General features: G+C 41.6%; 3 protein-coding genes across 3 annotated transcripts; 2 read left to right on the forward strand and 1 right to left on the reverse strand.

Annotated features, from left to right (window-relative positions):
• Positions 1-1,883: 1,883 nt before the first annotated feature.
• Positions 1,884-6,118, forward strand: LOC108939114 (uncharacterized). The gene is made up of 6 exons (XM_018760249.2): positions 1,884-1,989; positions 2,143-2,484; positions 2,574-2,747; positions 3,760-3,839; positions 4,001-4,072; positions 6,104-6,118. The coding sequence occupies exons 1-6, from the start codon at positions 1,953-1,955 to the stop codon at positions 6,116-6,118; spliced, it is 720 nt and encodes a 239-aa protein (XP_018615765.2). The 5' UTR covers positions 1,884-1,952.
• A 12,965-nt stretch (positions 6,119-19,083) lies between these two features.
• LOC108939429 (mitogen-activated protein kinase 14A) lies at positions 19,084-32,500 on the forward strand. Its single transcript, XM_018760772.2, has 12 exons — positions 19,084-19,243; positions 20,499-20,628; positions 21,308-21,366; positions 22,574-22,685; positions 22,798-22,827; positions 23,689-23,736; positions 25,097-25,211; positions 26,810-26,881; positions 28,081-28,160; positions 28,505-28,583; positions 30,969-31,142; positions 31,389-32,500. Exons 1-12 carry the CDS (start codon positions 19,125-19,127, stop codon positions 31,448-31,450), a joined length of 1,080 nt encoding a protein of 359 aa, XP_018616288.1. The 5' UTR covers positions 19,084-19,124; the 3' UTR covers positions 31,451-32,500.
• Positions 32,501-36,001: 3,501 nt separating this feature from the next.
• On the reverse strand, positions 36,002-41,668 carry krt5 (keratin 5). Its single transcript, XM_029246189.1, has 9 exons — positions 41,003-41,668; positions 39,136-39,344; positions 38,876-38,936; positions 38,669-38,764; positions 38,408-38,572; positions 38,169-38,294; positions 37,729-37,949; positions 37,586-37,635; positions 36,002-37,308 (listed from the first exon to the last, which is right to left on the reverse strand). Exons 1-9 carry the CDS (start codon positions 41,543-41,545, stop codon positions 37,061-37,063), a joined length of 1,719 nt encoding a protein of 572 aa, XP_029102022.1. The 5' UTR covers positions 41,546-41,668; the 3' UTR covers positions 36,002-37,060.
• Between the last annotated feature and the right edge of the window lie 21,386 nt (positions 41,669-63,054).

Consider the following 63,054-nt stretch of genomic DNA (forward strand, 5'->3'; position numbering starts at 1 on the left):
TGAAAAGAACGCCGACTCCACCTCCGCGACGCACAGAACGAGATCATTTATGGAAATAATCATATCCGTCCGGAGCGGCTTCTATTAGCGGAATCCTACGTATCGGACTCACCGAGGCAGGTTTCGGTAAGAAAGAATAGATCGGACTTGTAACTTAATATTAAGTCGTTTACTAGCACAGCTTTACTTGTTAGTGAACGAATATTTAACAGACAGCATTTTTATATTACAGTTTGGCCTCGGTGGTAAGTTGAGAATGTTTGTTTTAATCGTGTATTTTAGGTTTCTGGTGCAAGCGCTCCTAAAGTTTCACTAAGTCTGGTTAAACGCCGTGGCCTGGCTTATAACAGTTTGTATGTTTTGGCTGCACTTAAGTTAACGCTTTTATTTAAAGTTTTTAGGCCCACACTCGACAAGGCACAAGAAACCCCATCACATGAGAAATGACTACTGATATCAGAATGAGTAGCAGACCCATCAATACACAAAGCTGCTAAAGGAGATGATCCATGGACCATGAGTCAGTCCTGCAACTTGCAGGCCAAGTTCTTGGATAAAACAAACGAACCACTCCAGTTGAGGTGTACACCATCATGTGTGAAAACCTGGACTTTTCCCAGAAATCATCCCAGTTATTAACAAATGGTATACGATTGGAGCAGCACCATGTCTCTAACCACCTGTTAAAAGACACCAGTCTACTGTACACTATATCCTCCATGAAAAGTCTAGGTAAAGGACCAGACACTAGATTACAACATTTCCTTCTGGCCTTATTACACATAGAAATAAATCGGCTCTTTAACACCTCAAACTGCTGATAACGAATATCTTTACCACCGACATGCACCATCATAGTCGACACGGCATTATCGGCCAGAGAACTGACACGAGCCTGCATGTCGGACACACGTGATGTGCGCATGGGAAACACTTTACATTTACATTTTGATTCCCAGGCCCCTGAACCTTAACATTTCGGACAGCCAAATCCCCCAAAATGAGCACATTATTATTATTAGGTGAACTGCTTAGAGCCGAAAATCTATTTTGGGTTTGGACAGGAGAACCCGAACCAGAAATCCGCTTAGATTTTGCTTTATTCGACTTCTTACTCCGAACCGTAACCCAGTCGCCGTGAGAGCGCTCCGGGGTACCTGGCTTCTCATTAGCTGTACTGGGGCCTGTAAATGTCGACGCCGAGTTCGACACTACGGAGGCATCGGGACACACCGAGTTCAACCAACTCTCCGTTTCTCGTATAGAAATCAAATTCTTAATGCGCTCTTCTAAATCGCGGACCTTCCGCACCAAGTCATTATCTGTTATGCATTTCGAGCAAATGAAATCTTCTACAATGTCAGCAGGTGCAACCAAACAAAACATGTTACATGATACACAACACACAGGTGTGCCATCAGATGATACATTGAGGATAGAACTTACGTCGAACAGGGACTCCATTCTTTCCAAAGACGCCGTCTCAGCTACCGGTGTTTGACTCGTCTAATGAATTGTCAAACAAATCAAATTAAATTGAACTAAATTGCTACGTGTGATAGTAAAGGACAACAAATTATGAAAATGCTCCAATTAACAATTAGTTTATCATCTTCAGTCTTTCAGTTGCAGGAACAATTATTATGGGAGCTACATTTACCGTATGTATACAAGTCAAAGGAGACCTGCAGGACATCATGGGAGTTCTGCAGTTCAGACAGTCAGAGCAATGAGACAAGCGTGAAGCTTGGGGTGTATACAGAACACAAGTACACTGCTGGAAATGATCCAATTAAAAAGCTTGCCCTTATTCAACAAAAGGTTGAGCTAATGCAGCAAAAACTCAGTACAAGTCAGGAACAAGTTTCTTTGCTCAATGCCATTTAAGGCAATTTCCGCAGATTAAAGAAGTGGTTAAGAAGCCTGGCAGACCACATAAAGAAAGCTTCATCATGACCTGGCTCTGGATGGCTTTTGTTGCCTTATACTGTGAGTAGCATGACAAAATAAATTTATTCATTTAATAATTATATTAAATAAATTAAAGGTTCATATGCTAAAAAGGTTAACGCCACCTCAGTTATTTAAATATTTCTGTTTGTATGATAGTTAAATGTGTCCTGTCTTGTTCCACTTGTGCAGGTTCCTTGATTTGTGAATGTGCTGCAGATGTTGAGAAGAGAGCAGTTAAACTTGGGGACAATGTCACACTTCACTGCAGCTGCATACACTCGGAAGAAACACTTTGGTTCGGACAACAATCTGATCAAACGCCTTTCTTAATTGTCTCTGTGAAATCTTGGAGAAACGGTAGTTTTGCCGTTAAAAACTTCTTTCAAAGCTATATTGCCGAGTTCAACAAAGAAAATAACTCCATCAGTCTGAACATTTTAAATATCAGAGCGTCTGATTTGGGACTATTTTACTGTCTTACCACGAGTGGCTCAATGAAGTACATTGGACACGGACACCTGCTTTACAGAGGTGATGTACTCACATGTATTTTTTATATACTTCTCTTTTGGGAAGATCTAGAGTAAATACACTTTCTGTCTTTGTTACTCTTCAAACAGAGAGATCCAGCAGTACTACAACTGTGGTTCAACCGTCTCCTCCATCTCCTCCACCTCCCGAGAGGACAAAAGAGAAGTGCTGGGTCCTGCTGGCTGCTGTGTGTCCAGTCTGTGTCCTGGTTACTGCTGTGCCCCTCACAGCCTGTCTCTGTTGGCTCTGTTATCGCAGAAACGGTAGGCCTTTCATATATCGCACAGTTCTTTAAATGTGAAATATTCACTGTGCTGTTGGAAAGCTGGAATCTTGTGATTACTTGTAATCCTCTTGGTCTAATCCATGTAAGGTTCTTCTGATAGACTTTACCGTAAAAATAATGTGTATCGGAAATCTTTCAGTGTTTCAGTTGCGAACCAAAAAAAAACATAAAACATACAAATTTGTGGAAGTCCGGCATGCAATTAGATATTATGGTGAATTATATGCTTTGTATAATTTTATATCAAAGCAAATGTACTATTTGCTTCTTTATAAATAAGATAAATAAAGCTGTTGGGAATATGTATACTTCAAACATTCAGAAAGTGACTATTTACATTGAATTTAAAAATGCAAGCAACCGGACCAACAATGTATGTAACAGAGTTCTCAGTTACGAACTGTAAATTTGTACTGAAATGAAAACAGTGCTAACAGGAAAAAGTTTTGTAAAACTTTTAATGCTACTGTTTAAACAAAATCAAAAGCTCTGTAAGTCTTTTGATTATTTGTATTCCACAAAATGGATACAAATAATCACAAGATTTAAAGAGCTTTTCAGAGAATCACAAAATCTTCATGATTTTTTATTTAGTATTAGAAATAACAGAGTGCGTGGTGGTGCAGTGAGTTTGGCTGTGCTCTGCTCTCTGGTGGGTTTGGGGTTCAAAACTTGCTTAGGGTGTCTTATGACAGATTAAATACTCAATTTGAACAAGACATTTTTTATAAAGCTCTATCATAATAAACAATATATAAATATTTACAAATTTGTAAATTATATGGTAAATAAGGGTAAAGAAATATTTAAATAATTATAGTTGACATAGAGTACATCACTCTGAATTTCATAATGAATCATTTATACTGGTTGTTTCTACATGTATTGCTTTTTCTTTTTTTAATTCTCCATTTTAACATATTTTACCTGACCGTGATTGCTCTGAGAGGTTAATCATATAATTTATTTCCTCTGTATTCATTGAACAGGGGAAACCTGTTCTCCCGTGAAGCCTGAATTCAGATGCAGAGAAAGGGGACAACAGGAGAGGAGTAAAGACAGAGTACAGGTACAGACTACAGTTTTACAGAAGCAGTAATACAGAATCCATGTCACTATTATCTTCATTTAAGTGAAATACTCTTGTGAGAAGAATATATTTTTTCTTCAATACAAAGTTTTATGTTTTCCAAAAACTAAACATGATATTTTGTTATTTGATACTGGTAGGAGGAAGATGATGGGTTGCATTATGCCACGTTAGATATCCCAGCTAAAGGCAAACGGACCAAAACATCTCCAGTACAGGACCAGTTCAGTACTTACTCTGCAGTAACACATGTGATGAGAAACAGTTTAAGGAGAAAAGAAAGTAATGTTGATTTCTTTGCTGATTAATAGGATTTGTTTTGTTTGGGGTCCTTTACCAAATAAGCAACAGATGTTGAATGGTTAGAGATTTGTATAAAAGTTTTCATCTGCTTATGTCTTTGTCAAAGCACATTTTACAAATAAAAAAAGATATGAAGTAATGTAAACTGGAAGGTTTTACATTTCTGGTCAAATAATGTACAATGCATTTATGAAGAAAAATCATGTATGCAATGTTTCATTTGTTAAAATGTCAAGTGTTCATGCTCTAGGGCAATATAAACTCTGTGTATGTCACTTCTGAAAGAATTTTGTAAAAATTTTTGTCCGCATTAAAGTACCTAAATGAGTACTGAGTATGAATGATATCCCTTCAAAAGGTTTCTTCAAGAAAATATTATACTACGCACCTAAATACTGTATTCTTTTTAAAATGATTTTAACCAAAATATATCACAGGACAAGGCTGAAAAGGTATGATGCTCTCAAAAGGGTTAAAGATTGTTTATAACAGAATGCACATTCAGTTAAGCCTTCCAGTAGACATGTCAAACCGCACCATCTTCTCCACTAGACCAGTATTTCCAACCACAAGCTATATATAAACACAGTAACATTTTAACTGATGTGATGAGATGGAGAGACAAAACACCTCTGAATTTATTGTCGCAGGCATGTATCTATTAGCATGAAGTGTGAATGTGTCTCTAATTCTTTGCCACTGAAAGTACTTTCCTAAGATTATATAGCAAGTTGGAGAAAAGCATCCACTAAATGAGTGAATGTAGTCAACCCAAAAAATCCATAGAAATTTCCACAGATTTTTTAAAATGGACAAAAAAGAATACTAAATGAAGATAAATGAAGACAAGAAAGATCCTTCAAAAACTCCCAAAAGCCATTTACTTATTCATCAAAAACAATGAGCCTGTTGAAAGACAAAGGACAAAGTCAACAGATATTCCACACAAACCAAGGTTTCATATGTTTTATTAGAAACAAACAAACAAACAAATAATTGGTGCTGAGTCACATTGGCCTGGAACCATCTAAATATAGAAGGTCCCATGAAGAAATCGGAGCAAGCAAAACCCAATATCAACCCTTCAGATTGCTGCAAGCATTTCTACTCCTTCAAATGTGAGCTTTTAGTTATCATTATGTTGGATTTGTAGGTTTGGGAAGTGGATGGCTTTCGATTATACTCTTCCCAGTCATATGCGAGGGCTCCAGCTTTTATTATCTCACACACATTAAATGTACACTTATTTACTTAGCTGACACTTTTCTCCGAAGTGATTTATAACTTACCTATTGTGATTTACTCATTTACACAGATAGGTAATTTTCACTGATGCAATTTAGGGGACGTGCCATACTTAAAGATACAGCAGCAGGAGGTATGATTCAATCTCAGGTCCTACAAGTGCAAGGTAATAGCTCCATCCATCCATCTTCAATAAACACTTATCCAGAGGCAGCTCTAATCACTTTGCTAAAATAAGGTTTAAAAATGTAATAGCAGCAAAATACAAATGCATTTTCAGATGCATATTTGACCCCTTGTATTGTCAAGTTCAACATCATGTCCAGAAGACCTGTTGTAGCTGTACAAAGAAATAGCATCTACAAAACATGTTTCTCTTGGTCCTCTGTGCCACACAGAACATATAGTGCAGTGTGCTACAAATCAAGATGAGTGCAAATACAGGACAGTGCAGTACACAGGCCAGAGTCAATCAGTAGTCATTCAGGCAGGACACATGAAACTGCTTTGGCACCGGGATGATGGCGGTGGTCTTGAAGCATGCGAGGACAAGTGCTTGTGCCAGTGAGATGTTAAAGATCTCTGAGAGGGTGTCTGCCAGCTGCTCAGCATAGTTTCTAATTACCCGTCCAGGTATCCCGTCAGGATCGACAGTTTTTCAGGGTTTTCCACACACTGGCCGCTGTCACATGCAGAACCTGGTCATCTGAGGGTGGAGGGAACTTGTATGCCTATGCACTGCTTGTTCTTTCAAAACATGAGTAGGAGTCATTGAGTGGGAGGGAAACATCAGTCCCACAGGTCTGTGATGGTGTCTTGTGGTCTGTGATGGCCTGCACGCCCCTCCACAAGTGGAGTGTCTACAAAGTGCACAAAAAATGAACAATTCCAGCATATATGCTGTTTTAATTTAAAAATGTACATGCTGCACTAAGTTAAAATCTATATTCATCTACTTGTGTAATGTAAGATGGATTATAGCGTAATATGAGAAATTGACTATACTCAAAATTTACACCTCTGCAACTAGATCCCTCCATCTGTTGGTTTAATGCACTGTTGTACCGTTTTTTCAGATGTGTGTTGCTTTGAAGAAAAGAGTCTGCTTAATTAATAAATGCAATTTAAATGCTAGTTTTAAAAATACCTCTGAGATCAAAAAAATGAATATAATTGTTTGACAATAACGAAGCACAATATTGTAGAAATACTTACACCTAGAGAGGGGCGCGGTGGCGCAGTGGGTTGGACCGCAGTCCTGCTCTCCGGTAGGTCTGGGGTTCAAGTCCCGCTTGGGGTGCCTTGCGACGGACTGGCGTCCCGTCCTGGGTGTGTCCCCTCCCTCTCTCCAGCCTTACGCCCTGTGTTGCCGGGTAGGCTCCGGTTTCCCGTGACCCCATATGGGACAAGCGGTTCTGAAAATGTGTGTGTGTGTGTACTTACACCTAATCAGAAGCTTAAATTATATCCATTACCCAGGTGGCAAACAATTAACAATATAACCCTTCAAAAATGTGGTACCGGAAAATGTGAGTAAGATATGCACACAGAACGTGAGTAACTCTGAATGCTTTACAGTCTGTAAAAGGCTTTCTTAGTCTGTAACTGAGGACCATGAACCACAGAAAGTGAGTGAGTGGAACATCTCATTGTTTGTGTGAAAACTGGTCATCATCATTAACAGGTTTTATTGAGAAATTCTTTAGTTTATATATTTCTCTGGAACCAGATTTGTGACTTAAAAACATTGTTTCACAAAAACTTGGCCAAATTAAAAAATTCTTCAAAAGGATGTAATTTAAATCAAACTCAGTAGTTAGGACCAGGCATACTTGCCATGTATGACTTGTTGAGTTGCATTACTAGTGTGTAACATCTAATAATGAAATAAATATGCACCCATGCAGCAGACAGCAGTACTAGTGAGAACAAAAGGAAACTCTTTTAACCACATCATGTTACTTGTGAAAACACAACGTTTACTGTTGACTTACACTGTGATGTACTGCGAAATCAATAGGAAACAACAGTTTCATTTCCATTTAAGGCAACAGCCATAGAGTGAAAAAAAAAAAGTTTCTATGAAGAAACAATAGAATTCTAACTATTCCCAGTACAGCATATATCTAACAAAACTATAAATACTGTACACACAAAAAATTAAGAGCATATAATGGGAATAATATTGCACATAATAATGAATAGTTTGGACATTGAATTTTCAAAATTTAAGACTGCATTGTTACTGTTATTTTTTAATTCTAAACTTAAAAAGTACAAAAGCTGTACATGACATTGTTCTTAATAATTGTGATGCACAGGGGCGGGACACTGGAAGGTAGGACCCAAGTGTGGGATCCTTTATTGTGAATCTTGAATGGCGAAGCCAAACTCATGGTCGGGGATAGGCATGGGTCAAAAAATCGAGGTGTGTACATTGTTTTCTGGGAGAATGCAAGGTTATAATTGAGGAGGTGAACAAAGGCCAGCAAGACAAGAGGGACTGAGGATTACGAATTGGGAAGCAAAGGGGAGATGAGGTGGTGGTCAGGTCAGGCAATGAAGCACAGAGGGGACATTTGTCTCAAAGAGATCCTGCAGTTTGGGAGCAATGGTGTGGCTATGTTTACCCTCCTTCTTGCTAATTACCGTCAGGTGTCCAGGGTATGGTCAGGGACAATAATGTCCACCACTTACATTTATTTATTTAGCAGATGCTTTTGTCCAAAGCAACTTCTAATGAACTCTATGTATGGTCTATGTGGGTCACTCATCCATACATCAGTGGAACACACTCTCTCTGTCACTCACACACTATGGGTGAACCTGAATAGCAGTCTTTGGAGTGTGAGAAGAAACCCATGCAGACATGTGGAGAACATGCAAACTCCACACAGACTGAGAGGGGAATCAAACCTATAGCCTCTCCCACCATGCAAGTGCTGTGAGAGAGCAGTGCTACTCGTTGTGCCACTGTGCCACCACAATAGTCATAGAGCCTACAACAGCAGCAGTCCGCCCAGTAATAGGTGCAGGAAAAGTGATACCAAGACAGGGCGAATGGGGTCGATGGATGCCAAATGGAAGGCAAACCCCCAAAAAGCAATAGAGAAAACTCAGCACTGCATGCAGGACGCACCGCTGAGTAACTGGGAGTGTAGAGATATTAAATAATTCCATCTTTGTAACTTTTGTAACTCACGAAGTCCACACAGGACTCTGGGACAATGGCTTTTCTATAGTACACCAGCTTTTGTAGGACCTGTATTTGAATACAGAAGGTGTAACTTGAAGTTCTAAAATATTGGAAATTAACTACAAGCTACAGTAAAATAAAAGCACTACATATTTTAAGTTGTTTAAAATAAAAACTTATTGCCTCCACAATTTTCTAGTTAGTGCCATAAATATGTACAGCATGAATTATCTTCTTGCTGCGTTCAGCTTTATTATCACTGTGGGTAACAGTCCTTCTTTTTGTACTGTTACTGTAACCAACAAATACCAAACTCATTGAATTAAGGAAGTTACACAATCCTATTTTAGTTGGACGTGCTTTGCTGCCATTTATATTTACTCATCTGGCACGCATCTATAGGCTATACTATGTTTTACTGCCATCTACCTGCAATATGTGAACATTTGAAGGCTTTACTAGTGTATAAAATCTCATGTCATGAAATGTATAGGCCTCTGTATGAAATGTATAGAGTTAGGAAGTCCCAGTATTTGTATTCAAGCTTACTGTTGTGGAAGTCAAATTCTACAGCTGCTCTGACTTCAGTGGTTCAAATATGATTGTGACCTTTTCCCTGGCAGGGAGACTGGCTATAAGAGACACAGACAAGGGTGAACTGGTGGAACCAGGTGAAGATTATTTACAGGGTGTTGAGTGAAAAGAGGTGGTGAACTTAGACTGGACAATCAAGACAACATTAACTGAGAGTATGTATATTCAGGAGGTAAGTGCAAGACACAGCAAAAGCAGGTCTTTGTTGTTGAAGATTCAAAGTAAATAAGTTTATATTGTACTCTTTAAACTGAAAAATCTAATAATGCAAGTGCAAGTTACTGACTCATGACTGTACTGCAAAGTTCAGTTCAAATCATATCATCAAGTCTGCTGACGACACTCCAGTTGTGGGCCTCATCAGCAACAATGATGAGTCAGCATACAGAGAGGAGGTGAACCAGCTTGCAGAATGGTGTAAAGACAATCTATCTTTAAATGTTGATAAGACTAAAGAGATAATTGTTGACTTCAGGAGGACCTGAGTAGACCACCCACCTCTGCACATCAATGGAACAACTGTGGAGAGAGTCAAAAGCTCCAAGTTTCTTGGTGTGCACATGACAGAGGACCTCTCTTGGACCCTGAACACCACCTGCCTAGCCAAGAAGGCCCAACAGCGTCTCCACTTCTTACGGAGGCTGAAGAGAGCCAAACTCCCCCCTCCCATCCTTACTGCTTTCTACAGAGGGACGATAGAGAGCGTCTTGACCAGCTGTCTCACCATGTGGTAGAGGAACTGCACAGTCTCCAACCGCAAGACCCTACAGCGAGTGGTAAGAACAGCTGAAAAGATCATCGGAGTTCCTCTTCCCGCCATCAACTTCACATAGAAAAACTGCTATATCCGCAAGGCCACCAGCATTGTGGATGACCCCTCTCACCCCTCTCATGGTTTCTTTGCCCTGTTGCCATCTGGCAGGAGGTACAGGAGCATCCGCGCCACCACCAGCAGACTCCACAACAGTTTCTTCCCTCAGGCAGTTAGACTACTCAACATGCAGCTGCCTCCCAACGCTCAACTGCCTCCGTTGACCAATTGACTCAGCACTATGCTACTCCACAACTGCCTACAGCTCACAGCCATACCCGCATCCTATCCTGTGTATTTATTTATTTATTCATTGTCTTGTGCTATGTTCTGTCTCGCACCATGGTCTCCGAAGAAACTGCATTTCGTTCAACTGTACACAAGCTGTATCAAGGAATGACAGTAAAAACTACTTGAACCTGAAAATATTTTAAAATACTACACAGCAAATTCTCTACATAACACTGTTTCAAACAGACAGAGATTCAACACGGCAGTAACTGGGAACTCCTCTGTAGTGAACAGTGTCTTCATTCTGCCACGAGAGGGGGCCTGGTTTGCATTTCTGTATCATATCCCTTTTATTACTACAGCCAAATGCATGGAAGATGTATGTTAAACTTACCTAAAAACAAATCATTAAAGACCTTTGAGAAACATGCCATATGCAGCATCTTGGGAAAGGCAGATATTAAAAGCCTGTTTAATCTCATGTTGTGAATCAGTGTACCCTGTTTGCCATGACAACAACAGTGGTTATACGTTTGCTACAATTTACTTTGGTGTACTGTTCAGAAGAATGAGAAAACAGGGCACCAATAATTAACCACGTGAAGAAAAACCTGAATCTGTGTCCAACTGTGTCCTTGCAGAATCTCAATAAAGAACCCACACACCTTTCAGGAACTCCTTCACCACCTTGTCTGCAACCTTGACTCTCGGTTTCAGCCCTCATTTTGCTCTCAGCTATGCTGACGACTTCAACCCCCACTTTGACCACAAAGATGGCTTTAACACCCTTTTCAAAAATGACCAGAAACTTTTGAAATGTGCTTTGACCACAATGTTGACTTTAGCACCACTGGTAGTGTAGTGGTTAGATCTGCTAGCTTTAGACTGAAAGGTTACAGGCCAAAATTTAACATCTAACCATTGTATTCTCAAGTAAGGTATTTACCTGAAATTACTGCAGGGAAATAACCAAACTATAGTGTGGCACACAACACTGAGAGTGTGGACTGAGCAAAGAAGGATGCACAGGCAGCATTCATCTCAAATGTTTAAGTGAACACCAGCACACAGAGAAATGTTACTCTCAATCTGATAACCCACTTTTTGTCAGAACCTATGCTTCTAGCTAGCCTTCCCAACTTGCTTAGCACCCCCAGATTCTCTCTTTCTTTCATGCCCAAACACGGTCACCCCATTGTTTTCCCCAGAAGTGGCCCCAATGGTTGAACACCTACTTTACTAATTTTTCCCATAATGCAACTATTTACATTAAACACTTTTCCCACTAAAACACAATATTGTGGGTTGTTACAGTATGAATGGGTTAATAATTTTTGGTATTTTAACAATGTAAGTACCTTTGGGGAAAAGTGTTGACTATATGAATGAATATAAATGTGTCACTTTGACCTTGACCTTACCTACTACAGCAAATAGGGCTGCCTACTTCATCTCCTTCCTCCTTGTCATAACCTACTGTTTCAAGTCCTGTGCCCTCACATCCACACCTCCTGCAGTCTGCGTTGGCTCTTGGTCCATGAACTTTTACTACTGGGTTCACAAACTCAGTCAACGTGTGTTTCTGAAAAATTATTCATAAGCTCCAAGTCATTCTCAATTTCTGTGTGCACAAAATCACTTATATTTATGTATATCCAATTAATGAGAAAGTGTTGCTTAAACTCACACATCGATGTTTTTCAATGGAAACACAAATGAGGAAAGTCACTGGAAGAGACTGAAAGTTAAGTGTTACCGAATTGTGTCCTTGGTTGTTTGATAATACACACACGTACGACTAAGGAAACACCAGCATGTGCAGAATGACACTGATGTTGTTAACAGAGGAACAAAAGCAGCATTCTGTCAGTACCGGCCATGCAGACAGCAAGTCTGTTGTTATTTCTGATAATTTGCTTCTGTGATGCCTATTCTTGTACAGAGCTATGTTATTTGTAGATGTATTCAAACAGCCAGGTACACACTCAACATGCTTTGTCTTCATATAGCATCAAGCTGTCTTTCACCACCTAAAAACTGTGTTGAAGGCATGTTAAAAACGCAACCTGACATAGACCTCAAAATATCAGCCCAGAAGTCAAAGTAATTTGTTTGAAAAACTAAGGACCAATAGCTTTTGTCTTGTCCATTTAAGGCGATTTCCGCTGCGCGTGCGACATGTTGTGCTGCAAACAGATTAGATCCACAGATCGAACAGAGTAGATTTTAAGCACTTGAAGAAAACAGGCACCATCATGAACAGGCTGTGCAAACTTCTTTTTGTGCTACACTGTAAGTACATTCATGACATGTTTTCGCACGGATATTAAGTTAGATTCTAAATTATTTCAGGACAATTAGTAGCTGTTATTATTTCCCGTAGTGGCGGTGTACTGCTGATGGTTGAAATTGGCTGTTCTCTGCGATCATGTTGTGTTTAGTGTGCTTGACAGTCTTACCCCCCCGGATCCAGGTCTCAGATGCTCTGCAGCCCACATGACAACAACTGTGGAACTTGGGGACAACGTCACACTTCACTGCAGCCTGACACACTCGGATGAAACGGTTTGGGTTGGACAGCGGTGCAACCAAATTCCCTTCCTAATAATTTCAGCCGAAGTGAAATATGGAAAATTGCTGCACAGATCCGTTACAAGCCAGAGCAAAAGCTTCCTTCCACAGCTGAATGTAGAAAACAACTCAGTCAGTCTAATAATTCTGAACATCTCGGAGTCTGGTTTGGGACTCTATTACTGTGTTGCTTGGAGTGAGTCAATAAAGCAATTTGGACTCGGAAGCCTGCTTGTTACAGGTGACGTATTCTTATGAAAGTTTTATATACTTCAGGTCTGAAAAGATCCAGGTTGAAGTTTTCTTTATTTACATTCAGGTCCTTTAAAAGAGAGGTCCGATAATGGTCCTGGATGCCATGCTCTGCTGGCTGTTGTGTGTCCAGTTTGTGCAGTGGTCACAGTTCTGCTCCTCACAGCCTCTCTCTGTTTCCTCTTTCACCAGAAAGGTAGGTCCAGAGAAACAAAAGCGCAGAAAAACAAAATTTAAGGTGTCCAGTTTGTCAGTCTGCATGTTTGCCTAAAATTCAACTCTGGATTTTCATTAAATCATGTTCTCGCTGACAACTAGACAGGTTGTGTTTCAATGTGATTTGGAAATGTTCACGCTTCTGTGTATTAAACTATCTATTTATAATAATGAGAACTGGGAATGAGAGATTCTGTGTTGATTTTGTTGTTCAGTGTTTTCCAGTCAACATCAACTATCAGTGACTGTATAGAGTGCCTGCAGAATGTTGTGTCCCTTTCTTGTGTCCTTGGTCTGCATAAGGGTTTTGTCCACACCAGTTGTCACTGAGTCCATGCGTCCGTTTGCTTGTCATGTTCATCTTCTTTTCCTTCAACTTTTTCAAGTATTACATTTTTTTTTTTCAAAAGAATCCATTCTTTTTATGATGTGCAAGAGTACAGTATCCTCAGTCTCATGATTTGTGCTTCCATTGACAGTTCTCCCTGAGGGCATTATAAAGATGTTTTTGACTCTTCTGGTGGCTGTTTGAAATTCTTCTTTCAAGTCTTTCGTAAGCTGTTTATTCTTCTGGGTTTCAATAAACTTTTTACTTTCATTTTTGGTAATGATTTTGCCATCAGCTTAACGTTCTCTGATTCTCTGTCAGTGAGGCTCATTATCTGTAAACAATAGTTCACGCTGAAGGCACCATGCATCTTTTAGAGATCATATTTTGAGAGCTGCACAGGTTTTCTGTGCAGACGGTGCACGTGTGCTTCGGGTGTTTACAGAACATGCTAGAAATAAATACGTTATTGGATTTGCAAAAACTTTTTTTTTTTTTTTTTTTTAAGTTTTTCTCTTGGCTCTTTCATGCTGCCAAGTTAATTCCTTCTTTCCATCACTGAGTGTACCATTCCAGTCTGATCACTAGAATCACATTTTGGTTACAATGAGTGACGGCTTGGACTCGATCATAGACGCAATCAACTTCTTGTTCATCCTCGTAATTGTCGAAGCATGAACTTAGTCTTGTTGAAATAGTGAAGTTTAAAGACCGCAAAGCTGTACCAGTGTTAGTCGGTTATTCTCTGCATTGTTCTCAATCATTGTTTATGATATTGTTTTGCAAAACAAAGGCAGCTCAATTTCTTTAGCTTGTTGTGTCCAGTGTCTTAATTCTGTGTAGACAGAACAGTTGGTGATGCCTTCCAAGGGTTAAAGTATGAGTTATAGTGGAAAATTTGATTGCACGCATGCAAATGTCATATTTTATCAAAGGACAACAACATAAGTAACCATATTTCTTGATTTAAACCTTTCTTAACACCTTTTGTATAGTATACTATTGCCATTTTGGTTCCTTGTAAGCGATGAATCAGTGAATCCTGTGTTTTTCAGGTCTTTGTGGATTCAGATGTAAAGGAAGAGCGGAGAAGGAATTGAGTAACGATGAACTACAGGTACATGTCACATTATTACAAAGTTACACACTCGAAGTATTCTTTTTTTTATTGTAGCCAGTCCTAGTAATATTAGATAATCAATATATCTATTTCAGTAGCATCATTCTTGCTTTGCAAAACATTAACAGTGCTTTGATTCCATTTCAGGAGGAAAATGATGGGCCGAATTACATCATGTTAAGTTGCTCAACGAGATGCAACCAGCCCAATACAACATGGACAGAAAATGAGTTTGTTACTTACTCTGCTGCCAGCTACACCTGTTGAAAAACTCTTCTATCCTTTCTTTTTTGTTTATGTATAAATTTCCCTTGTGAACTGGATATTCCTGAGATTTAAAGTTGTCACATAGTAGCATAGCAGCTTTTTTTTTTATTTTCCAAGGCAACTAGCATCGTCTTCTTGTGCTCATGCACTAAAATTATTGATTAAATTCTTTATGTAGGTAGCGTTAATCCTTAACCTAAAAATCACTTCCCTGGAGTGAGTGGCATGCTGACACGGTGAGTAGCCCTGCTAACTCACAGTGCCTCAGTGGTGCGAGAGGACATGGGTTTGATCCCCACTCAGTCTGTGTATCGCTTGAATGTTCTCCTTGTGTCTGTGTGGGTGTGCTCTGGTTTCCTCCCACAGTCCAAAGGAATGCTGTTCAGGTTCCCCCATAGTGTGTGAGTGACAGCGAGAGAATGTGTGTTCCACTGAAGTATGGATGAGTGACCCAGTGTAAGTAGTGTATCTAGAAGTGTAAGTCACCCTGGTGGATAAGGTGTGTGGGCTGATAACACTACATAGAGTTCATTAGAAGTGTTTCCTAAGTGAATAAATGCAGAGGAATGTGGCCCCTTTAAGAATTTCATATGTACATTATTAAATTTAGATATTTTTAGTAATAGGGGTAGTAATAGGATTAATTAGAATAATAATAGAGGCATGAGACCAGATCCATCATAGCTGTCTTTTTCACTGTTTTGTTTTTTCTTCTGCTGCTTTAAGTTTTTCACCTCAGAATTCACTTTTTTTTGGAAACAATTTATTTCTTAATGATTTAGAAGCTGAGAGCACAGGTGATTGCTTCAGCTGAAGAAAAAATATAAAGAATTGTGTTGTATAAATGCTGTGCTTCTGTAAATTTCATTTGATCTTTATTCAAGGACAGAAACAGTTGATAGTAATTCCTCTGTTTGCTGTCAACACTTGTAAATTGGTTAAAAGAACTACAGGCTAAGGTCCAAAAATGAGAGATAAAATCTAACATAAAAATGCTCTGTACAGTTCGGTTGTTATAATAAATGTGATTGGAGTATTTTAAACTGCGCCTCTGAATTTACAAAAGCAGCATTTCCAACCACAAGCTACACACCACAGGGGCGTAGTGCAGATGTTTCTGCAAATGTGAGCAGAGCTATGTTTGTCTTAACCACAGCATGTGCTAGTATGGCAGTTTATTTTCTTTCAATGTGGCAAGTGACCAGAAAGTCACTTGTCTGTGTGTTACTCACATTACTTTAGGTTCTCCACACATTCTACCAGGCAATTGGTAATTTCTCTCTCACACACACACACACACACACACACACACACACACACACACACACTGGCTGAAAGCGCTTGTCCCAAGGGGGGTCGCGGCGAACCGGAGCCTAACCCAGCTACATAGGGTGGAAGTCTGGAGGGGGAGGGGACACACCCAGGACGGGCTGGTAATTTCCAATGCATATAATATAATAGATTCACTGCTGTTGCATAAGTACATTTTTCACTACAGGATTAAAACAGCATACAGATAAACAGAAAAAGAGCAAATGTGTCCGCATACAGACGAGGGCTGTATTGTGTTACAATTTAACACAGTTATTATCACTTTCTAATAACTTTCACAAGGGTGTTCAGACATTCCAGAATTCATTGGGATTGTCATGCAAATCAAATGTGAAGTCTGAATCCTAGCTCTCTGACAGATCCTATCAAGTGGTCTGGCAGGGCTCAAATACCACCGCTATGCTGATGATACCCAGCTCTTCCTCTCCTTTCCACCTGGAGCATCAGACATCTCCACACACATTGCTGTCTGCCTGTCAGAAATCTCTGCAAGGATGTCTGATCACCACCTCCAACTCAGCCTCTCCAAAACAGAGATTCTTCACCTCGCAGTTGGCCTGTCCTCCTGTCATGATCTATCAAACTGAAAAACTCTCTTGTTTTGCCTACCTCCTCGGCTAAGAGTCTGAAAGTGACGATTGACTCAAGTCTGTCTTTTTCTCAGCACATCGAAGGCACAACCCGGTCATGCAGATACATCCTGCATAATATTCGCACGATCCATCCTTTCCTCACAACTGACTCTGCCCAACTACTTGTCCAGGCCATGGTGACATCCCGTCTGGATACTGCAACTCTGTCCTGTGTGACCTTCCCGCTACTGCCATCAAACCTCTACAGCTGATACAGAACGCTGCTGCACGAGTTGTGTTTGACTTTCCGAAGTGTTCCCATGTATCTCCTCTACTCATTTCTATGCACTGGCTTCCTATAGCTGCCCGGATCAAATTGAAGACCCCGGTTATTGCCTTCAAATGCATCAATAGAACTGCCCCCAGCTATTTACAAGACTTGATCAACCATTACACCACAACCAGACCTCTTTGTTTGTCTACTTCTGCTAGCTTGGTGGTCCCACGCACGAAAAGCAAAGCACGAAGGTTTGCAGTTCTGGCTTCATTGTGGTGGAACGACTTTCCCCTCCCACTCAGAACTGCTGAAGCTCTGTCTACTTTCAAAAAGGGTCTGAAAACTCACCTTTTCTGGACTCCAGCTCATGTATGGTGTAAATATTAATGCACTGTAACTTTATGATCATCCCCAGATAAGCCTTTACACAGCCGCTACTCCGGAATTTTACGTGAATGTTTGTGTACCTTATTTTAAAAAAAAAAAAAAAAAAAAAAAAACATTGTAGGAAGATTATCAGGATTCGTCTATCCTGCATTTTATGCACCTACTCGAGCGATGAACATCGGTGTATCAAGTGGAAAGTAACAAACCAGGTTTACTTAAGAATCACATGTCTGCAGCCATGTTTCTTTCTCTAATATACAAATTGTATTTTTTCTGAGATGTACATCACTTTGGATAAAAGCATCTGCTAAATGAATAAATGTAAATGTAAATGATTTCTTGAGCACTTGCACAAAGTTCATCAATGGCAGTAAGATACTCTGTGTTCTTCTACACACTGTCACACGGCACCTTCTGTGCCTGTTCTTGTCATTCCACTGTGGCATCTAGGCGATTACTGTAGTACAGAATTGTAAAGTACAAAACTGAGAGCAGAAGGGATGAAAACATTTTTAACTCTCTATGCAGGCAAACTTAAGTCAGATATGCCATTTAACAGCACTTAAGAGCAACACACTGATAATATAACTGGAGAAAAATTAAGTTATGAAAGGAAGTAATTAAGCATCCTGTATAGATACTGCAGTAGCCTACTTGTACACAGACAGCATGAAACAGTCAATAAAATAGTCATAATCAAAAAATACTAGTTTCAAGCACATACTGAAGTGTTTGAAGAAATTTACATTGTTACCATATTGTACGTAATTTTAAATTGTTTCTTCAGAAAAACGTAAAGCCACAGAGTTAAAACTTTCCATGCAAATTGTCAAAATATAAACAAGGTAAAGCTTCCACAGGCAGATTAAATCATAGGTTTGGAAATATCTGTCGACCTTCATTATTCATATTTATATGTGCATAATATATGCGTTTCTATCAGTGGTATAACAGTATGACAGGTTCTGGGGATTGAGAAAATACACGCCCACGCACACATTGTCTGAAACCACTTGTCCCGAGCGCAACCTTAGAGCCTAACCCGACAACACAGGGTGCAAAGCTGGAGGGGGAAGGGACACACCCAGGACAGGACGCCAGTCCATCACAAGACACCCCAAGGGGGACTTGAATCCCAGACCCACCATAGAGCAGGACCCAGTCAAACCCGCTGTTCCAAAACACTCTCCATTATTATTATTATTGTTATTATTATGATTATTATTATTCCAGCCCAAAGGAAAATATCTGGTATTCATCACTGCTAATTGACTTCTTCTTCTTCTTCTTCTTCTAATGATAATACAAACAACAATACCCAAACATTGAGGAACATGTCATGGTTATATTTGATAAATCACATACATTCATTTTCAGAGTATAAAATCCCATGATGTACGCACGCGTGCTTGCCCGCTCTCTGTGGTGAACACCCTCAGAGCTACCTGGTCACAGGTGGGCGGGTCCTCACGCCAGGTGCGCTTACCTGTGTCGCCGTGTTGAGTCGCGGGGGAGGGAGAGAGCAGATCTGCTGAGGCAGGAGCGCCACCGTAGCAGAAGCCATGGCTTTCCGGGAGAAGAGAGGCTTCCACAGCCTGGAGGTCAACAAGACCATGTGGGAAGTTCCCGATAGATATACGGCACTCAAGCAAGTGGGGTCGGGCGCCTATGGGACTGTGTGGTGAGCAGGGGGTCGGCCGGGGTTTGGGACCAGGTGTGCTCTCTAAAGTCGGGATTCTCTCTCTTACTTTACGCTGGAAAATGCTGTTAATCGCATACAATTCATCAAACACTCACTCTGTTAGCTGTTTTACATAAAATAATCTTGCCAACGATACGCACTCTGCCAAATGTTGATCCTGCTAGATATTTTACACAGGTATTTCAGAAAATGAAGGGGTGCGGTGGCTTAGTGGGTTGGACCGGGTCCTGCTCTCCAGTGGGTCTGGGGTTTGAGTCCCGCTTTGAAAGTGTGTGTGTGTGTGTGTGTGTGTGTGTGTGTATTTTAGATAAAAGAATGCCGTGAAGTATATGCAATTAGTCAGGTATGGCTCTTTTTGGCTGTTGGACAAAATGCTATGAACAATATGGAGTTAATCAATTATTGATCCTGCTGGATATTTTAAGTAAAAAAACACTGTGAACAATATTCAGTAAATCAAGTATAGATACTGTCAGGTGTTGCATACATTAAAAAAATGCGGTAAACTGTATGCATTTATACAAACATCAATCAGTGTATTATTATTATTATTATTATTATTATTATTATTATTAAGCATAGGTGGAGGGTAGGATGAGTCCTCAGTGTTCAAGCAGCTAAGGCCTAATGTGTCCCTTCAGCATTTCTGTGTAATTCCATGGGCTGCCGTTCACAGTTTTATGTTTGCTCCTCATTTCACAACAAGTTGTTACAACACTATTCTGAGCACAGCCTTGACACATTTGGCTAATCCTTCATCCCGTGTAATTCGGCGCCACCGGGAACGGCTGCAGAATGTCTAACGGGAGCTTTAACGAGTTCGGCGCACAGGAGATTCCTGCGCGCCTTCTGGGAGTTTGCAAGTTTGGGCTGGTGCGGAGATAAGGGAAACGTGTGCAGTCCCCCTCATGCTGTCCTGTCCTCCAGGCTACAGGATTTCCACTGTTAACTGGTTTAAACTCATCTCGCGGCGTAAAAAAAAAAAAAAAAATAGTGAGCCGTTGAGAGCTAATCACAAACATTTACCTGTCTGCCAGCATCCCTTTTATTGAGCCACACTGTTAAGTTTGCTCTGGCCTGTTCCGTTCATGTTGGGTGGGCGAATGGATATTTCTGCACACCTTAAGTTAATGTTTACAGTTTGAAACAAATGCTGTTGTTTGTTTGCTTTTTTTTTTTTTTTTTTTTTCTGTTGCTGCTACTTTAAAAATATCCGCGACCTTCTCCCATCAAGTTCTGCTATCGATCAAAAGACAAAGGAGAAGGTGGCCATAAAGAAGCTGCACCGTCCCTTCCAGTCCCTGATCCACGCCAAAAGGGCGTACCGTGAGCTCCGGCTGCTGCGACACATTCAGCACGACAACGTAGGTCACGCAGTCCGCTGCTTTCCTCCCCCCCGTACGTCCGTGCACGCGCAGCAAGTCCTTCAGTAAATATTGATCTTCACGCTTCTGTCGTTATGCCCTTGCCACATGTGTTGTAACTGCAGGTTGCTCAAATCTTGACATGACAGAACACATTAAGTGAAATCACAGGAGCTGAAAATAAGCTGCCCCGACAAACAGGAATTCTGGCACCTCGTGCTCTTCCGCTCTCGCCAAACCAGTTTGTTTGTGTCTTGAGTAGGTACGGCAGTCCCTGCAGTCTGACGTTTCATTTCCACACACAAAATGCATTTACCAAAAAGGAAATGGAAGCGACGGGGGGGTGCGGTGGCGAAGTGGGTCGGACCAGGTCCTGCTCTCTAGTGGGTCTGGGGTTCGAGTCCCGCTTGGGGTGCCTTGCGACGGACTGATGTCCCGTCCTGGGTGTGTCCCCTCCCCCTCCGGCCTTACGGCCTGTGTTGCCGGGTAGGCTCCGGCTCCCCGCGACCCCGTATGGGACGAGCGGTTCTGAAAATGTGTGTGTGTGTGAAATGGAAGCGTTGACTTCACTACCGCCATGAGCTGTGCAAGAATCGCAATGGAAGCTACTGCGTGTATTGATTTTGTTTGCGTTTATAGCTGTCGCTCCATCTCATTCTTTCCCTCCTTGCTCCCGAAGGTCATATGTCTCCTGGATGTTTTCACACCCGACTCTTCGATAGAGAATTTCCAGACATTGTGAGTGGCCGCTGCTGGATCGCGCACATTCCGCAGCTGGAATTCGCAGCCTGTTGAGGCAGGCGGAGCAGGGGAGGGGGCCACGCTCGCGCTCACGGAGACGACTCGACCAGACTCGACTCCCTCAGACTCCTCCGCTCGGGCTGTGAATCATGCTTGCTCCTCCTGGTGTGCGCTGCTCTTTCTACACCTCTGCCCTGGCTCAGGGCTGTTGTTCGTTTCAACACGCTGCTGTGTTTAGCTCGAGCTGATTGGACAGCTGGGTGGCGCGGAAAAGTCTGTTGGAACGTCTTTAACTTGCTTATATGTCATATAAAGATTTAAAAAAAAAAAATAGAAATGAATTAACGTGAAGAATACACACATGCAGGCATCCCTCGATTCATGAACTCCTGGTATCCGAAATGGTGGTATAACAGTTCTTTTTGATATCCAATTCCACATTTCTGGAAAGAAAAGTCAGAAAAAGTGTTATAGTTATATGGTTCTATATATAAAGTGTTATAATTTTATGTTATTGTTGCATGGGGGGTGTGGTGGCATAGCAGGCTTGACCTGGTCCTGCTCTCTGGTGGGTCTGGGGTTCGAGTCCTGCTTGGGGTGACTTGTGATGGACTGGTGTCCTGTCCTGGGTGTCTTTCCTTCCCCTCCAGCCTTACACCTTATGTTGCCGGGTTAGGCTCTGTCTTGCTTGGGCTGAGTGGCTTCAGTGTGCGTGTTATATGATAGATACACTAATATGTTATATGAGTGTCTATAAATCATAAAATAGTATTCTGGTGATATTCAGGAAATTCTGGTTTAGGGTTTTCGGATGGACTGAGAATGCGTTATTATTTTTTCCCGTCTAAAGTAATGGGGAATAGGTTTTCGGTATCCTAAATGTCAATATCCACACCGTTTTCCGGAATGGATTAATTTTGGAAACAACTGTGGGCTACATGTGAGGGAACAAAAACACTGTCCTGTAGCACACGATATACAAAGAAGCTGAGAACTGAGGAAGGGCATTAGACTGCTAGTCTTAGAATATTCCATTCAGGGATGGTTGGGAAAACTCATGTCTCTCACACAGAGATTTTCCATTTTACCAAGGGTTTCTGTGCTCTGTATGTGTGTGTGTGCAGTGTGCGGTGTGTGCACACGTGTGTATGCATCAATGCAATGAGCTGACCCTGCGCCCTCAGACCACCTCTTTGTGTAACAGCTACATAGTGATGCCCTTTGTGGCTCAAGACCTTGGCCATATCATGAAGAAGAGAAGACTGACCGACCGCATCATCACCTACCTCTTCTACCAGATCCTGCGGGGACTGAAGGCACGGAATCCTGCGCGCCGCCATCTGCTCATCGTCCTCTGTGTGAAAAAATGAGAGAGCGAGTGCTCGGTCATTTAATAACCACCGCTGTGTCTTGTTTCTTTCCCTTCAGTATATCCATTCTGCTGGGATTATCCACAGGGTATGTATGCACACTTCTTTCAGTAAGTCTTGTAAATTCATTTACATTTATTCGCTAAGCAGACGCTTTCGTCCAAAGCAACTTACAACAGATACTACGTAGTGTTATAAGCCCACACACCTTATTCGCCAAGGTGACTACATTGTTAGATACACTACTTACAAGGGGTTACTCATCCATGCGTCAGTGAAACACACTCACACACTATGGGGGAACCTGAACAGCATTTCTTTGGACTGTGGGAGGAAACCAGAGCACCAGAGGACACCCACGCAGACACGGGGAGAACAAACTCCACACAGACTGAGCAGGGGTCGAACCCACGTTCTCTCGCACCACACAGCTGCTCGCTGTGCCGCCATATCTCACTTCTTTAACTCCTAACCCTCACAGGTGAGCCTTTATGACACCCCACGGGTGTTTGGCACATATGTTCTGATTTACAGTATGGTTTTCGATCTCCACTCAGAGAAAGTTTTCCTCTATGCCATTTTTCATTTTAACTGAGCACATGACAAACTATGTTGTCTAAATGAAGGAATATAGGAGACTCTCCCATTACTGAGATGAACCATGTAAGAACTATACACACATTGTATCACAGCAGTAATTAACTTTTTCTTGCAGTCTGTACAATAAGATTCGTGACCCTGTTCTGCTACAGCTAAGTTATTGTCACTGCTGTGCTTTTTTTCAGGGGTTATTATCACAGTTATTATTACAGTTTTATTCAAATGATAAAATTTTCAGATGTGCGTAACTTTGGAGAAAACTGTCTGCTAAATGAATAAATGTAGAAGGTTTCATGAGATTAACAGCAATTAAAATAGTTAGGTTGAAATGTATATTTTCTAATTTCAGGACCTGAAGCCCAGCAATCTTGCTGTCAATGAGAACTGTGAATTGAAGGTAGGCCTATACCTCAGAAAACAGGATGGAAAGTACCGCGTTGACATAACCTACACTCCCCCCCCAAGTGCCTTTGAGTTCACAGTGACCTTGGGCACTCAAAAGGTTAACTGAGAAAATGTTCTTGTATAAATATTTATGTTTTCCTGCCTGCATTTTCCCTATGGTGGCACTTTCTTTTTGGGCAGTCCCTTTTATACTAGAAGGTGCTAGATTATGGTTTATGGTTTAAATTTTCTACATATACAGTGACGTGATGTCAACTTTCAAGCTTTTAAATTTGGAGAGAAGAATGAGAATTATACAGAGAAGGCAGTATTCACACTGTGAAAAGGGTTGCTGTTATTAGTGCATTTTTGTCCTTATTTGCACAGTTACCAGATCACTTGTTGAGCATAAGAATAACTTGCATTAGAGAGTAGGAAAAATGTTGAAGGTTGTGGATACAGAAATTAACAATAATTTTTAACACAGAATAATATGCTAATGATGATTGACTGATATTTATCAATGCATTTGTTCAAAACAGAATGCACTTACATGCAGTGGACACCTACCCGGACCAATAATTATATGGGGTATTTTAATTGTAGTGAGGAATAAGTGAGGACGTATGTGATTTTAGCTTTTCTACAGTACTGTTGTTTTCCCTGTGCTTTACCTCTCCTTGGACTGATCACCAAGGCAGTCTTGCTCGTGATCTTTACCTCTGACAGTGAAGAGATGAGAGAAGGCAACATGTAAACCTTTTATAGGCTGCAATCAGTTCAGTACTGAATATTTTCTTAGCCCCTGTGCACTCTGTACATATTTTTTTGGTTCCTTTCTCACTTCCAGGACTTTCAGGCCACTTATTGTTATGCATTATGTGAGGGAGTTGCCGTATGCACACACGCTGTAGTATTTATTATTGTTTATTTTAGTATGCATGCATGATTTTATTTTGACTCTCAGTCAAATTCAGTATCATTCTCCTGGCAGATTAGACCCCTCAGTTTAAGCCTTTAGGTGATACTATGATTGTATAGCATGGGGGTTTGTGGAGAGAAGTTGAAAAAGAGAAATTGAGTTTATTCTCAATTCCCATTGTCACCAGTACTGAGGCTGTTTTAATCATTTTAGTATATTCAGTTCAACAAGCTGTTTTTAACAGACTTACTAATAAGTAAGGTATACATGATACACATAGGAGATTCTAGAAATAGCTGTTTCATGAGAGTATATCATCTGTTTTCCCCATGTCATGGACCTTTTCTGAAAGGTTGTTATTCTCCACAGGTTCACAAACCGTGTCTAGGTCCTACATTGTTCATTTAGTTGCTTTCCTTTCCCTCTCTCTGTTTGTCTCAATCTTTTTCAGATCCTGGACTTTGGCCTGGCGAGACACACAGAGAGTGAGATGACGGGATACGTAGTGACACGCTGGTACAGGGCACCGGAAGTCATTTTCAACTGGATGCATTACAGCCAGACAGGTGAGGAGACACACTGCGGCATTCGCATAGCAAACTAGAAGCACTGAGAGATGCCTAAGATGACAGCGGCACATTTACCTTATGAAAAATTCTCCTTCAAGTATAGTAGTCACATAGTTATATGCTCAAGTCTGAGGAGCCTTTGAAATAGCTCCAAGTGGCATGATGGAGAGAGAACTTGGTTCAAATCCCCACTCCCACTGCAGTACATTATTTTTATTTAAAGAAATAAAGGTCACAAGATCACTGCCTTTGTCTTTCACTTTGCAAAGCAGATGGACACTTAGCGAGTAGAAGCACTGTATAAGTACCAGGTTCAAATTCCACCCCCTGCTGTAGTGCCCTTGAGGAAGATACTGTGCTTACACTAAATTGCTCCAGTAAAAATTAACCAGTTGTAAAAATGGGTAAAATGTTAAGTAGCTTAGTACTATAAACTGCTTGTCCCTGTGTGGGGCTGACTTTGTGTGTGTATAGTTATAGCACATTTGCCAAGATTCTGCACACAACATACATGGGAGTAGAATGACCCTGTAATGGGCATTAACGCTGTTGTACTGAAAAAGTATGTTGTATGAAAAATTCATATATATATATTTTCACACACGGTTTTTCATTGTACATGGCCTCGATATATGAGGGCTGAGGTATAATATCAAGTCCTGTATTATTTCTTCACAGAGGTCATACCTTTCTCCAAAAACAACATACAGTGTTTAATTTGTCTATTAAAATATTTACATCGATTTACGGATTTATATAGCTGGAAAACCTTTACTGGAGCATTAAAGGGACTGTCTCACATTATATCCTCATATCCTCCCTGGAAAGACTGCAGACCTCCATGTCCCTGCACTGGGCAAATGGTTAGTAATAATGAAGGAATGGATAAAAATGTAACATTATAATATATAGATATAAATATTAGATATATCTAAAAGTTATAATTTTTTAGGGGGGCACGGTGGCGCAGTGGGTTGGACCGGGTCCTGCTCTCTGGTGGGTCTGGGGTTCGAGTCCTGCTTCGGGTGCCTTGCAACAGACTGACGTCCTGTCCTGGGTGTGTCCCCTCCCCCTCTGGCCTTATGACCTTTGTTGCTGGGTTAGGCTCTGGCTCCCTGTGACCCTGAATAGGACAAGCGGTTCAGAAAGTGTGTGCGTGTGTGTGTAATTTTTGATACTAATATTATAAAAATGTGTTTTTTATCATTTAATGCAAAAGATTTTCTTTTAGTATTTTAAATAATTTAAAGAGACTTTTTTGTCCGGGAACCAATTATTTTTCGTCCATAAGAAATAATGGCAATCTGACTCAACAGAAATTCGCCTTGCGTGATGATTTCCTAGAAAGAGTTAAACCCCTTATCTGAGGAATGGACGTACACTTAGTACAGTGCTGTACCACTTAGTTATGCTCATGTTTCGCATCTTGTCACGTAAGAAATCTACACACTGTAGTCACACCCTACTCTCTCTCTGTCCACACTGCTGTCCCTCTAAGTAATGTCTTGTATTTCTGTCTTTTGCAGTGAAAAGGTGTTTCTTTTCAGTGATGTGCTGTGTTATTAATATCATGCATACGTGTCATTCACTCATAGTGGATGTGTGGTCTGCTGGCTGTATCCTGGCGGAGATGATCACAGGCCAAGTCCTCTTCCCAGGAAATGACAGTATCCTTTTGTCAGAGCTGTAAACTCAACAAGGCATCTATTACAACCTTTAGACCTGAAACAGTGCGTTCCACTGCCAGACCATAGAAAAATTTCCATAACATGGTGTCAGTGACCCTCTAATGTAGACTGTTGACTAAACAACACATTTTCGGACGGGCAATACTTTGTCATACTCTACCAAACCAGACCTCTATCACCTTTGTCATTGTTCACATTCTCACATCCATAAATCTACTCATTCTGTACTAGGTGTCACCTGTAAAGCTCTGAGATGGCTGTACAGTCTCAAGATTTTCATTGTGTCCTGACTAACAAGGGAAAATGTTAATTTTCATCCCAACAATGATTTTACACTATTATCTGCATGCACAGACACGTTAGATCAACAATCATGGTAAGGTATGATTGTATACCTTTGTTGTGGACTATACTCCAGCTTACACCTCTTCAGTGCTAACCATTAACACCCAAAGTCAGTAAAAGAATCTAATACACTCATCCTCCATCATTTGGTCTTCCAATATCTGCTTTTTCACTTATTTTACCTGCAGTTATTAATACCCCCTATCCTTAATAGGTCCAGATTTCTATTTACCCAGTCTACTAGATCCAGTCCAGGCATACCACAACCACATCTGGTCAGTCGTGATAAAATGACATCACATTTGGAAACTGCACCCAGCAGCTGTGTGAGATGGTGAGATGCACTGAATTGTGGGAACAGTGTACCCACACTTTAAGTTACACTCTACAGTCTCAGTTGCATACTCACGTATTTACGTTCTCTGGTTTCCACTGTTGTGCTTTACTTGTCTGATTATCTGTTTATCTAAATCGAGTTCACACGCAGTCATGCTGAATCATCTTTATGAACTCATTACTTCAATGCATTTATTTACTTTGTCAGATTTATTTATTTGAGTTATTGTTCATGTGTGATGTTTTAGTGTAGCGCAATAACACTGAAACGTACCAAACAGAAGTGTTCAAAAGCGTCAGACTTTTATTATCATTTAGATTCACAAAGAACTAATGGAATGAGGAATGTCATTATACAATTTTTCGATACTTGGTCTATTTTCAGAAACGCACTAGGACTGACTGGATAGCTGGAGATAAGTGTATTGCAGTCATGAAATCATGCTTGTATTGCTCCATTAACTTTTGTGCTACTACTTCCTTAACGGCTGACTCAGGTATTGACCAACTGCAGAAAATCCTGAGCGTGACTGGAACACCAGCACCCTCCCTAGTGCAGAAGATGCAAAGCAAAGATGTACTGTCTCTACATTGACTTATCAAAGACATACTCAGTTTGCAAAGATCTTTACAGCACATTTAAATTGTTGTAAATTCCACACTTAATATAGGTAATCTGTCAGCAAGGAAAGAAATAAACTGAAGGGTTTAAGCCTGCTATTGAAAAATTATTCTAACCACATAATGTTGCAATGTAATTGCTCTTAATGTTAAAAAAATCTGTCCAAGCTGGCCAGATTTATGTACTGACAGCACAGCAGACTGCCTTGAGTTACTCGGTGAGCTGGTTGGACTTGGAATCATTAGGTTGAGCACCACCAAGCAGACACGATGTGAACAGCCTCTTGGTTCCCTCTGCAGGCACGCTCTTATGTGGAGTCACTCCCCATTCAGAAGAAGAAGAACTTCAAAGATGTGTTCCCTTCCATGGATAGAAAGGGTATGTGGCCCCTCCTTTTTTCTGATCTTCGATTGAAGGTAGCCCTCTAGTGGATAATGGAACAATGGAACTGTTTGTCTCGGCAGTCTTTAAAAATGCTGTTTACTTTAATTTTACACATTGGAGCTCACTGAGCACGTGCACGTCAAAGTCCTTCTGAAGGATGTTGCTGAAAAGTAATGTGATACACCCATCCCTCACATAATGGGGTCCTGTTCAATGAAAAATTACCACAATGGCTTACATTTATGTTTATTCGTTTAGCAGACTTCCAATGAACTCTATGTAGTGTTATCAGCCTACACACCTTATTCACTGTGGTGACCTACACTGCTAGATACACTACTTACATTCACTCATCCATACATCAGTGGAACACACTCTCTTGGTCACTCACACACTATGGGTGAACCTGAACAACATGTCTTTGGAAATATTTGCATGGCTTATGAAAATATTTGCCATTTGATACATGCCAGTATGAAAATATTTGCCATTTTCCCATGCAATGTGCTAATAATTCAGTGCAATTCCATTTTTGTCCATTATATGGTCATTTTATTTTCTTACACTACTTTTAAAAAATCCCGTTAAAGAGGAAACAGTTCAGCCTCTCGATGTATGTCGTCATTCATCAAGTGAAAGAAGCTCTATGTATACAGTCAACCAAACACAGGTGTTTCCCAACAACACAACTGCCATCCTTGAGCATCAGTTCAATGCCATTATCCAAGACAACACCAACACTCATGGGGACATTTCAGGAATTACAGGATGCAATAAATTCATTTAACTATGTACAGAAACATGCATATGCTTAATGCAAAGCAATATGGGCAAATCTGTCACAGTGACAGTGTCAACCAATCAGAACCATTGATTAATAAGAATCTAATTTCACAGCTGAAACAGCAGATTGAGCAGATTCAAAAGTAATTCATTTAGCTGATTATTTTCTTTAATCCAAAGTGATGTACAGTGTTGGGTTACATACAATGAATTAATTAACCAATTAATTATTTAATTGAACTTTTTTAATCCTAGAGGGAAATTCACTTTGGTTCCAGCAGTATAAAATATGCAACACACATGCATGCACACATATGACATATATGTACATAATTAACGGGGACAGCTGGTAGTGTAGTGGTTAGAGCTGCTGCCTTTGCACCCAAATGTCAGAGACTCAAATCCTGTCTCCAGCTACTCTTGAGCAAGGTACTTACCGTAAATTGCACCAGTAAAATTACCCAGCTGTGCAAATGGGTGAATAATTGTAGGTAGAATAGCGTTGTAAGTCGCCTTGGAGAAAAGCATCACCTAAATGAATAAACACACACATAGAGACATAATGTAAATATACATAAACACAGTAAGCAGAAAATAACTGTGAACATGAAATAAGTAGACATATAAATAAATGTGTTAAGTTTTTGAAAAGGCAAAGATACTTAAAAGCATGACAGGAGAAGTGGATTGAAGTGAGATGATGAGTGAAGCAGATTTGGTCTGGCAGGAATGCCCTCTCTGCTCTTTTCCTGAATATGCACCCTCCTACTGCAGGGAAAGGGTTAAAAAAAGAGTGATGAGGATGCTGTTCCTCCCCCCTCTTCCCTGTGTGCTGCTGCATCCACACGCACAAGTGCCCCAATCATATAAACAGTTTTAGTAGAATCAATGCTCTTGGCCGAGCATAATTAAAGCTTTAAACTCACATTGATCACCTACCGCACTACACTCATACTCATTGTCATGCATAACAATAGATTTTACTTTGGCTTTTAAATTTATGGGGGGTGCACTGGGTTTGACCGGATCCTGCTCTCCAGTGGGTCTGGGGTTCGAGTCCCGTTTGGGGTACCTTTTGACGAACTGGCGTCCCGTCCTGAGCCTGTCCCCTTGCGCCCTGCGTTGCCGGGTTAGGCTCCGGTTTGCCGCGACCCCCCTTCGGACAAGTGATTTCAGATGATGTGTGTGTGTGTTTTAAATTTATTTGAGGTACTACACTTTTTGTCCGAAATCCAGTTATCTTTTTTCCATAATTAATAACGTTAAGAGGGAACAAATGAACACTGTTAGGTGAAGGATGGGCGTATTAACTATACTTATTTTCACTAAATATGAACCATTATTTTAGATTAAGCCGTATTCTTATGCGTGCTGCGTTTTTATTTGTTTCTCACAATACAGAAAAAAAAACCATAGTGCTGCCATCAGTGATGGTTTTAACCCACATTTGCTCTCAGCCTGGAATTAATACTGTATTTTTGTTCTTTCATCATTATAATTTCTGTTTTTCCACATCTTTGTCCCTCCTTCCATTTTGCACCCTTTCTTTGCTTCTTTGCCCACCTTCAACATTTTTCCCCCACGTCACCCTGCTAGCGGTGGCCCTGCTTGAGGCCATGTTGCTCTTGGATCCTGAGAAAAGGGTCACAGCCAAGGAGGGCCTATCGCATCCCTACCTGTCAGAGTTTCATGACCCGGAGTCAGAGCCAGAGTCTCCGCCATACGACGACTCCTTTGAGAGCATGGAGTTGGTTGTGGGAGAATGGAAGAGTGAGTGTACAGCCCGTACTGGACAATATGTCAGAACAATGTCTTTTTCCTTCTGGAGCGTTCATTCGACAGTAGGAATTAAGGAAATAAGGAAAATGCAGGCAATTGCCCTGGAAAGTACCTTTTTCACTATCTGCCATGGTTCATGGTTTATTGCAAGAAGTGTTTTTTCTCCCTCAGTCAGACCAGCGGGAAATAAATGCTCTGAAAGAAGTTTTAAAATCCCATCCTTTCTCTCAATTCCAGGTCTCATCCATATGGAGATTATGACGTTCGACCCTGATAACCCCAGAGAAACTGCGACATAAGGTGCCGGGGTACAGATGTACATTGTCATTGACCAAAGAACGGATGGTGAGCATGCACTGCCTACCAAAACATGGAGGACTGCTGCTCTGTTTGCACCGCGCATGTCCTCATCCTCATTGCGTAAACTGGACATTTTTACTGAAGCCGCTTGCTCGCGAATTCAGCAGCAGTGGACCATTTTTGCAAGTGCAAAGCCTTCCATCACTTCTTTACGCTGATGCTTAAACACAATGAGAAAGGCAACAAACCATTACTTTCCACTGAGATTATTTGTGGTGAAACATTTTTTATCTGCCTAGAAAAAAAATCTGACGCTAGTTCTGTTAAAATTTGCTCTACTGTACATGGCACTGTTTTCTTACCACATCTCTTAGCACATCTCAGAGTCTCCCGACACTTCCTGCAGTCTATTCTGCAGCGCAGAAATGCCATTCATTTGGGTTTGCAGTATGTTACTGGTTCCAGCCCCTTTTGCACTTGCTCTACTACCCAAGGTACTAACCCTGAACTGTTCCACTCAAATAACCAGCTGTTAAAAAAATGGTCAAATAGTGTACATTACTTTGAATAAAAATACCGAAGAAATACGTTAGTAATTTTAAGACGAAAGGTCACATGCGGTACATGTGCTGTACAAGTTTTGCTCTTACTCTTTTCCTTTAAATTGTCAGATATGTTTGTGCTTCTGGGCCATGTGTCCAATCACATTGCATGCTGGTTGTGATTTTTTCTTTTTTTTTCTTTTTACATTTTTCTGTTTAATTTCACTTGGTGAATACTTCTGTTCTCAGAACTCACAAATGTGCATTACAGCTGTCTTTTGTGAGACAGAAAATCAGGCTATTTGATTTTGTTTAACTGAATTAAGCAACTTGAATTTTGCTGAACAGATGCTGGTTTTAACAAAATTCACTATTACATCATAAAAGAATCACACTACAGGGTATTACTACTCTTTACCACATGCTATGTCTAATATGCAAGGTGCCCAACCAGTTATTCACTACGTGCCTTCAGTATTCTTTCATATAATTCATTATAAGTAACTACCCAAAGACTGATCAAATGAACCTGTGTTTTAATAAAACATATCAATAAACAATTTTTTTGTGGATTTTTCTGGTGTTTATATTTTTATTTGCTGTTTTTCATACAAAACATTCATTTGAATTCAACTGTCAATTTTAAGCACAAATGAAGAAAAAATAATACAGACAAATTACCTTTATTCAGCTAGTTTTGTATAAGTGCTGTGTTGCATAGTTAAGGTTATTTGATACAATCTATTTTTAATAAAATGCAACGAATGCAGTAATATTAATTTGATTTAAAATAGGTAGTAATATGCATCATAATCATAAAAACTGATCCAAAAACCCGAAAAGTTGAAATATGGGCAAAGCTCACACTGTGATGTAGTCAAAAACACGGAAGAAGTCAGAGGCAGAAATGCTTATTTTACAAATGTTTGTATGTTTTATGCTTGATTACACTCAGAAACGTATGACGATGGGATTTCATGCACATGACACTTTCTGAAAAGAGGTGGCTATCCGGAAAACACTGAAAAAGAAAGGGTGGATTAGGATACAGGTGACAGTTTGAAGTTTCAAGCTTTTATTCTCATGTGTACTTGACGAAAACAGTCCAATTCTTGTGCTACAGTTCTCCCTTCCTAGAGTACTGTACATTGGGGAGTAGGAAGTATGGGGTGGTGGGGGGGGGGGGTCAAAGGTGATCAACAACAAGAAATAAAGCAAACAACAGAGCAAAGACAACTGGTGCAAAGGCAGGACAGTCCAGTACAATAGCCCAATTGACAGTACATATGAGTATGTAATATAGGAAATGTATATTTATATTCTCAAGTAAATGGTACAAGAGTGCAAGTAATAAATGAGAACATGGTGACTTACTCTTTTACAGTAGAGGGCAGCATAACTGAAGTTAAGAGGAAATGTCAGATCCATGAGGAGCATGACTCCATAGGAATTGTACCCTGTTCTTAGAAACCCTGAAATTTCCATGACATTTACATTTATTCATTGAGCTGATGCTTTCCGCCAACACGACTCACACTGTCCTGCTACTTACAATGATTGAACCATTTTTACAGTTTTTTTTTTATTTTATTTTATCTTTTTATCCATTTTTACTGGGACAGTTCAGGGTATCATATTCAAGGACACTACAGTTGATGCTTCAGGCTCAAATATTTTGACCCCAAACGCTACATCATCAACTGGCCTCAGGCTTAAGCAAAGGTAAACTATACTTAAGCTTGGAATCCTTAAATGGTTGTGTGACTCAGAAGGAAATAAAGTCCATCAGAATGGTACCAATCTTACTGCACAAAAGCCCTCTCCAACTCCAGGGTTTAGGTTATTGCATTTATTTGGTCAAAATCCTGAAAGAGTGAAATAGTACTATTCTATACTGAAAGCCTGGTATCTATAATTAATTTCAATTCCAGATGACCAAATCCTTGCAGTTTATACTGTACCTTTATTCTTCCATACTTGTGTATGGGAAGGTCTCTTAGGGCCCTTTGGCTTTCCTGGCACTGAATGTGTCTCAGGGTGAAAAACAGGCTGGCAGGGGCCTGTCCCATCTCCCCTCAGCCAGCAGTTCATGAGTGCCTTCTCTATGCATCACTCTGATTTTGTTAGCGAGAGCCTCAGTTGGGTAATACGCTCTGCTGTTTGAGCATGAATGCCGGGTGACTGGTTTAATCTGGGCGGGAAGTCCCGCATCACTTTTATGTTAAATAAACACTGTGTCAGCATGCACTTGCCAAGGGCTCATCTCAGCCTCGGTCTTTTGTGTGCACTTATTTACCGAATATCATTTGATCAACATCCCCTTTCAGAACCCTGATGAAACGTTCACTTGATCATCTCGGCACTCCAATGATTCTGTGCTTTTTCGAAACACTTTTCGTGCCGTGCAATAACACTGGCTGACTTTAAAAACTGTACCCAAATGCAGAACTTTTGTAGTGAAGGTCCAAGGTGAGTAGATATGTTCCATGACAAACCTGCAGTGCTTGTCTTTTGGCCTGAATACCATCTCTTTCAGTACATGTGATATAATTCCCTTAGGTGTGGCTTACTCCGCTCACGACATGTAAAGAAATGGATTTTCACTTGTAATTTCTGGAATCTCCTGGCTGTTTCTGAATGGATAGCCTTGCATTTTGGATTTTGATAAATGACCTGCATGTTTTCCACTGATAAAAAGGTTGATCTTTTCACTTTGTTTAGATAGTCAGTGAGCCAGTTCATTGCTGTTCCTTTCAAGGTCTGATGTGACTTCCTCTAAATTAATGTTTAGCTTGTATGTACCTTGATTATGCCAATTTCTGTCTTGTCCAGGGATTCGTTTTGCTCCTAGAAGGGTACAGCGCTTAAGAAAGCAGCTTAAGGCAAGGCTGTGATAAACCAGTCAGACATCAAACAGTGTGGTGTGTTCGCCTGATGAGATCTCCTCACCACAATTAAAAACTGCTGACACGCTAGTTTGCTGTCGTCTCACCTGGTTATGCACCAGGTTTGAATATTTACCAGACAACTGACCTTTATCTGTTAACAAATGACAACAAACATGATTTCTCGACAGCTCGTTGTAAGGATGCGCCACTGGCCTGAGCAGAAGATCACAGGGCTTTTACACCCCCAGGAGGCTCCAGCCACCAACAACGCAGCTGCATCACTTTGATGGGAATGTTTTTAGCAACGCCACACAACCGCTCAGGGAGAATTTCCAAACCCATGCAGGGGACAGTGCCCTTGCAAACGATGTGCTCCAGTCGGTCCCTTGCCAGTATGGTGCAAGAGAATGGAACTCATGGGTTCTACTTCTGCATGATGGCCTAATCTCTGAGACCAGCATATGTTACTGGCAACATCAATTTATCTATATGCTGGCCACCAGCCTGGACTTGTGAAAACACCTGCTGAAATCTGTCTATGACGAAACAGTACTTTGGGGCAGCAGAGCACTGCAGAGTGTTGACTGAGTACACGATAGACAGTGCAGTATACACTGTTTCCTTGAGTGCCCTACATTTACAAAAATGACATCAAAAGAAAATCATAAAGGACTTCCTTTATATTTAACTACAGGATGGGACTATAGTGCAGAAGGCAGAAAGGCTGACCCGATACAAAGTGGGTGTTTAAGAAGGAATATTACAGGTGCAACTTGTTTTCTCCTACAAACAGTAAAAGTATCTTCATATCTGCCTATATCATATTTTTATTCATGTTTCTCTATGGTTGACTGCTGCATGTTTGGCAAACTTAAACTCGAGCTTTCCATTGTTTAAATGTGTTGAAGATATATTTTATTTTTTTAGTAACTTCATTTTTTTTTGAGATATTGGTGGTGCCTTTTTCACTTTGGTTCAGTTGCGCACAGCATATGCTTTCAATATCTTTGTCTCTCTTACTTTTTCTCTCTCTCGTATGCACAGACATCAATCCTCCACGTACCATTTCGAGCAGAAACAAGAAGTGGATCACAAAGGAATATGAGACCAATAACCAGTGTATTGTAGGACTTGGAATTTATTCAGTTTTTTTGGTGTTACATTTTCAATTTGGCCACATCAGTCCAGTCACGACATGTCAGACTTTTACTTTTAGAACAAAATAACAAGGAAACAAACACAAAAAGCAAGGTAATCTCCAAGCCTGTTTGATGCTCCCATCATCCCTGAGAAAGGAGTAATGTAGTAAAGGCTAACGTCACCTCTGTGGGTTTCTCAAAACCAGCTCAGTACAAACTTCCTTCTTCAAGGAGGGGACCCCTCATAGCTCATAACTCCAGATGCCTGTTATTCATTTGGCCGCGTAGGGAGACCATGGAGTCGAGGAACAGGAGGGCTAAAGTCAGCTGAAATATGCGGACATACTTCACTGTGTCTCTTGTCCATCTACCCGTGGTGTGACTCTACCTCTTCCTGTACGCAGAGAAATAGAAGCACCGTGCAGATCCTCTTAGGATGCATGGACAGCGATGCAGGGTAGTGCCACAGTGTGATACCAGCATTACAGTGACTGTTGCATTACTGTGGTCCCGCTGCCCTTTGCTGTGATGCTGTGACCCTGACTCCCTGCAGGTTTTGGCGGCATTGGAGGCAGGTTGGCTGGTTAGAGGGGAAACAACTACAAAACTTCTTCAAGGCAAGATTTACCCTTCCTGTATCCTTGTTAATCTCATTGTATTCATTCCTTCTATTACATACGTGACTGTCTAAGAAAAAAACTGACAACAGGAAAAGGCAGGGATATTTCTGTAGTTTGGTATTTTCATGTTTTACTTGCTGCCATTGAGAGAAAACTTAAAGTACAAGACAGAAAAGGCTTTGGTCGATTCTGGCTATAGAAAACCACTGTCTTCTGTTCTTATTTCCTTCCCCTAATGTGCCTAAGTGGTAAGTGAGGGTGAGAGGTGGGGTGGTTGTCCTCCGCTCACTGCATCAATGAAAGCTCTGTTGCTGTTTGCCAGGGAAACAACTGTTTCAGCAGTTACTGTATGTGAGTTGCATTTCTGAATAAGCATGGGGGAGGGGGCAATTAGGACTGTGGGGCAGGGTTGCCTCCTCTTTATAAGCGCCTTGTGGCTGAGGTGGTGACCCTGCTGGTTTTGGAAATCGTGGAGCCACTGCTGCTACCTATGCCATATCCAGTACCTCCACTAAATCCAATACCTCCACCAAGTCCAGCACTTCCACCAAATCCTGAACCACCACCAAATCCTGAACCACCGCCAAATCCTGCACCACCGCCGACTCCTGAACCACCGCCAAATCCTCCACCACTGCCCAATCCAAGAGCACTGTCAAGGGAGAAACCTAGTGAAAGAGGGAGATGAGAAAAACATAGGGGATTCACTCATCTAAGCCCATGATAAAACCAAACAAAACATTGTTTCTTTCTTCCATCTCTGTGTGACTGTATTATAATAAAGTTGCTAGCTGCCTGGCTGTTTGGGGAAGGACCATTTTTATTATCGAACTTGTACTAATGAAGGCAGCATTCTGTACCTGAGAAAGTGAAAATTCTTTACAAACTCATTGCAGCAGCTGGAGTATGAAGTGAATAAAGCCAGTAAGGATGACGAGTACTTACTGCTGGAGCTCTGTACATGGACGGTAGTAGGGCAACCACCACTGGCCAGCCTTTCGAGAGATTAAATTGCATTATTACAAAATGCACCAAAAAACTTTTCACCTGAAGCTTTTGAGCTCTTCCAGTTTCAGATTTCTACTCACCGGCTCTCCTCTCCTTCCAGCAGCTTCCTGTAGGTGGCAATCTCAATGTCCAGGGCCAGCTTGACATTCATCAGCTCCTGGTACTCGCGCACCTGGCGGGCCATGTCTTGCTTGGCTCTCTGCAAGGCTTCCTCCAGCTCCTTGATGCGAGCCTTGGCATCCTTCACTGCCAGCTCTCCACGCTCTTCAGCCTCAGCAATCTGTGCCTCCAGGTTAGCACGCTAAACAGAGCATGTGGCAGCTGGTGTGAGCTACATTCCCTTTCGACTTTTGTTTGAGAAAAGGTATGATTAAGGTCAGGGAGCACAATGCAGCAGTGATTTAAAAATTGTCTCCAAAGAAGAATTTCCAACAATTCCTTTAGAATTATGTCTCAAAGGGTCTTCATGTTGCACATGCACTCAACATCTAATGAAGGCACCCTGAGACAATAACATTACCTGTCCCTTGACAGCCTCGATCTCATTCTGTAGACGAGTGATCATGCGATTCAGATCGGAAATCTCGGACTTGGTATTGCGCAGGTCATCACCGAATTTGCCTGCTGAGGTCTGCAGTTCATCATACTGAGGAAAGAATACAAATGAGAATCTTCTTATCATCACTGTTTTCCTTTGCAAACAAACTTAACCCCTAGGGGCAAAGATGAGAAACAGTAGTGCCCACAAACATCGCATACCTTCTGCTTGTACCACGACTCAGCCTCAGCACGGCTGCGGTTGGCAATGTCCTCATATTGGGCACGCACTTCGGCCACAATTGCATCCATGTCAAGGTTGCGGCTGTTGTCCATCTCCACCACAACAGAGGTGTCCTTAATCTGGCTCTGCAGTTCTGCCAACTCCTGTTGAAGGCAGATGAGGAGGATTCAACATGTTACATGGACCTCAAACAGAAAAGGCGTGTTATGTACATTTTGACTGTGGAAATTCAAGCGTACCGCCTCGAAGAGTGCCCTGAGGAAGTTGATTTCATCCTGAAGGCTATCAACTTTGGCTTCCAATTCCACTTTGTTCATGTAAGCGGCATCAACGTCCTGGGGGAGTGGAAGGACATTTCAGCTGTGATTCTTGTGACTGACTTCAGTTTTAATGTTGGGAAAATGGAAAACTATTTAAAAATTAAAACTAATTTTAAAGCTGCTTGCCTTCTTGAGCAGGACAAATTCATTTTCTACTGCTGCACGCTTGTTGATTTCATCTTCATATCTGCCAAGATGGAAGGCACATTGTGAATGGATTACACAGACTACTGTGCAAGAATGACATCTTGACTGATTCATGTCAGCAGAATAAAAGTTGTAATGTAGTGCTAGAGGATTTACACAATATAAACTGTTGTGAAAGCCCTATTTTTATGCCTCTAATTAGCATTTAGTAAGATGTCAAACATATGTTTAACTCTCACTTGTTCTTGAAATCCTCCACCAGATTCTGCATGTTCTTCAGGTCACTTTCCAGCCTGATCTTCTCATTGCCAAGGTTATCGAGCTGCCTGCGGAGGTTGCTGATGTAGGCCTCATACATAGCATCGAGATTGGAGTGGGATGTGGTCTGACCCTGCAAGAGGTTCCACTTGGTCTCCAGCATCTTGTTCTGCTGTTCCAGGAACCTGACCTGTGGGAAACATGTTAAAAAATCTGTTTTAGTGATGCCATAGTGGTGTTATCTCAGCACTAATCCTTGAAAAGGGGAACAGAGACTTGATCTCCTTGTGAGGAAATGTGGACTGAATGTCAAGGTTTTTGAAGCTTATAATTAATATAATGCATAAATTTTCACTCTTATTTTGACTCTTTTTTATAAAACTGCAGGTCTGTTCATTTGCCAATTCTTCAGTGGTTGTAAAAAATACTGTACTGTGCTGTTACAAAGATGTTAACTACATGAGTGAGATTAGCAAGTTCATCTAGCTTCTGCTCATCTTAACCCTTTATGTAGACATCTGGTGATTGTCAAAAAATTTTTTCTTGCCTGGAAAACAAGCATAATTTAGACCACACCCAAACTGGCTTTGCTATGCAGGTGGGGTTGAGCAGTCTTGCCCTGGCTTGCCACACCTGAGCCAAACCCTGGGTGTGGCCAATACAATGGTAATTACCCCACACCCTTTCCCCCGGCTCTGTGGGCTTTATGAATTAACTTGTGTTCCTATCCTATTGATCTTTAGTCTTCAGTAGTAAATTGTAAGGTTAGACTACTATGAAATATTACTATGAGGTAATCTTAGTACATAGTCGTACAGTCTTAATACATTCGTAGACTTCATTAACTTTTGACTGGTCTTGCTGGTTCCAGAAGTGCCACGTGTGACATTCTGCTCGCTTTAGACCCACGTATAATAGTGCATGTAGCTTACAAAAGTGGCTTTGTCCATTTAGAAGATGAAAGGACTACATGCTATTTTTATCTGAACTTTCACAACAATAAAGGCAACTGATGCAAGGCTTTCATATTTCAGAAGTGAGGGAAGGGAGAATTGTACAACTTCAGGTCTAGTGTCACACTAACAACAACGGGTAACGGAGCTAGAACTATATAGTTCAGCCCGATTAATCAGCTTCACTGGCAGAGGATAGACTCTGACCCTCCGACAGACTCTGACGAGAGACACACTCCTGGCCTCTGAACCCAGTGAGTCAGAGCTGGAGGGGAGCAGACGATAACCTGAACCTCACCCATATTTAAATAATGATCGTTTCCAAGCACAAGACCTGAGATTATAACCCTGCACCAAGCCAGATTGCATGCACAGCACGCAAGTTTGTAAGTAAGATTAGTTTCTTTTTATGGCGCACTCTTCTCACTAGAGTGACACAGAGCGCTGAACGAGATTGCAGTACAATTCGCTAAAGCAAAAGATGGATATCAATAGAATAAACAGCACTGTTTACATGCAAAACCTTGCAGAAGCAGTTTTGATTCTGAGTTTTCATAACCAGAGGCTGCAATGCATTTCTGTTCTTCAAGCATCTCCTTTTCCTACTTAGGAGTGCCTACATTTTTACTGAGAATTTCCTGATCAGAGATCAGACTGTGAATTTTGCAGGAATTATCACAGCTAGCGGGGGACAACTATACTCCATTAAAATGTACACACGACTTTGTAACAGAGGCATGCATGACAACAAAGTGCTACTGCTCATTATGGACTGGCTATAACTTACATTTACTTCCATCAAAAGACCCAAACTCACAACACTGTCAGTGCATTTACACATTCATTCATTTTAATCATCAGTACACAGCAAGTAGAACACAGACACTGTGCCGACCTTATCGATGAAGGAGGCAAAGCGGTTGTTGAGGGTCTTGATCTGTTCCTTCTCCTGGGTGCGGACAGCCTGGATGTTGGAGTCAATCTCCAGGTTGAGAGGTGCCAACAGGCTTTGGTTGACAGTGACAGCAGTGATAGGAGCACCGACAAAGCCAGCACCACCGCCGTAGCCTCCTCCGAGCCCACCACCCAATCCACCACCCAATCCACCACCCATTCCACCACCGTACCCACCACCCATTCCACCACCGAACCCACCACCCATTCCACCACCACCCATTCCACCACCATACCCACCACCGTACCCACCACTGGATATACTGTAGCTGTAGCTGCTCCCACCACCGGATCCAAGACCATATCCACTACCCAAGCCACCGCCAGACCGCTGGACGGCTACGCTGCTGATGCGGCTAGAAGACAAGGGGACAGCTGAGCGGCTGGAGAAGGTGGCTTTGCGGACAATGCCACCAGGGACACCAAAACCACCCATGCTGCTTCCACCGCTGCTGAACGTCATTGTGCCAGTTTTATAGCTCATTGTTCTGCCGTTCTGTGCAACCAAGGGATGTAAAGAAAGAAAGAAAAACCCAACAAGAGGAGACTGGGACGAGGAGGAGTCAGCCCACAAAGGAAAGTCAGGTTCCTCTGTGTGACTTGTTCCTGAGGTCAGCTGCCTTTAAATCTATCCTGGAAAAGGGCGGGCCCTTGTGCAGCGGTCCTGGCCCCATCTCTCAGTAACTCCTCCCATCACAGTTACCTGTTCCAGCAAGTGGGGACCCACCCATCCCGTCGGACAGGTACAGAGTCAGTGTAAACTGATAAGCTCGTACCACACCCAAGCAAGAGTGCAAGTGAGAGTACAGAAACACAGAGTATAACGGAGGAGGTGGTGGAACAGTAAAAAAGCATTTTTTGGCTTTGTGTTTTCTCCTTTCCTATCCTTTCCCAAGTGCACCAGCACATCTGTAGAATTTTACTTCATTCAAGGCTTTGCACTGCCTCCCTCACAACTGCACTTCCTAAAATGTACTGAACTAAAATTCCCGCAAGATAAAATTTGTGCTTCTTGGGATTTTAGGACAGATAGCAGAACGGAGTCTTCATGTTTCTTTGTTCAAGGCTTTTCAGAAATTATCTGAGCTCCATGCGGTAGTGTGTGTAAGACTTACGTAAGTTTACATAAGACAGCACACTTGGCGACTTGCCTCGTACCTTAAGCACCATCTAATCTCCTCTGTCGGGAGGTCTGCTGTTGCGAATGTTGCAGTAGCACAGGGGATATTGGACACCCTCTTTGGCAGAGACTGAAATGATGGCGACTTCCCTGGGTTGCTCAGTACTTTTTACTACACTCTTCCCCTGTTGCTGTCAGCTTTTGACTGCACACATTGCACTGACTTCATACATAGTTACTTTCCAATGTAAGTTTGAAGATATGATTTCGGAGGTTGGAACTTGCAGGCAAGTATTTTATTCCAAAAAAATATTTATTGCATTCTACATACTGAAACTAAACAATGGATCTTCTCAAGTCTATGCTCATACGTTCTCATTGGAGTACAATTTAGAAACATATGTTTAAAAACATTGAATAATTGAATAATCACTCTAACGGAAAAACTAAATGAACAGCGACTGCACAGCACCTGGATGGCGAGAGAGGGTTTGGTCCCTGCTCGGTCTGCATGGAGTTTGCATGTTCTCCTCAGGTTCGCATGGGTATCCCGCCAGGCACATGTGCTTCAAGTGGATTGATGACTCTAAATTCCCCATAGTGAGAGTGTATTGCTTTAGAGTATAGACAAGTGATTGACTGTTAGGTAGTGTACCATAGTGTATCTAATCCTGTAAGTCACCTGTATAAAGAGGTGTCAGCTACATACTACAGTTTATTCTGTATAAGTTGCTTTGGAAAAATCATCTGCTAAAGAATAAATGTAAATAAAGAGGTGACCAAACTAGATGATGGTGAGAAGAAAGCAGAAGCCTTCCTTGCACTTGCAGCTGCGTTGGTATAACATCCCTATTCCTATAGGTGGTGCTTTGGTAAAACTAGTTCAGCTACTTCCCCTCTGAAGTGCTGGGATCTGGTGCTTGTTTATGATCCCAGGAGCAAGAAGCGCACAACACTGACCTTGACCACTGTTTTTACTCTACGCTTCCTAGATATTTGCAGAAGACCTTAGTGCGTAACTAATTAGAGTTACATTTTTTAACTGAGCTAATGCTTTTCTCACATTATTTCTTCTTTCTCTCTAACCCCTATGCTACCAGGTGCCCTCTACTTGCTCTTCGTTCCCTATGCACACTTTGGCCATGAACATTTCTACCTTTTCAGGTTTTCTTCTTCAGATACGTTCGATTGTTTTGCAAGAAAGACACAAATTAAAAGTATTACAAGGAAGATTACAATGAATGCCAGCCCTTTCATCATCCCTCTTTTCTACTTGGAGTTTGTTTAAAATAATTTTTATTTATTTCAAAACAAGGGGGTGCGGTGGCGCAGTGGGTTGGACCAGGGTCCTGCTCTCGGGTGGGTCTGGGGTTCACGTCCCGCTTGGGGTGCCTTGCGACAGACTGGCGTCCCGTCCTGGGTGTGTCCTCTCCCCCTCTGGCCTTACGCCCTGTGTTGCCGGGTTAGGCTCCGGTTCCCCGTGACCCCGTATGGGAGAAGCGGTTCCGAAAATGTGTGTGTGTATTTCAAGACATCGGTCTTCTTTTCTTTTTTTCAGAAAATGACTTGCACACTTCTTGAATAATGTGTCAAAGGCTCTGGCTCCTCGGTCTCCCACGCTTGGCTGTGTTTCCATGCTGTGAGGGGCCACAGCTGTGGGGCGTAGTGTCTTTTTCAAGAATATAGTTCACAAGGAGTATGAAGTGTGAAGTGCAGTGGCCCGAAACACACAGACGATTCTCATTTACTCTCTTCTCCTCTCGTTCCCTCTTACTTTCCATGCTCTTCTGTAAGCTTCCCTGGTCCCACCCTCTGCAGGCTTGTGTTTGCTTGTTCAAATAGCTGAATAGTAGCTCAGAATCAATTTAATGAATCACAAAGACGCAATAAAGGCAACAGATTATGGAAGACAGGACTGGATGGGAGGGGAAGCGCTCGTTCCCAGTGCAAAAGCTGTTCATTACGCTCAGACAATGATCCCACCCCTTATTAAAGGGGACTCAAAGCAACAAGACTCATAGTTGCAAGACTCAAAGCAAAAAAGCAAACGACAGTCTAAGTCACCAGGGGAGAGCAGACAGTTTAGCGGTTAGACCTGCAGCCTTTGGCTCCTGAGGTTGCGGGTTCAATTTTGATCTGTTGCTGTAGTTTAAAAAAAAAAGATGGAGGTTGTCCCCTGGGGCACCTGTGACAGGTGAGAGCAGTTCACTGCAGGACTGGGGACATGGGACCCAATGAGGTATTCTCCACCAGTCTGTCATCTGAACCCCAATTGCAAAGGGATCTACTGTAGTAAAGCTGGAGTGAAGCAGCTAAATAAAGAGAAAGAAAAAAAGTGACCAGGGGGCCAAATTTGTCTGCAATGTGATCTTTGTGAGCTGTCCCACCCACTCCTTCATAGATGAGCTTGACCAACTGACAAGACTGAATATTACCTGCAACAATCTCCTCATCACACAATGTGGAGTCAGCACCATTGTAGTGCACAACACTCTGGGTTGAAGCTGGTAGAAACAAGCAAATTGACCTTTTCATTTGAATACCTTCACATCACGCTATCTGAGGCACACCCAGTCACATCCACTATTCCTTACCTGGCACAGGGTTTCCTTTATATGTTTTGCGGGCAAACAGATCGACTGGAAATTAGTCTGTTACTCTGCTGAGTAAAACACTTAGCCTGGATTCCTTTATCAAAGAAAATTCTTTATTTAAAGTCATGAGGGCTGCAAGGTTAGTATTGTTCATTTTGATGGGATTCATTCCCCTCTGTTTCTATATTGAAAATGACCATGGGCCTCTCCAGGCTCTATTCACTCAACAGTACACACATTATTGTTCAGTGTTTTGTATGCAGACATGACTTATCACCTCTGTAAGCTATACACAGACACACACACACAGTCTGAAATCGCTTGTCCCAAGCAGGGGTTGCGGCAAACCAGAGCCTAGCCCAGCAACACAGGGCACGGGGCTGGAGGAGGGAGGGGGGGACACTCAGGATGGGATGCCATACCATCGCAAGGCACCCCAAGCAGGACTCGACCCCCAGACCCACCAGAGAACAGGACCCGGCCAAACCCGCTGCGCCACCGCACCCCCTCTGTAAGCTGTAGCTGGGTACAAATGCAATGGTATCATGCCCAGAGGGTTGAGTGAAGTGAAATTAAGAAAGAATGTCGCTTCAAAGTCCAAATCATGGCAAAAGTGAACGCTGGGTGTGGACACTTTCTTAGGCATGCTAGTGTTTTGGCGTTTTCCCTCTGCATGTCTCTCTCACACACATACTCAGAGAGAGGGGGGGGGTTAATGTGGGAAAGACCACACAGGCTGTGCTGCTGGAACCCCGCTACAGCCACAATGGCCTGAGAACTGTGGCAGCGAACACCTGTAAGGGCTGTGAGGACATTTCATTGTCTCTTTTCTTATACTATGTACCCCACGCAGGTTCACACCGGTGCACCTCGTTATTAGAATGAGACCACAGCCACAAAGAAACAGAGTTGGATGTGGTGTGTGGTTGCCATGGTAATAAGGCAAAGCAAAACAAAATGACTTCAGAGCTGAACAGAAGTGAGAAGTGATTGGAAAACTGGTTCTTTGGTAGTTCAGCATCTACATCTGAAAAAAATAAAGTATTTTTTTTTTTTTTCCAAGAGAAATATTATTGCAACGCTGAAGAATCTGCCACCGGCAGAGCATGTGCAATGATGATGGTATCAAGTACTTATCCTGCTTCTTGGAAGAACAGTCAAATGAAAATATTAACAGAAAACTCACTTTATCAAAACAAAAACAGCATTTAGGCGAAAGGCGGACAGGGAAAGGCTGACAGAATGGCTGTGATGTGGCTTGTTTCACCCGCACACGTTGTCCAGGCAGGCCTGCCCCGAGTGAGCCATCCTCTCTGTCCCACCCCTGTCGGAAAAGGGGGTTTGCGCCTCATTGAGAGAAGAAAAGAGATATAGAACAAACAATGGAATATGGCATCACTGCCAAGAGTGGCACCCTGGATCAGTGAGCTATGCTGTCTGAGAAATTGCTGTTCTTTCCAGTGCTCAGCCTGCTTCCAGCTTCTCTCCTCACTTGCCTTCTACACCTCACAATGAGGTAGTTTCACACCGTCATGTTGGGTGCATGTGAGTCTTCCTCACGGCAGACCTCCAGGGTCTCACCGTATGTAGGCCCTTGCACTCCTGTATGAGGCAACTGGTTTTCGGAATGTACCATCTGTATTTTTATTTGAAATGACCAAAAAATTTGCACATTTAAAAGGCTGGGTATTTTACTGGACGATAAGAATCTTGCTTAGGAAGTGTATGGCAAAACCCCTCCCGACATCCTACAGGTTTAAAGTTCATACTTATAAAAAATCTGAAACTATCAGTTTCCAAACTGGTGAAAGAAATTTTAATCAGGGACAAAAAAATAGAAAAAAAAAATACTCGGGTCCACAGCCTTGGAAATAAAATAATTTTGGATAAAATGAATGCAAATAAAGTACATTTAAAAATAATAACGGAGAGACACTGCAAGAAAAGAAGGTGGCAGTTGGGTATCATGTAACTGGCAGAGTTACAAAGGAATATGTCAGATGCATTGAACAAAGGGCTTAGTGCCTTGGGGCTGGATCTGAAAGAGCTTGTTGAGACACATTGGGCCTGACAGGATGGTTCAGGAAGTTCTGTCATCATCACCCAGGAGAACCACACCCCACTCTTACTGCAGCTCCTCTTGCGGACACACCCACTGGCGCTAGGAGTAGAGTACTTTACCTAACAAGGTAATGCCTCGACAAGGAGTGGCAACCTGGCAGGTCCATTTAAAGGTGCCACGCAGCTCTGTCTCCGTTCTTTTTCGCAGAAATGTTTCAGGTTTATATCATGTGGGGCGGTTCAGAAGTGAGTGAGGACCATGTAAAACTCAGGAATCAGTTAATTCCTTCATTCTTCCAAAATGAATGTCCCTGTTGGACTATAACATTACATTGATTTGCACCTTAATGCAGGGGAAAGAAATTCAGTTAAAAGAAATAATACGTTTTAGATTGAATTCCATTCAGCATTGTCTATCTGTTTGGCACTAAAACCAGAAGTGTAACAAGAAAACATGTGCAAGTGACATGTATTTTAGGCAAATATTCAGTCTTCCAAATTTCACTGAACTGTATGAAGTGGTAATTCATAGCCGTATGGGGGTAGGACCAGTTTCCCTAGCAATATTCAAGCTAGCTTAATTTGCCCGATATTTGCGCATAACTGAATTCTATTGTGTTCTTATTACACCGCCCACTCCTCCCCCCCAATAAGCTGCTATGCCACTCGTCCAAATACTTGTGAAAAACAGAGGTCAGCTTAATGTTCAGCTCCACGTCTTGTACCTCTTGAACATATTACAAACCTGAAAATTTGTAGCATTAACTTACTTTCATCGTTTTCTATGTAGGAGCAAGACCTTCACTTCCGTTTATCTGGGAACTGATATCTCAAAGACGTAATATTGCATCTGAATATACAGACAAAACTCATTTTAACCCTTCACCTTTCATGTATAACAGTGGTGGTTATATGGATTGACACATGAATGCAATGTGTCCTCCAAATGAATTCTGGAGAAAATACTGGTGATGCAATTATTTAATCACTCGTGAAGCTCAAAACCCTCTCTGCTGAGATTTACATAAATTATCAGGTGCAATAATTTAATAGTAAATCAAATTGCACACACAAAGACATTTTAATAATATTGCCTTTCAAGACAGTTCCATGTTTTTTATTAGTTTTATAATGATAAGTAAGGCTTTCCTTTGCCTTTTTACTTTTTCAGCTTCTTTTATCAGAAGCTTTAAAATATTTTTGCTTTAGTGCTCATTATTATGGTTTTGCATGAGATTGCTGAGAGTTGCTTGCGAGAGAAACATGGCTATGAGACAACTTAGATGTGCAGGAGAAGCCATGGCACGCATGGTGATAGGCTGCTCAATTGATACAGTGTTCGACATCACTAAGGCTCATGTTTTGAATTAAAATTTCTCTTCTTGTAAGCTATTTCTTGTAATTTTGACTTTATAGCTCATTGTGTCAACTTTAAGGTACAAATTACATGTGCTTTTAATTGCAATTTTTTTTCCAGTAGGAGTGTTGTTTATGCAAGGGAAGCCTGCATACATTTTGGTAGCATTTTACATTATATCCTGTAGGCTAGACAATAAAAAGAAAAATGTCAAAAATCACTGTGCCTCTACCCATATTTTTCAATATTTCTTCTTTTTGTCAACCAATGCTTATGTTTCAGTGAGGGTTACGGGTAGAGTTAGTGTTAGGGTTAGGGTGCTGACATAATGGATACAGTGCATAATATACATTTACATTTATTCATTTATCAGATGCTTTTCTCCAAAGCGACATAGATGTAATAGAAAATACAATTTGTGCATTACATTAGGAGAAAGAGAGCCATATTTGCAGATGTGTGACTCTTAAGGAAAGTTAGTTTGTTTCTTTCCACCATATGCACCAATGTTCATTGCACAAGTAGCTGCATAAAACTTAGAATATCAACGATTCCTGATCACCTCTTTTTTCTTTTTTTTGAGATACACAAACATATACGTAGGGGGTGCTGTGGCGCAGTGGGTTGGGCCGCAGTCCTACTCTCCGGTGGGTCTGGGGTTCGAGTCCCCCTTGGGGTGCCTTGCGATGGACTGGCGTCCCGTCCTGGGTGTGTCCCCTCCCCCTCCGGCCTTACGCCCTGTGTTGCCGGGTAGGCTCCGGTTCCCCGCGACCCCGTATGGGACAAGCGGTTCTGAAAAAAAAAAAAAAAAAACATATACGTACATTACAGGAGTAGCTGCGTAAAGACTTATCCCGGCATGATCTTAAAGTTATGGTGCATGGACATTTACACCTTACATGAACTTAAGAGATCATGGGCAAAGTGAGTCTGGTAGAGGTGAGTTTTCAGACCTTTTTTAAATTGACAAAGTTTCAGCAGTTCTGAGTGAGGGAGGGAGGCCGTTCCACCACAATGAAGCCAGAACCGAGAACCTCCGTGTTTTAACTTTTATGAGGTAAGGACGGATCCTGCGAATATTATGCAGGATGTATCTGCAGGACAGGGTTGTGGCTTCGATGTGCTGAGAGAAAGATGGACTTGAGTCAATCATCACTCCCAGACTCTCAGTTGAGGAGGCAGGCAAAACGAGTGAGTTGTCCAGTCTGGTCGAGAGATCGTGACAGGAACCAGGCCAGCTGGGAGGTGTAGGATCTCTGTTTTGAAGAGGTTGAGTTGGAGGTGATGATCAGACATCCATGCTGAGATGTCCGACAGGTAGACAGCGATGCTTGCGGAAATGTCTGATGCTCCAGGTGAAAAGGAGAGGAAGAGCTGGGTATCATCAGTGAAGCAGTGGTATTTGAGCCCCGCCAGACCACTTGACAGGATCTGTGAGATAGCTAGGACTCGAACCATCTTAGTGCCATACCTTTGATCCCAAGATGACTAAGAGAGGAGAGTAGAATTTGGTGGTTGACAGTGTGGAATGCTGCAGACAGGTCAAGGAGGATGAGGACCAAGGAGAGGAAAGCCGCTCTAGCTGACTGGAGAACATCAGACACTGCCAGGAGCGTTGAATCCGACCAACTTTGAATCCAAACTGATATCCATCGGGGAGATGGTTCTGGGTGAGGAATTCAGATAGTTGATCACAGGCTGCCCGTTCTAGAGTTTTCCAGAAGGAGAGGTGGTAGACTGGTCTCTAGTTCTGGACTGAGATAGGAGTTTTGTAGATAAGTAAGATGCAGCTTTGCACCCCACTGCTGATTCAATGGCCTATTAACATTCATCAGGATTTGGAACACTTCAGTTTCAGCAACTCAGGAATGACAGGCATCTCTTGGGGATTAATGAGAACTTTTTTGGAGATGGCAAAAGTAACAATGTTCTCCTTGCCATAAAAATGTGTAGATAATGCCATGATTTTAATTTCAAGCACTTTGCTAAATCAACATGCACATGCTACACAAAGGCTGGCCCATTCAGACTTTTTTTTTTTCCTCATAAACTATTTATCACTAGTGCACTGACAGCTCCGTGACACCTCCCTGACATCTGTCTGTCATATGAGCAAACAGCACCCAGGGGGAGGGGGGCACCCAACTGGCTGCCAAGCCCCTGTGCCAAAGGGCTGATGCACTTCTATACTGTATGTGCTTGCTGTCACTATTTTCTGGGGTGTGGAACATGAATATGTGCACATGGCTTGGCAGTTTGTCAGGTCACCCTCTTCACAATTCACTCAGTGCAGCTGTGCATTCAGCTAAACCATCAGAAACTGACATCACGTACAGACATGGGAATAGCACTGGGAATAGTCGGTAGTGCAGGCAGACCTGCTGCTATGTTTAAACTTGTGCTCCACAGTTTCAGTGGGTTCTCAACTCTCACAAGGAGTGTCTGTTATCCCAAGAGATGGGTGTGATAAACTGAGGTCAGAACACAACTGTATGGTAAACTTTTGCCTGAAAGCTAAGGGTTGCCTCTGTTCTAGATCCATTATGTCCTTCGTGCCAGGAATTTAACCAGCCTCGAACGAGGTGTGCCAAATAATGCTGCCAAGTTGGCAAATTCCACGGGACAAACTACATTAATAATACAATTGTGTGTGTCTAGATAATTTCATTTAATGGCTATGACTGATTTTCTACATCCCAATTAAGGGAATTTTGGTTGGAAAAAACTTCAGAACTACACTCCAACTGTTTGGATTTTACTTTTTAACCTGAATACCTGAGAAATGCATCTGTAGGAGGATGACATAGTGCCCACATAATAATGACTGTGAAGCATTTACACTTGAGCAGGATTTCGTATAGGTGCACAGTTAAGGTTCATGCAAGCTGGTTTGATGCATGCAAAAAGCAGAGGGATAAAAGGATTTATTCATGAATAGGTGACCCAGAGCTATACTAGAGGAGGAAGTTAAACTGTGTGAGAAAGTGTGAGGTGGGGCAAAACCTTCCAGTTGAAATTCCTTCTTCATGACACACAGAGAAACACAGGCATACGCCCATGTGCACACACTAGACTTGTGTGTTTGTCATGAGTCACCAAGTCTCTGGCCCTATCTGCACATCCACGAGCGTTCCCAAAGTGACCCTAACATGCAAGGAGCATGAACGGCTGTACAGATGTTTCTGCTTGGCTATATTCTGATGGAAAACAGAGCAGGGCATAGCGCACTGCGGAACTGGAGTAAAAAAGTTGGAGTAACAGCCTGTTCGTACCACTCGTGATTAGTTAAACGTGCCGACGCTTGTTGGGTTGTAGTGTGTTTGTGAATACAGTGTGTAAGACATGGATCTGCTTGAAGCTGGTTTCATCTGACCCCGCCTTCATTTCATTCATTGAAGGAGGGGGGGTGGAAGGGGAGTTCCTCTCGGCTTCTTCCTTTTTTCACATGAACAACGTGTAAAATGAGCTACAGTTTGTAGCTTTTCCGGAAGAACCGATATAATTTTCTTCCTGTCCTCAAATAAAGCACAGACTTTGAGTTTTTTTTTAATTTTCTTTATTGACTGGCAAACACACCATGCATAGCACCAATACAACTTTCTTATCAATCAGAAGACAGTCATAATGTCATGATGCAGACCAGGGAATGAGCAACAGACTCAGGTGCGGGCTTGTCCTTTTATTTAACAAGGGGCAGGCAGTAGAACGATCAAGGTCCAGGCGAAGGTCGGTCGATCTGCGAACGTGGTCCAGGGGTTTACACAAAACCAAGGTCGGTTGAACAAAGCAGGAGGATGAGGAACAAGGAACGCAAGCACTAAGGACAAGGAAGCACCTACAGGACCAGAGTGCTGCAGTCTCTCTAACAAGGATCCACACTTGTGGAGCTCCCAGGCTGTTTTTTTATCCCGTTCGCTCGATTGGATGCAAGGTGTTCCTGATGTGCTGGTGGATGGGGGTATGACACATAAATCATTGTCCAGTCAGTAAATGAGTACCCAGGCCATAACCCTTGGGACTGGCAGTTAGTAACCAAAGCACTTTTTCTTTTTTTTAAATTTTATTTTATTAAATAAATAGCAAATTCTTCATTTGCCAGGTACTGGGTGTAACAAAGCACTGTTGCAGTGAAGTGGTGCTGCATATCGCTTTTATGGTTTTGACTTGAGGGAAGCCCCTAGGAGAGAAATGTTTCATAATAGTTGACTGGGTAGAATATTCTAGAAGACATATGTTGCTCTTTTCAGAGCTACTTTCACTGCAGGGCATAGAGCAAATATGACTGAGTCATAGGATACTTTCTGAGGTATTTAGACAAGCCAATAAAAAAGCAGTGAACATGCACTTGAGAACAGTGGGAAAGAAAACCCATGATGCACTTTAAATGCTTAATTTCCCAGAAATCCTGAGCGCAGATCTCTTTGAGAGGGTTCTCCTGGGACAGAGACTGACAGCAGGGAGCCACACCCTGTCCCTGCCTGTCGGTGGACAGGTGTTTCACAGAGCACCTGAATTACGGGGAACAAAACGGTAATGTTGACGAGGTGGTTTCTGAGCAGCTCCTTTCCAGAAATGTTTTTCCTTTGTGGTTCTTGTTACTCCACTAGTACTTCTTTTTATTTTCTTCATTCATCTTGAAAGGGTTATATTACTATTACTGCAAAATGCAGCACAGCAAGTGGAAGAAATCATGAATGCTGAATTCATCTTCTTTCAGTTCGTGGTTCTTTGGCGTTTCAGTAACAAGGCGCAAGAAAGTCGATTTATTAAAAGTCGATTTATTGCAGTTCTCCATCACAAATGCACATGCGTGCATCTCTCTCCTCTCTCTCTTTATAAAGCTCAGCCTGTCTTTTCTCCTCAAACCAGACACAAAGACTTTCCAAGGGTCTCTTCACCCCATCCAAGTTGAGAGAAATTTTACCAGTAGAAGAAACACTCTGTTCCAGAAACTTCTACAACAGGCCACATAACATATGCAAATGAAAAGCCTATAAAAGATGAATACCATATGGTGAATAAGATAACAAATGTTATAATAAAACTAATAATATCAGAGTAGATAAAGCATACAGCATAACAAATCATAATAGAATAATCAAAAGTAAATCATAATGCAATAAGGGTAATCATAATTGTACAAAATTGGGTAGACGCCAACAAAGTAGATTAGCACTGAATAATTCTCCAGGGTCCTGACTGCAGCTATGTTTGTATGAGCTAAAGTTGTTGTGACCTGGAAAAAAGTAGTTAATAACAAGCCCGGTTTTCTTTGACAGAGCCTGATTCATCTCTACTATAGCACCATGCTGAATGTCTGTGATTTTTGTGATTTTATGTTCATGCTTGTGCGTTTCTTTGGTTTGGGGAGGTCTGAGATGTTCCTTCAACTTTGTACAAGAGAAGATTTTCACAGAAAATAACAATAAGGTATGGCTTTGTGGAAGTGCCTGTGCATGACTTGATATCACTGCACCAAGGGCTACCTTTACAGATAAATTGTCATATTGATGTCCACTCATCAAGGCATAGTGAAGCCTACATTTATTCAAATAACTGACACTTTTCGCCAAAGCAACTTGCAGTGTTAAGGTTACAATTATAGTCTCATTTATACAGCTGGGTAATTTTACTGGAACAATTTAGGGTAAGTACCTTACTCAAGGGTACTACAGCCAGAGGTGGGGTTCAAACCTGCAACCTTTGGATCCAAAGGCAGCAACTGTAACCACTACAGCTGTCCCATTTCCTGTCCTGAAACCTTTCAGGAGAAGAAACATTTACTGGGATGCATACTATGAAAACATGAAGGCATTTTGTGGTAAATATTTGCAAACCTCACTACATAGGCAATAGCTTTCATGACCAGTTTTCTTTTTCTTTAATGTTATGGGCAATTTTTTCTTTCTCCAAACCTATGTACAAGTCAATGTAACCAAAGGTACATTTCACAACAAAGTACTGTAGATACAGACATGTAATTATTGAAGCACAGTTAACTTTCCTCATAGCACCATTTTTGCCTATACACATTACATAAGTAGTTGTCTATAACATAAAGTTGCAAAGGAAATACCAAAATGATGCTAATATGTTGCGTGAAGCAATTTTATGTAGCTGTAAAGTGATCAGAAGAGAGGTGGGTCTGATAGAGATGTGATTTGAGATACTTTCTTAACACTGGTAGGGAAAGAGGGAGCTCATCCTTCTGCATCAGAGTCAAGACCGAGTAGCGAAGGAGATTCTGTTTCAAAGCCCCGGTGAGTGGCACCACCAAACAGGAAGAGATGGAGGTGTGTGGCGCTATTCATGTGGTCTAGGGGATTATCGGGTTCTGTGCCTATAAGTGTTGTGATCATCTTTTAAGTTTTAACCAGAGTCTTTAAATTGAGCTGCCATATGAGCGGGAATACAATGGAGAGACACAAGGAAGGGTCAGGCATACTATAATGAAATATGAAAGATTGTCCATTTCTGCTTTACCCAACATAAACTGAAACAGGTGCATGGCTATAATCACTATTTAATAGCCTTGCTTTGTGTCAGGTTTCTGTTAAACTGCTAGCAAAAGGACATGGTGCTTCCTCCCTGTGCTTGGATGATCCAAGGGAATATGGGTTCAGTCCTTGCTCAATCTATGTGGAGTTTTCCTGTTCTACCCATGTCATTGTGTGCTTCCTCCACAGTCTAAAGACATACAGTACAGGTGAATCAATAACTCTGAATTCACCTTATTGTTTGAATAAGTGGGTGTGGCTATCCTCTGCCCAGAGTGCATCCCCCTCTGCCTCGCACCCAGTGCTTCCGGGATAGGCTCCGGTTCATTGCGATCCTTCTGAGGACGAGCATTTATGGACAACCGATGAATGGATGGTAGCAATGGTGCCCCTGATTACCACTAAGGTGCACAAACACCCAGCTGAACCGATTTCTGCTTTAGCAATCATGGCAGAGAGCGGTGAAAAAACATGAGCCAACCAGTAGCTCAATTAGGCTGGATTTATAAGGGCTTTTAATTTTTTTTCTGAGCAAGGCTAATAATCAGAATTTGGGTGGAGTTGGCCCAAAGGAAGAGATTTGGGGTTTGGATGGAAATGGGAGATGGGAGACTATAAGCAGTCAATAGACATGACTTAACATGAAAGAGCTGCATTACAGATGACTAATGGGACTCAGTAGAATGTTGGGGCAGTGCAGGATAGTTACCCAGAGTGGTACTATGGTATTACTGAATGCCTGTACAGTGAGACACCGGCTCTCTGTTAAATAGATACCTGATCTTCAGTCACCTAGCCAGTGAAAATTGATTATTGCCAATTTGGAGCATATTTACTGTGCATCACAGACAGGACTGACTTTTGCATGACTTAGCAACGCTTATGACTATATTATTACCCTCACTATCAAGTGCCATGGTGAACTTTGATCTTCTTGCAGACTCTACACTATCCCTCACACAAACTCGCTCTCTGAGTGGGCCAGGGGACATTTCCTCATCTGTAGCATGTGTGTTCCTGGCATAAACAGCTAGATTGTGACACCAGAGATGTCACCACTGCTACACCCGGATATCTGACTGTCCCAGGTCTCAGTTTGTCACGGCAAATGTTACTTTTTATAAGTCACTCAAACTCATTCACTAACTTGCCAGCTGTTTTAGCTCAGCCCAATGATTTTTTTTTTATACACCTTGAAGTTTCTTATCAGGAATGAGGAAAACAGATAACAGCGAACAGTGTCACTCTGCAAGATGCCTATCAATCCTTGGCAAAGAAATCATATAGCTGGACTGTCTGACTTTTCGAATTAATTGACAGAGCACACTTGAAAACAGTAAAAAAAAAAAAAGGTGAAAACCTTTCGAACCTTTCACTCCAGGTTTTCAGCTTGCCTTCTATTGACAGGAAATGCAGTGCTTATGCATTTCTTTAGCTCTTACTGTACTATAATTACTTTTTCAGACACTAAGAACCCTAAACCTTTTCTAAATGCCCACATTGGCAGAGTTGTTGGCATCAAGCCTGTCTGACACTGACAATGTTCTGTCTTTACACCTGTGGTCCAAATCAAGGGTTTCTGTTCAAGGAGGAGACTCAAAAATAGTGAAGACTTTAAATAGCTCTAAGGTATAAGAGGAAAATCCAACAAACAACCAATAAAACCTTAAGTCCAGTCACTGACCTCTCTTCCTTGGTCACTCCTTGGCGCAAAGGCAATGGCTACTACAGATCCTGAGCTGTTTTCTAGCAACCTGAACCCTCCTTTGCAAATTTTTAAATCCCAATTCAAATTCAAAAGGTATTTTTAAGCAAAGAAACAATATAAACACCAGCTTGACTGCTGGTAGAAGGTTCTTATTGTGAAATGCTGTTTTTTGATTTTTCCCAAAGATAATGGGGCCCAGGCTATTAAACAAATTCTTCTTTTGATTTATCAGTCTACAGAACATTGTTTCAGAAGTCTTGAGAGACATCCAAATGTTTTTTTTTTTTTTTTTTTGCCAAGCAGCTCTTGTTGGTGAGCAGTGGTTTCTGCCTTGGCACTCTGTTCCATTTATTCCATTTTTGCACATTGTCTTTCTTATTGTGGAGTCATGAAGACTGACTCCAGCTGAGACAAGAGATGCCTGCTGTCACCCCCCCGGAACAAGCGGAGCGGCAGCTCCTGCGGCTAATTGATGACACCTGGGATATAAGGAGCGCCGTATCCACACCACGATGCTGATTCTTGCAAATGCCCTCGTGGTTTCGCAGTCTCAGCATTCTCGCCTTGCTCTTTGCATCCTGTTTTGTTCTCTTGTTCCTGGTTTTCGACCCTTGCCTGTTTTCCTCTACCACAGAGTATCGCTCTACCTGGATAGTGACATTTGCACCTCGTAGACCTTTGCCTGTACCTGACCTTTAAGTTTATCTTGCCCTACGAACCCTATCGAAAGAATAAAACAACCCGCAATTGGGTCCACTACTTACCTGTCTGTCTCCAGTCAGCCTGTCGCCATGACACCGGCAGTTCCATGAAGGTTGTTCTGGAGTTTTTTGTTAAATCTTTTATACCTTGCTGATGGTGAGATTTTGGCAGGATGGCGACTCCTTGCAGAATCACCACTGTTCTACACTTAAGTCATTAGATGTATATGGTTCTGACCACTGCTTTGATTGAGGGTCAGAGCCTTAGAAAAAGCTGACTTTGTCCAGAATGATAGCTTTTTGCAACCTTTTTTGGAGAGGTTAGAAAGTTTGCTTGAGAAAAGCATAATCTGCATCAATGAATCTTCCAATTTGACTTATAATTACATTTATTCATTTAGCTGACTATTATCTCTAAAATGACTTAATTTCAAGAGACTTAGAATCGTTTGCACAGCTGGATAATTCTACTGGAATAATTTAGGGTAAGTGCTTTTCTCAGGGGTGCCATAATCTGAAGTGGGATTCAAACCTGCAACTTTGGGGTACAATGGCAGCAAATCTAACCACTACACTACCACCTTGCCCCACATACATAATCTTTTCTGTTTTTTCATTTGCTAAAGTTACAATAAACCCTGATATTGTCTTTGTGTTTGACACAGGTGTGCCATAAGTTTGTGACAGTCTTATAAAACAGCCACAGAGATTCCTGGTACAGCCACAGAGACAGAGCAGAGTGAGCAACAGCCGGAGGTGGGATTTTACTTCTGTTGGTGACATTTTAGGTAGTAGGCCAAATCAGGTATGAATGTTTTCAAAAAACTAACTCTAATTAACCTTTAAATTAGATGCATTAAAGTTACTTTTTCCACTTATGACCGCACATGTCACTGTTTTCCACAACAGGGAAAAAGAATAAAACAGTCCTGGTCTCATCTTTTTCTCTCTCATGCTCCATTAATATACTACTAAAACCAATCAAAAAGGTTTGATCAAAAACCATATTTAAAAACTGCATAAATAGAAAAAATTGGAAAATATTGACTTTTTTTCTGCAGAACTATAGAGAAACACAAATGGCTTCTTGTTTTTTGCATGCCATCAGAGTGTATGCGAAGGGGTGGTCCAGTGAAAATGTCTGTGTATTGCAAATATTTGGACAGTCATGCTACCACAACATTGAGCAACAGCATACTTCAACATACCTCTGTTGAGATTTTTCCTCATGTGAAGTGGCATGTGCAGTTCATTTACACATCAAAATTTCATTCCACCCTTTATAAGACCAGCTTTACACTTAATTTGACAAAGCTGAAAACAAGAGACACAGGGCTGGTTTGGTGGGATGCCAGTGTTGACAAAATGCATATTTGTTGAGTTTGTCAAATCTTTGTAGAGATGAATCTCAAGCGCGTTTACACAGTTATAATGTAAACATCACTACAGATGGTCTCTGATTTACAATGGGGTTACATTCTGCGAAGACCATCATAAGTCAAAAATATTGTAAATTGAAAATGCATTTAATACACTTAATAAACACCTCTCGTGACAGACTGAGAGATGTGGATCGCTGCCGCTGCCCAACGTTGCGAGAGAGTATCGCTCCACATATCGCTTGCCTTGGAAAAAAAATCTAAATTAGAAATTCAAAGTACGATTTCTACTGAATGTCTATCGCCAGTTCACCATCGTAAAATTGAAAAATTCGCAAGTCGAACCATCGTAAATCAGGGGCCACCTGTATTTCAAAATATATAGATGTAGTTAAAGCTACAATGCTCTTGAACTAAGTTTGCTGTAACATAGTGTGCTGTGTGAAAAATGATATGGAGTTTTGTGAGGCAGGTTCCATAAGCTGTGGCTGCTTTCTTTATGGTTCATAAGTTCTTGCAACTTGCTAACTCACTAACCTGTACAATTCCCAGCTGCCTCACCAAAGCCAATTTTCTGGAGCAATGTACAATTCAGATGGCACTGACCTCTTTTTCAGGTATCCCAACATCATTTCAGGCATTTAAGATGTCAGGGAGTGTACCTGCAGGTCATTGCATTAGGTTGTACACTGGGTACTAGGTACGTATCAATATATCTGCTAAGAGTGTAACTGATTTTGTTCTCTTAGTTTTGTCCATACCCTTGCTGTAGGGTGCATTAGTTCTACATTTTGGGGCTAAAACGACTTGAGTGTCGTTTTCAGGGGTGAGGAAGAGCAAACACCATTGTGCGAAATATTCAAGCTGCCTTAGCTTGGCAGCAAGACAAAACATGCAAGAGTGACTGAAGAATCTTTCAAAATGATACCTGTGCCACTTATCGCGAACTGCTCTGTAGCCTCAGCCCTTCATTTGTATATAATTCACAGTCCTCAATCTTATAGAATGTGTTTCAACAGAAAAACAAACCAAAAACAGATTTAAATTGCCACATTCCCAAACATTTCCATGTTTACCTAACACTTTTCTCCAAAGTGACTTATAATGCTAAGCTACTTACGAGTATTTACCCATTTGAACAGCTTTGTAATTTGAAGTGGGCAATTCATTGTAAGTACCTTGCTCAAGGATACTACAGCTGGAGGTGGGATTCAGACCTGCAACCTTTGGGTCTAAAGCAGCAGCTGTAACCACTCAGCTATCACTTGTCAATTTAGGGTGGATATCATCAAATTATTTAATAGTACAATTTATAAATGAATGCAAGAAAAACACCCTTCAAACCAAACATGATCTGGGTGAAATATGGGTGAAAACCTAGCAGTTGGATCAAAAGCAGTAGCTCAGCCCGGTAGTATTCAACTGGGACTACGATTCTGCAGATACAGAGGTCTCTCCAGAAGGCACACATTTTGTAGTTCTCTTCCACGCCTTTCTCACCGTCTCTCTCAACACCTCTTTGTTAGCGGAAAACTCAGAAAAGCAGTGCACAGTGACCTCCTCCCCACAATCTCTCAAACAGGGGGTGTGTCAGTTCCAGCTATGTTAAAAATGCAAGTGCCGCCGGCAAGAGCTGTGTAGCTGTACCCTCCCCCAAAACAGGCCTCCCATCTCCTCTCGAACCTAATATTCTCAGGTGGGGATCTGAGCAACACCGACCTCTTCTGTCCACAACACATCAGTATTCTATATTGTAGCTGGTTTCAGGGGTTGTGGGTTTTTTTGCTGCAAGGTGATTAGGTCTTCAGTGTCAGTTTTCATTCAGGATTACCTAAGGATCAGAGGTCAGAGGTAACTAAAAGTCATCCTGTGATTTTTGTGCAGATATGGCTATACACAAATGGTTTGTGCATTTTTGTAATCTTCATTTGTTATACCTATCAGGCTATTTCAAGGTTTCAGTGGAGCCTTGCAGTAGAGTGTCTGTTACAAGAGTAAAGCATGAGACTGAGCTTGTGGGAAATTGTATTATAGAGCTTTATGGCAAGGGAAGTTCCTTTGATCTACTGTATATGGGTGTGATAAGGGCTTTGTCACACCCATAGGGAGTTGTAACTGTACCCACAGTAGAGGGACACGCAGCACACGAACACACAGAGAAATAGCTGCAGCTCACCTAGTACTTGGGCACACTCCTTCATTTAAATGGAAAAAAAAAAAACATGCAAATTGTGCAAAAGCATTGCAGTCATCCATGCAGCAACTCAGCTGGAGAAATCCAAAGGGAGTTCACCTGTGCTACTCTACTGAGTTCAGAAAATATGTGCATTAACATTTTCTTTCCTTCTAATTTAGAATTTAGGGGTTGTGAGGCATTACAGGTGGAGTGTAAAAATTTTGAGTCTCTGTGACTCCTCACTCAGCCTACTACTTGCTAAAAAGTTGTATCCATTGCAGTAAGATCAACACATCTTCGCCTAAGTCTGGTCACAACTACAGCCTCTCAGTCCTGACTTTTACTTTCACTGTTAATCCACACATTGCTCTTATTTTCACTGTTAATCCACACTGGTTTTGCCAGGATACTGTCTATAAAGAATTAAATAAACAGGTATATTAATTGCTGTTGATTCTGACAACAGTGAACCGTTAGAAGCTACAACCTCTTCAGAGCAGTGTCAACCCCCAGAGGGAATATCACATTGTCAGTGCATGTCATGAAATTGGAAAATCTATAGATCATGTCCTAATTTGTGACTATAGGACAGTTTCTGATCCATGTCTTTGTTCAACCCCTGTCCCTTCAAGGAAAATCAGGGTCTACACTTGTCAATATTCAGAACAACACTTTTGAGTTTTTGCAGAAGAAATTTCCCATGTTCTCAGACCTCTACAATCAGCTTGGGTGTTCCCATAGTTGTTTAGGCTTTTAAGATATGTGCTGATGGGTCCACCCCAGCACAGCATTCCACTGTTGTATGGGGTCTAATCTGTACATTCACTGTACGTCAGATCAAGGTGACAGTCCCCTTGAACAGGGTAATTTATTTGTTTTACAGATTGCTCTATCCAAACACACACCCTTAGTGTTTCTTTCTTCAAGTCATTGTTATTTTCTCACATTTTCATGTTACTGAAATATTTACGTTACTACAGCATAAATACAGTAACACACATTTTTTTCTTTCTATCTTTCTTCTTAAGATGTCTTGTGTAATGACAAGGCTTTCAAAGGCTTCAGTTACACACCAATACACACACACACACACATTTTCAGAACCGCTTGTCCCATACAGGGTCACGGGGAACCAGAGCCTAACCCGGCAACTCAGGGCGCAAGGCTGGAGGGGGAAGGGGACACACCCAGGACGGGACGCCAGTCCGTCGCAAGGCACCCCAAGCGGGACTCGAACCCCAGACCCACCGGAGAGCAGGACTGTGGTCCAACCCACTGCGCCACCGCACCCCCCACACCAATACAGGGAATCATTTAAGGTGACATATATAAGGAATTCACCAAGGCAAACATTTAAAGAAATGCTGGAAATGCATTGGTATTGTGCAGCTTGCGTAGTACTCTGTTAAGGTTAAAAGGCAAAATTTATTTTTACAACAAGGCTTTCTGTTATATTTACTACCTAAAGTTAAAAATTTTCTACTTTACACTAACACACAACATGCTTTATTTGCATTGAATAACAATATTGTATTTTTTCATACATGCACCTCATCTTAACCAATATTTAAGTTTACAAGTTCCAGGATCCACACCTGCCAGTTGCTACGCGAGTACACAGGCATCTTGGTTTTGTGGTCAGTCGCAGTGCTTAACTGATTTATTAAAGCAATAATTTTGATGATAATTCTTCTCACATGGTGCTGCAGAGCTGTGCACATCTGACCTATGTAGTTCCTATACTCGTGGAATTCAAATCTGCAATGATTCATTCTCAACCACCATTCTCGGAGATGGGTAGAGTAGACCGAGCCACAGTTCTAAAGATGGACAAAATGATGCCTGTGGAAACATTTGTAACGGAACATGGGACATAAAGTTCAAGTCCAGCAGTAGTAATATGTGCTCTCTTCCCTCTGCCACAGGTATGGGCCACACCTCTCTCAAACACCCTTTATGTAAGAGACATGTCACATGTCTGCTGTTTCAACCAGCAGTTGGGGAGGAATGGGGGTGTGGGGTTAATAAAATGCCTGCGGTAGTTTGAAACTGTCACTCTCATTCCTTACCTGACAAGGAAATGAAACACAGCCCCTCCCATCTAAGCACCATCTCCAAGCTCTTGCCAGCTCAGAGACAAACCAAGCTGAACTTGGTCACAGTCCAATCCAACTCTGTAGCTGAGCCCAAAACCTCTGAGGACTCTCAAGGGAGTCATCAGAAGGCACCTGGTTTGCGGCGACAGTACTGTTGACTGTCTGTCACACCAAAGAGAGTCAAAAGGGAAGGTGCTCATGAGTCATGTGCCCTTATACCCATCAGTGCAACCTAACTGCCAGAAATCTGGTACATGCTGACAAACACTCATTTTTTACCCTCCAGGCAGTGAAACATCCTACT

The sequence above is a fragment of the Scleropages formosus genome, chromosome 19 (genome assembly GCF_900964775.1).
Source record: "Scleropages formosus chromosome 19, fSclFor1.1, whole genome shotgun sequence".
In the NCBI taxonomy this organism is placed as follows: domain Eukaryota; kingdom Metazoa; phylum Chordata; class Actinopteri; order Osteoglossiformes; family Osteoglossidae; genus Scleropages; species Scleropages formosus.

What these genes read in the sequence shown, in the direction of transcription:
- LOC108939114 (XM_018760249.2), top strand. Translation starts at nt 1,953, where the DNA reads ATGACCTGGCTCTGGATGGCTTTTGTTGCCTTATACT. An exon ending in GGCTTTTGTTGCCTTATACT is followed by an intron (nt 1,990 to 2,142) that starts GTGAGTAGCATG and finishes CCACTTGTGCAG; the next exon opens with GTTCCTTGATTTGTGAATGT. An exon ending in GCTCTGTTATCGCAGAAACG is followed by an intron (nt 2,748 to 3,759) that starts GTAGGCCTTTCA and finishes TTCATTGAACAG; the next exon opens with GGGAAACCTGTTCTCCCGTG.
- LOC108939429 (XM_018760772.2), top strand. Translation starts at nt 19,125, where the DNA reads ATGGCTTTCCGGGAGAAGAGAGGCTTCCACAGCCTGGAGGTCAACAAG. An exon ending in CTGCTGGGATTATCCACAGG is followed by an intron (nt 22,828 to 23,688) that starts GTATGTATGCAC and finishes TTCTAATTTCAG; the next exon opens with GACCTGAAGCCCAGCAATCT. An exon ending in ATGAGAACTGTGAATTGAAG is followed by an intron (nt 23,737 to 25,096) that starts GTAGGCCTATAC and finishes AATCTTTTTCAG; the next exon opens with ATCCTGGACTTTGGCCTGGC.
- krt5 (XM_029246189.1), bottom strand. Translation starts at nt 41,545, where the DNA reads ATGAGCTATAAAACTGGCACAATGACGTTCAGCAGCGGTGGAAGCAGC. An exon ending in GTGGAGGATTTCAAGAACAA is followed by an intron (nt 38,937 to 39,135) that starts GTGAGAGTTAAA and finishes CCATCTTGGCAG; the next exon opens with ATATGAAGATGAAATCAACA. An exon ending in AGTCGTGGTACAAGCAGAAG is followed by an intron (nt 38,295 to 38,407) that starts GTATGCGATGTT and finishes TTCTTTCCTCAG; the next exon opens with TATGATGAACTGCAGACCTC.